Here is a 72089-nt window from a genome sequence, read left to right on the forward strand (position 1 = left end):
TCTCTGTCAGGGACTGACGTATTCTCAACTGATTCCCCTATCGGACGAAGTTCGGGATGAAATGAGGTGGTGGATTATGCACATGGAGGCCTGGAGCGGCCGTGCGATTTTCCGGTCCGCCCCAGAAATTGTTATCAAGTCTGACACCTGTTGCTCGGGATGGGGTGTCCGCTGCCGGGAGTTTTCCACCTGTGGCGCCTGGTCCACTCAAAAGCAGTTGTTACACATCAACTGCTTAGAGTTGCTGGCGGGCTCCTTTGCGATTCAGTGCTGCACGAAGGACAGGATGCAGTTGTGTATCCTTCTTAGGATGGGCAACGTTTCAGCGGTCCGTTACATCAATCACCTTGGTGGGACCAGGTCCAGGATGTTGGCAAACCTAGCCAGGGATTTCTGGCATTTTTGCCGCGACAACCAGATTTCGGTTACTGCAGAGTACTTACCGGGACGGGAGAACGAGGTGGCTGATTGGCACTCCCACCATCTTCTGGATGCCAGCTTGTGGAAGCTGAACCCTCAGGTCTTTGCCCGCCTGTTGGAGTTGTGGGGTACATTTTCAGTGGATCTGTTTGCCTCAAGGCTAGATCACCAGCTTCCGAGATTTTTCAGTCAGTGACCAGATCCTCTAGTGGAGGCGACGGATGCGTTCCTCCAGGACTGGCAGGGGGAGTAGGGCTATGCCTTTTCCCCAGGTTCGATGATCACGCTGGTGTTGGCGCTCCTGCGTCACCAGCAAGTGGAGATGGTGTTGGTCACCCTGCAGTGGATGTCTCAAGTGTTGTTTTCGGTTCTACTGGAACTTTCCTGGGATTTTCCAATCCCACTCCCCCACTCTCCTCACACCCTTCTCAGTCCGGATCTCGTTCCTCATCGCCTAGTCCAAGACAGGGCGCTGAAGCTAATGGCCTGGAGGATCTCCGGCATTGTTGGACGCTCCCATGTCTTTCGGGAAAGGCTGAGGACTTGCTCTCCAAGGCATGGTCAGATAGCACGACAAAGAGATACCGATCAACCTGGCACCGATGGCGTAGTTGGTGTCTGAGACGGGGTGTTGATTCCGTGGGGGCAGATGTAGTCCATATCCTGAATTTCTTGGCGAGTTTGGCGGAGGACGGCTTGGCCTATCGGTCGAATAATATCTTCCTATCCACAATCTCGGCTGGACATGGGATGATACAGGGCTCACCTTAGTGTGCCGGCTCCTTAGGGGAATACGCCTGTTGCTTTCCCCGGAGCCACGATATTCTGTCCTGTGGGACGTGAACAGGGTTTTGAACCTGTTTCGCTCTTGACAACAAAATATGTTCCTCTCCCGTAAGGAGTTAACAGCCATGTTGGCGATATTGTTGTGTCTAGTGTCATGCAGACGGGTCTCGGACATGAGAGCCTTGGATGTTTCTGCCAGAGTTTTTCCCCTGAAAGGGGTATCCTTCACAGTGAGCAGAAGGACGAAGTCGAATACAAAGAGATTTCTTACCCAGCTTTTCCTGACTCCCCGAAGTTGTGTGTGGTTCAGTGCCTTTGTGTTTACAAAGAAATGACTGATGAGTCTCGCCCTCCGGGCAAAAGGCAACTGCTCATTGTGCTACGCAAGCCGCAAAAAGCGGTTTCTTACCCCACCATCGCCAGATGGTTGCGTTGGGTGATGCAGGAGGCTGGTATAGACACGAAGCAGTTTGGTGCTCATTCAGCAAGGGGTGCGATGGCTTCCAAAGTTTTTGCCCTAGGGGCATGGTTGGAAGATCTGATGCATGCGGCCGATTGGTCCTCGGATTCTACTTTTAAGAGGTTCTATTTTAAACCAGTGGCTGAGGTGGCAAGGATAGTGGCCGACAAGCTTTGAACGGGCATAATCCGAAGCCTCCAGTCCTGTCATAGAATAGGAATTTGCCTAGCCTAGGTGCCGGTAAGTTTTGATTCTATTAAGGACTCGGATGCAAGGATTATCCCTCCCAATGACTTCAGTGAAGTGGACCCTCCCCGTATTGATGTAAGTAAAATATTCATGGGGATTTTTTGTTCTGATGACTTTTTGGCCCTGGCTTTCAGCTGTTGTGCCTAGTGTTGTGATACCTTCTTGGCCAGCTCAACCTCTGACACTGCCTCTTTTGCAGGAAATGAATGTTCCAAGCAAGATGCGTGAAACTCTACCACTAGTGCCTCGTGCGAAGAAAGATGATGAGGAATAACAGAAGAATGACTATCAGGGCTGGCTGGGATGCTGTGACTGAGGAAGGACTACTGTTGTTGGACTTTGTTTTCCTTTCCCTAGTGTTCATGGGAAATGTAGTTTGTTGATGTTTTTATCGCTGCTGTGAAATTAAAGGCGGAGAAAGAAGGCATAATCCTCGCCTCTGAGTCCTTCATAGAATCGGAACTTACCGGCACCTAGTGTAGTGTAGTTCCTATATTCCCAATATGCTCTGCGCATTGGAATAATATATACTATAGTTTAGACGTAGGACTGAGGTCGACTGAGTCTCTATTGAATATATTAGACTTAATTGTGAGTGCCAGCTAGCTCAGTGGTCACTAGAAACATTTTCGAATTCACAAGAAGGGATTAGTTTCTGACAACTGCATAAACATGACAACTTTGTTTCCCAAGAATAAGAAATGTATCTCTAGAGTCGCGGAAACAATGGATAGTTATTTCACTCAGTCAATCGTGCATGCTTCGTTTCACCAAAGGTGCAGAGAAATAGAGAGACGGGCGTTTTCAATAAAAGTATTTATTGAACAGTATTTTTTCTCATGCAAAAGAAATGAACTGCTACAATCGTAATTCTGGTTGCAAAGTACAATGCGTACAGTACGAAGAGTATTATAAAATAATACTGTAAAAGCATGGTATGGTTTCTAAGCCATATAAAATAACATAGAATACATACATTTAATAAATAAAGACTAAAAGTACTCAACTGGTGCTTCTAAAATACGCCTACCCCGGTGTACCTAACCTAGGTCTAGTACGAGGGAAGCAGTAAGTAAGGTGTAGTTCAAGTTTAGTATTCTTTGCCAAGAATCTAACCCAAGAATTCTCTAAGGGTCTAATCAGCTCCGTACCTTGGTTTAGAATGAAGGAGTTCTGGTAACTCTCTCTCAGGACTCGATTTCCCAATAAACCCCCAAGGGTAGCTTGGAAACACTGGAGCTGGATTTCTCAGCCAGAGAATAGTCAGCGTCTCTCTCAGTGCGTCTGCTGGCGGGTCAGCTTCCTTCGGCACTTGCTGCGGCGAGCTGTGTCCTGTAGGTAGATAGTCGAACTGCTCCAAACCACTGTGTGTTTGCCTGGGCAAGTGTGGGCATATTTATACCTTGAAGTTGCCAAGTTTGACGTAAGGTTGGACATAATAACATCATCAAACACTCAGTTCTTTGAAAACTCCATGAGTTCTTGGATACATCAATACTCAAGCAAGGGGAAGTCCCTTACTGCTGAAGGCGGGTTTTTCCAAGAAATCGTTGTGGATTTTCGGAACTAGTGGAAGTAGCCATGCCGTATTTGGACTGCATAGGCTAAGTCTAAATATGGTTATGATTTCTATACCTATATAAGGATAGGGTGATTTATACCTATATATGGGCATGAATCGGGAAAATTACACTAGGGTCCTAAATTCACATACAACACCCACTCCACTTTATTATGTTTAACATTACTAAATTATAAGCACTAAAACATATCTAAAGCATGTGTTTACAATCCCACCCAAAATATACAAAATGCATTTGAAAAGGTTGCACACGAAAAATTAGCATGTGACTGTACGCATTTAAGAATAGTGTTTTCATACGAAGTATATAGCATCAAAGGCATTAATACTAATTAAATGGATAAAGAAATGTACATTTATGAAATGACTCTTAATTACAGAAAAAAGGTTGAGACCATCCCATAGCAGAAATAATATACTGTTTTGGTTTTGAGGGCAAGGTCAAATATTGTCTCTAGGAAGTATTTAAAAATAATTTCTTGTTCTCTAAGAATGGTTCTACTTTAAGCAGATTACTTAGTGCAAAAAATAATTCAATTTTGGAAAAAGTCATATCGAAATAGTAAAACAAATAGAGTTCCAAAGTTTTTAGAATGATTGTTATTAAAAGTGAAGGCTGGATTCAGAGTTCCTGGAACGCTGTGTGCAGATTTCTAAAGTTATTCTCGGTGTCAGGAGAAAACATCAAACCGTCTAGGCTGGCAAATAAATCGTCTACCACAGTAGGTGAAAGTGGAACTACTTCATTAAGTAGATCAATTGTGCACAGATGAGAAGCATCGCCGGCAGCGTCATTCGCATTAGCAATGTTCGCAGTAGATAGTACCTGTATGCCTGTTGTTCCACATACCTCACCATTAGCTGTAGTTACTGGTGAGATCTCCACGAATGCCGTCATCAGGATTGGCAGCCGTTGGGGGCAACACGATGCATGAGCCGTTACCGGACCTAGAAAAGCGCCAACATCCGTTGGCAGTGCTGATGGAAGTATAAGACAAACGTCCAACACGCATTCTTCTCCGCAAAGCAGGCATCGTAGAACAGGTAAGATCCAATCTTGCCAGATTGGTCTGAACGAAAGAAACCATGTGGTATTCAGATCTCTTAAACGAGCCAGGCCAAGAATCTGTGTAATTCTGTCACTGTACCGCATGGCTAGGAGGGCGTCCTCCATGGTAGTCTGAGTATCGCTGGTGACTGGACTTGTCATATCGGAGCAGAAGAAACAAAAATAGAATTCCTGCTACGAGTCCCAAAATGAGAGGCAGGCCACCGAACACAGAGTGCACGAAATTTAGAAAAATGCCTAGGACTGCTTCAAAGGGTGCTAATAGTCCCCCAAAAAACTGCCTTAAATACATGTACAATACCACTGGTATCAGACATGTTTAAGATACGACCTAAGATTTCTGCGAAATGTATTGAACAGTTTGTTGATAATAGAGCATGCATCTTCGCAGAAGTCCTTGCGACTTGCAGATCATACGTTTCTCTGGATGAGGTCAGTGGCACCATTCTTTGCAAAAGAATGGCTTTCATTCTGCTTAAAGTATCAATTTATATAGAAGCGATATTCAGTGAAGGCCATAACAGCAACTCCCCGTCTGTCTTGCTTTTAGGAAACAAAACGTGCATACAACAAGTGACCCTGGCTGACACACTAACTAGATAGGCTATGCCTGGCATCATTCCACAACAGCTGTGATCACTCAACATTATGTAGCTACCATTGGATAGCTGCCTAAAAACTGGGTCTATCACTGCTGCTGGAGAACCGTGCAGGTGGCAAGAAAGGTTCTTTGACGAACCTACTCAGGCACCATGTAAATTAATACCTTGACACAAAAGTTTACCGCTTAGTGTCAGGATCCCTCCTCCTAGTAAGCTTGATGCAGATTCAATATGTTTAAAAACAAGAAAATGGAGCGCCAGCCGAGACTTCACGTGGTCCCGTTTGTGGAATGCGCGGAATGCTAGGTTAGCAGTCTAGCCTTTCCAGCGCGTGATTGAGAGTCCAGGTGCAGCGCGCGTTCCTTCGGAACTGCGCACTTCACTGAGGAATTCGGTCACAGAGGTCGCGTCTGAGAGAGTCTTAGGAAATAAGTGAAAGAAAGAAACGTTTCCAGTCAGCGTAGTGTTTATTTAAACTTTGCTGCTTTGACCTTGGAGTGTCACGAAGATAAGAGGTTGCAGAGCGTTCAAGGCAGAGTTTGTTTCAAAGAAGAAACCTGAGCTATTAAAACTGCGTGTCAGCGAAGAACCACTACCAGAGCTGAGAATTCCTGTCGATAATCCACAGAAGGAGAGAGAGAGAACGAGAGACTCATTTGGAGTAGCGGAGAAATACAGAGCTAAGTGGGAGGTTTCCTGTTATCTGTTCAAATTCAAGTGACTGTGTAAATATTGTTTTAGCAACATTTCCAATGCAAGAAAAGGTCCATGAACTGTTTAAATGAGTTAAAGACCGGCTAAAAAATTGTGGAATTTGGTCTGCTGAACCAGTGCAAGGCAGAAGACTTCTAGTATAATCTAGAAAGAGATAGGGACAGTGTTAGAGAGGTTTTCAGTACTGTTAAAGGAATTTACAAGGAGAAGAAAAGAAAACTTACCTGGAGAGTTGAATGAGGTTAATTCATCTATTCAGGAGAAAGCACCCTGTATTAAAGAAGAATATATAAAGAAATAATATAAGGATAACGTTTAGACAACACTGGTAGGTGGAGAAAACAAGTAGTATAAATTTAGTATAAGCACAGAGCATAGAGCAGAAAGCAATAACACATTTATTATTTTACATAAGTAAAGATGGTAGACCTGTCATCTGAAAATACAGAATAGACAGATCATTCAAAAACTACACTTCAGAATAGAAGAGCAGCAGGTCGTTACAGATTCCTGGGTAGGTGTTCCTAGAACGAGTAATAGGGAAGCCAGGGTAATTCACAGGTACAGTGATTTATTATCTGTATGTGTTTAGTATTCCTAGGGTTCTTTGAGAAGCTGATTGGCAAGCTGATTGAAGATTCCTACGGAACACCAGAGGATCAGGACCAGTCTTTTCTCTGTTTTATTTCTTTCGTTATTTTATCCAATTTTCCCCTTCCCTCTATCTAATCAGTTAGAGTCATGATATACTTCTGATTCTGATTGGTTGGAAGTGGGAGTCGGAAAGCTAGCATCTTCTGTTCTTGTGCAAGTCTTCGAGAGAGTAGAGTTGGTAAGCAAGTGGACTCTGACACTTAGCGAGTTCTTACAATTTTTCCCACTAAGGAATACCTCCTTTTCCCCACTCCAACATTTGTGTGTGTATGGTAAATTCCAGTTTGACTTAATGTATTCTTTACCCAACCTTTCATACAGGCCTGCTGAATCGTTTTGTCCACCATAAGCGTGGAAGGGTATGCTCAGATGTGAGTCCCTTGCTCACTGCACCATCAGGATTCAAGCAAGCCGGGCCGAAGACGGCTGTAATGCCAGAAACCGGTCCCCGGAAGCTTGTTTACTTTCCAGTAAAAGAATTGGCTTGGTAGTTTGGTCTGCCCTGTTCCCATGATGCACTGGGCCAGGGACAGACTAATTTGCATGTAGCCAAGTTCTGAGCTGGGATGGTGCAGTGAGCTAAAAAACGGTGATGGATCAAGCCCTGATCTGTTGACTGGGTAGGAGTGCTCTGCTTTATTCAGATACTCTGTCCATCACCACCCCCCTTTTCTGAATCGTTTTGTCCACCATAAGCGTGGAAGGGTATGCTCAGATGTGAGTCCCTTGCTCACTGCACCATCAGGATTCAAGCAAGCCGGGCCGAAGACGGCTGTAATGCCAGAAACCGGTCCCCGGAAGCTTGTTTCCTTTCCAGTAAAAGAATTGGCTTGGTTGTTTGGTCTGCCCTGTTCCCATGATGCACTGGGCCAGGGACAGACTAATTTGCATGTAGCCAGGTTCTGAGCTGGGATGGTGCAGTGAGCTAAAAAACGATGATGGATCAAGCCCTGATCTGTTGACTGGGTAGGAGTGATCTGCTTTATTCAGATACTCTGTCCATCACCACACCCTTTTCTGAATCGTTTTGTCCACCATAAGCGTGGAAGGGTATGCTCAGATGTGAGTCCCTTGCTCACTGCACCATCAGGATTCAAGCAAGCCGGGCCGAAAACGGCTGTAATGCCAGAAACCGGTCCCCGGAAGCTTGTTTCCTTTCCAGTAAAAGAATTGGCTTGGTAGTTTGGTCTGCCCTGTTCCCACGATGCACTGGGCCAGGGACATACTAATTTGCATGTAGCCAGGTTCTGAGCTGGGATGGTGCAGTGAGCTAAAAAACGATGATGGATCAAGCCCTGATCTGTTGACTGGGTAGGAGTGATCTGCTTTATTCAGATACTCTGTCCATCACCACACCCTTTTCTGAATCGTTTTGTCCACCATAAGCGTGGAAGGGTATGCTCAGATGTGAGTCCCTTGCTCACTGCACCATCAGGATTCAAGCAAGCCGGGCCGAAAACGGCTGTAATGCCAGAAACCGGTCCCCGGAAGCTTGTTTCCTTTCCAGTAAAAGAATTGGCTTGGTAGTTTGGTCTGCCCTGTTCCCATGATGCACTGGGCCAGGGACATACTAATTTGCATGTAGCCAGGTTCTGAGCTGGGATGGTGCAGTGAGCTAAAAAACGGTGATGGATCAAGCCCTGATCTGTTGACTGGGTAGGAGTGCTCTGCTTTATTCAGATACTCTGTCCATCACCACCCCCTTTTCTGAATCGTATTGTCCACCATAAGCGTGGAAGGGTATGCTCAGATGTGAGTCCCTTGCTCACTGCACCGTCAGGATTCAAGCAAGCCGGGCCGAAGACGACAGTAATGCCAGAAACCGGTCCCCGGAAGCTTGTTTCCTTTCCAGTAAAAGAATTGGCTTGGTAGTTTGGTCTGCCCTGTTCCCATGATGCACTGGGCCAGGGACAGACTAATTTGCATGTAGCCAGGTTCTGAGCTGGGATGGTGCAGTGAGCTAAAAAACGGTGATGGATCAAGCCCTGATCTGTTGACTGGGTAGGAGTGATATGCTTCATTCAGATACTATGTCCATCACCACCCCCTTTTCTTGTATGGTTTTGTCCATCATAAGCGTGGAAGGGTATGCTCAGATGTGAGTCCCTTGCTCACTGCACCATCAGGATTCAAGCAAGCCGGGCCGAAGACGGCTGTAATGCCAGAAACCGGTCCCTGGAAGCTTGTTTCCTTTCCATTAAAAGAATTGGCTTGGTAGTTTGGTCTGCCCTGTTCCCATGATGCACTGGGCCACGGACAGACTAATTTGCATGTAGCGAGGTTCTGAGCTGGGATGGTGCAGTGAGCTAAAAAACGGTGATGGATCAAGCCCTGATCTGTTGACTGGGTAGGAGTGCTCTGCTTTATTCAGATACTCTGTCCATCACCACCCCCTTTTCTGAATCGGTATGTGTTTTAAGCAATACTGAAACTGGAAATTGTCACAGGTATCGTGATGGTGCCATGTATTATCCATTCCATGACTGGCTTCTAAGAAACGGTTAATGGTAATCTTTCCAGCTTTTCTATGCTCAGCACTGTATAGTCTGCTCCTCTTTGTGCCAAAGAGATTTGTTTATCTGTAAGGTTAAAGACAGTAAACAATGACGTGGTGTTAATTAGATGCCATGGCACGTAGCCTGAACGGAGATTTTGTAACATCCTGCCTAGCAGTATTATAGAACGTAATTGAGACTGGCCATGTTGTAACATTAGCAAGTCCTGCTCTAATATGTCAATGGCAGAGGATACAATGCTGTCCAAAGAATAGAGTCTGGAGGACAGAGTCGTTAACCCATTGTCCACTACAGAGAGAGCTTTCTCTAAATTAATACGATCAATTTCTTGTATTCTTTCTGCAGTTTCCATTTGCGTGACTTTCCATGCTTCATTGTAAGCAGAGTATATACCAGCATATGTGAAAAGTTTTTGACGTGGTTTGCGAGGTCCATGTAAGAAGTCTCATAAATCAACGCCTTCTTTAAGTAAAGTTAAGTGTTGTTTAATTTCTGGAAGTGTGGATCTCTATAGCCACTCAAGGCAAAGTTTTCCTACACTGTATGTTGTAACTATCCCTGGGTGTTGTCTCTGGGAATAGCTTGGATCTGGCCTAGTTACTGTGAACCCTTGTGTTTAGTTCAGGAATCTATCTTGACAGTTATTCGTGTCTGTGGGCCAGATTAACCATTTTTTCCAATCAGGATTAGTTCTGTTCTGTTGTAAAATCTGTTTTACGTCTACCTCCTCATCTGCAGCGTTATTACTGTCAGTTGTAGGCTTAGGTATTTCTTTCACATAACCCCCATTGTTTGGTGTTTACTCTACAGTCGGATTTAAAATGTGAATGGCTCCTGTTACCTTGTTGTATATATTCAAGAACTATAGCGATCGGCTACGCGTATTTGACAATGTGACTTTGGTGCATGGTTTTATCTACATCCCTAACGTAATAATTAACAATTTGACAGACCCTATCTTGGTCTTTGCCGCTTTGTGTTCGTATACATGAGGAGTATTTGATTTGTCAGAATAAACATTACAGGCGCCCCACCAACCAGATTGCATCCTTAGGTCCAACCGGTGTATTATGGTTTGCTTTGACCTGACTTGTGTCACTTATGAGTGACGTATCGTAGTTTGTAGTAGTTCTGTAATTAAACTACACAATGAGATTTGGAATTAGATAATACGTAACCACGCAAGATTACGGAAGTTTTGTACTTGCAGTAATGCTTTAGAAACTTATTAAGTAATACTTGAGAGTTGAGATTGTGAGGGCAATATGGGATTACTTGTTGAAATGAGTGAGATTGCTACTTAATATTTACTGTTTCTGAACTATTTGGATTTGCTGTGGTTCAGAAACTAGGCAAAGATGGCGTCCACGGTGAGACTGTGTAAATAGACAGTCCAAAATGGCGCTTGAGCTGCATGCCGGCTTCAGTGAGTACAGACTGAGCAGAGGACATGTGGTGAGTAAATAAGCAGGAGCAGGGGTGTTTGTAGGAAAGGCATTTTTGACGGGTTACTAGGGACGAGTCTGACTTATGTTATTGTTTGAGGATCCACAGATCACGTACTCATGAGCCGATTTTTTATTTTTTGGGGGAAGTGGAGCAATACGCTCAAAATCTGAGAGCGGCGCGCAACTGTTATTACACGAGATGAGTGGATATGTCAGACTTAGGTACTTGTGCAGGCTTATAGAAAGTGTGAACATGGGTATTAGATTGTCATGCTTTTTGGTGATTTTTAGATTGCGTACTATTGAGATCATTTGTGGATTTAAGGGGTGTTACTGATTATATCTTGAAGAAAACGGAATAATTAGGTGAGCATACGTTATGTTTGAGTGACGGTGTGCTGATTATTTGAAGGTACGTTGCCTGATATGACTGTATTGTGATTCAGTAATCTGGAGGCTCTCTGTGACACTGAGAGAGTGGCTATAGCACTGGTGAAAATAATAAGGAGATAGTATAAAGGAGAATGTTGGGTAACTTTCTGTGATCCTTGTTAGATTTTTAATGTATTTTGCGCTGACGAGTTTACTACTCGATGGGCACTCGAATTATAACTGTGGTTCTATATGATAGATTACCTTAGGAGAAACAATGATTATACGTCTCTATATTTCTCCTCAGGGATTTATTTCTGTATATTTGGAATTTAGTTTTACTTGTGTTGAGTTGACCTTGTGAGGAGGAAACATATGACAGATGACCAGACATTACAAGAGGTTGGTAGACTTTTGTTACTAGAGGGTGCACAGGCTCTAGAACTAATTACAGAGGGACACATTCAATGGGTGAAATCTTGTTGGGAATTTGGTTCTATCCCTCTTTTCTTGAGACACCGGGTATTGGCTTGTGGTGGTTTACTTTATATTTAGTCCTAATTAATGAATAGAACTTGTAGATATGTGGTAGTGAGAACTTCAGAGTAATTCTTATGTAATGTAATTTTGGGTTGCAGTCCTGAAGAAGTCAACTGCTAGATTTAAGCACGACGAAACATGTGTTGGCATTTTTTTCTTTGGATTGAAGGCTGTTTTTCTTTGGATTGCAAATTGGAACATTGAAATAAAATAATTTTCGAAGAAAATACGTACCTGACTGTACCAACTGAACCTTTACTTTTCACGAAGAAGGATTAATATTGACATTTCTTTACTGATAATTGAGTGCTCGGATAAATCTTGTGTATATATTGTTTTCTACATGTGTGGATAATAGCGGGGTTGTGGTACACAATCTCTTGTCCCCTTGGAGCACCATTGGAAACTTGGACGACATTACTTTCCCTGATTGTGCAGAGCGCCCATTGTTCATGACTGGTTACCACATTTTAAATTTAATCATATAAAGGAGATGTTGGGTTTCCAAGGAAAAGAACCACCAGCTTTTTTTACACAATATAATACTCATTTGATGGATGATATACCATTTCATGACGTCATAGAGAACATGTTCCGTAAAGAATGAAAAGAAATGTACAGATGGTAATGTAATATGGTATAAATGTAAGAAATACAACTCGACGTGCTGTATCCAAATACACTGTGAAACTGTAAACTACAAATGCCAATAAAAATATATTTTAAAAAAAGAATGAAATGAAATTGATAAACAAACTTTCCACATGTTCTTTATAAATAAATCCACTGGAAGCACAGGAGGAAAAATATCCCCAAATACCATAAGTGAACATTGTATTGGCCAGCAGAAGCTTCCCTTTTAAATGCCACAGACAAGAAGGCGGAAAGTTCCTTAAATAGGGCATATTGAGCCTCTAATGTTGATTTGCATTCAGCAACTCATGAAGCCTTTTCTAACCAGACTCTTCTGAGAAACTTCCATCTGCTCTATGACTGTCTCCAGGAGCAGAAGGATCCCACTGAAATCCTAGCCAATATGGAACATCTAGGTAAGTTCCTGTCCGAAGTCTCTTTCAATTTTCTCGACAGTCTAGCCAATATGGAACATCTAGGTCAGTTCCTGTCTGAAGTCTCTTTCAATTTTCCTGGCATTCTAGTCAATATGGAATATCTAGGTCAGTTCCTGTCTGAAGTCTCTTTCAATTTTCTCGACATTCTAGCCAATATGGAACATCTAGCTCAATTCCTGTCTGAAGTCTCTTTCAATTTTCGCTAGTCTTCTGCCACCTTGGCAGGGGACTCATTATCTGCAAGACATTTCTTGTGGTTCCAAATGTGGAAGCTGGCCCAGGCTCAGAAATCACTGATTCTTCATCTACCATGCCTGTGTGATAAGTTATTTTCCCTGCAGCAGGATTATGTAGTACAGAAAGCAGGAGAGGGAAGAAAACTCTTTATCCTTACTGGCCTTACAATGCCAGAATATCTTTGATTCAAAAGCAATGAGCCCTAGGTTTCCAGGACAGACATCCATTTCGAAGTTGGGCTCGAGTTTTGGAGCTGCAGGAGCAAGAAAATCCCAACAACAATCGTCTCAGGCCCAGCAGTAGCAAAATGAATTACAATTATCCCTGTGTAGTGGGGAGTAGAATAAACAACTTTTTGGAGGAATGCCAAAAAGTAACACCAGACAAGTGGGTGCTGTCCATTGTGGAAGATTGTTACGAGTTACGAGAGATTCATTTTCTCCAATCAAAACATTATTTTGTTCAGACACCAGTGCTGTCTGCACTCCTGAAGAAGCAAGAAATGGCTCAAGGAGTCAGAGCTCTGCTGTAAAAGAGAGCAATAATTCCAGTACCAAAACTTAAGTGAAGTCTGCGATTTTATACAATTCAGCTCCTTGTTCGAAAGGCAGATGGTAGATGGCAGACATTGTCCTGTACTGGACTTAAAGAATGTCAATAGATAAGTAAATCATATCAATTTCAAGATGGTCTCTTTAAAGAGAGTAATTCCTTTGGTGTCATAGGGAGAATTCTTGATATCACTGTTTTTACAAGACTCATATTTCCATGTGCACTATCAGTCGGACTCCCATAGGTTTTTGCAATGTGCAATAGGGAACAACCATTTCCAGTTCAGAGTGTTACCCTTTGGCCTCTAATTTCCCCCAAGCGTCTTTACAAAAGTACTTGCTCCTAGTGTTGCTCATTTAAAAAGTCTTGGTATTCATTTATTCCCTTATTTGGATGACTGGTTAATTGTTGCATTTTTCTAAGGCGGGGAAAGATAAGAATGAAGCTGGTGTTCAACGTCTTGAATCTCTGGGGTTTCTTCTGAACAAAGAGAAGTTTCAACTAGTTCCAACAGGTCAGAAAAGCTTTATAGGAGCTTTTTTTTATATAGAATAAGCAAGAGTCTTTATACCAGCAACAAGCAGACTAACTCTCCAGTCACAATTACAACAATTGTTTCATCTCAAACTACCACTTCTTTGTTGAAAATTCAAGGCCTCACTGCATCAAGTACAGTAGTAATGCCCTGGTCCCGACACCACATGAACCCTCTGGTACCATATTTTCTGACTCACTGGTCTTAATGATCTCTCAACTACTACAAAGAGATTCTGGTCTTATGAGAAATTGAGTTTGTTGGTTGACTGGTGTGTGAACCCTGGTCAAGCAACAACCACAATCCTTCTCAGGGTGAGGCACAAGTCAACCCAAAATAAACTGTGCTCAATCCTCTGGTAGCTTGGCAAAGAGCACTCAGGCTTAACGTAGAGGCAACGTGTAAAGTATTTGTACAACACTTCAAACAGTAATAAAGTGAAAAACACCATACAAAAAGTATCCCACTCCAAGTTAGAAAAATAGAGCTATTTATATTTAGGGCTCCCGGTTTTATGGTATTTTTTTCCACAAATCCGTCTGTATTTATCCATATTTATTTTTTGGTCGTTTTATCTGTATTTATCCACACTTATTTTTGATGCAAGAAAAAAACAGCTAAAGCTAGTATCTTTCCACATTTATTTAAATTGACATGCACACTTGCACTAGTTTGTTATAGTTGTTTTCTTTTAAATTGGAGTCTATGTTAAGTGCACTTTACATATTGGGAGCAAATTTCTTCCCAGTCCTCTAAGAAAAGATGCTTGAATTAATGATTTTGATTAGGTCTCATTTGCGCAGCTGTTTTGCAGAATGTCAACGCATTACTACCTCTTTTACTCACATTTAATCAGCCATCTCAGAGAGTGTCTGCTCTTAGAATATCCGATCATTCTTAGTGTGCACCGGAAGACGACCTACCCCATGAGGCATTGTAAATCGCCAAAATATCTAAAGAATCCTGTACGGAATAGTGCTGAGTTATGGACACTATGGAGAAAATGTAGAGCACAGGTGGTGCAACAGTCATTTCTCTTCTTGTTTTTATTTTATTTAAGTAGCACTTAATTAAACATTAAATAGAAAAATGAAGTCATGCTAACTGACTTGCTCACCTCTCACTCAGCTTCACTGCTCAACAACGTGCATAGTCAAGGAGAGATGCAGCCAGGCTTTATACTAACTAGTAGTTGGAGGCATTTCTGCCCCCCCTCCTGGCCTGCCACATCAACCTCCTTCACCCTCCCATACAAAAAGAAACAAAAGGTTGCTGGAGCAGCAGTCAATGTCCTGGGGTGTTTTCACACCTCTTAAAGGACATCGGCTGCTTGCACTGCTCCAGCAATTATCTTGCGAAAACTACTGCTGTGAGAGGTTCTCGAGTGTCTCTGCAGACACAGTGCTCCCAGTTTCCCCTTCTCTGGAGCAGTTTTAGGTCAGCAGTTTCCAGTGTCTTTTGGCCGCCCCTGTGCACCTCAGACTCGGATTTTACAGAGGAACACAGAGGCATGAGGAGCATTTGTTTTATAAGTATTTTCTCATTTTTATATATAAATACAGAGAAATACAAAACGTTTTCCGTCTGTATTTATATGTAAAAATCTGTTTTAAAATGGAAAACCGGGAGCCTTATTTATAATACATAAAACAAGACCAAAATGGCAAACATCCAATCAGTAGAATCAGAGATATGCAATCTTAAAGATTTTAGTGAAAATAGCACCAAAAAACACAAAGCGGCAGCTCTGGAGATGTCTGGTCATGCGGGACTGGGACAAAGTCGCATGTTCAGGCGGACTGCAATGGAGCGTGGGCCAGCTGCAGGGACCCCTTTAGGCCCGATGGACAAAATCCCTCCAATTCTGGTTTGTGGATCGTTGCGAGGATCGTCGAAGATGTGTCAAACAGCCCAAGTGATGTGTCAGTTCCAAGGTACGGCGAGGTTGCCATGTGAGGGCATGCATCCTTGTCAAGGGTCCCATTGAAGGGACATGTGAAGTCTAGCATTGAGAAAGCGGCACACAGTTGGGCCGATGCATTATTTCTGAAGAGATGCAAAGGCTGCGAGGCAGAGTCCGACATTGTTGTCAAGGCTGCCGGTGACAAGGGATGCGAGAGCCTATGCAGATGATGCCGCGGCGATTCCGATGGGTTCCGATGCAGGTCTTTGCAAAGGGTCCAACAAACACAGCAGCAATGTATCGGCTCTGCTCAGATTTGCACCACGGAGCAGAGGAGATGCGTGGGTTCTGCTGGATCCACAGAAGCTGGCAGAGCACTTTAAGCCCACTTCCAAGGATCCAGCACTGGAGTGGTACTTCTTGGCACGGTAGACTCACAGATGGTAGAGTTCAGGTGCAGGTGTAAGGTTATTGGAAGCCTGTGGTCCCCCTGAGGCTTTGGATCAGAAGACCAGCCAACTAGCCCTTGGAGTCACTTTGAGTTCAAGAGGTGCAGGTCCAGTCCTTCTCACCCAGGCAAGAGGACAGCAGGCAGCAGTCAGCACCGCAGGGCAGCAGTACTTCAGACAAGGAGTTCAGCAGAGTGGCAGTCCTTTCAGCAGCACAGCAGTCCTTCCTCGAATAGTAGCTAAAGGTCCAGAAGTGTACTGAAGAGGTGGCGTCTGAGGTCCTTATTTAGGTTTAAATCTTATGATTGTCGTTGTTGTTACAAACGTGTCATAAAACAATAAAGCACAGTACAACATATTTCAGAAAAGGGGAAAAAACAAGAAGAACAAACCCAACCCCCCTCCCTTCACCATCCCTCCCCATTTTCCTTCCCCGAGCACACCAAATGTACTTCAAACCCACAGTCTCTTCCACACCCCCAGGGATGATTTGATATGGCATCATCCTAACCAAGCTGAGGCCGACCCCGCCCCAAAGTTATTTGATGTAGATGGAGTGGATTCTTGTGGAGCCTCTAGGAGCCTCAACAGGCGCAAGTATTTGGTTCATGTAAGCTGCCTCATCTCCGTTCTGAGTAATGGCAGGAACGGGCGCCACAGATCTGAGAACAAAGCCCCTTCCCCCTGCAATGAAAGAGTTATGTGTTTCATACTCAGGACCTACCATAACTTATGCAACCACCCCAGATGTGTGGGTGTCTTGTCCGTGAGGTTCATATTTATACCTGGTTGTTCCTTTGAAGTGGGGAGAAGCTTCTAGAGGCATGCCTTTTTAAGTGCACAAGTGCCCTGTCTTTCTGTCCCTGGCTCCAGACTAACTTTAGGGGGCATACAGCCCTTTGTGTGGAGACAGGACACAGCCTATTCAAGTGTAGGTGGGGCTTGGCCCAGTTACTTCCTCTCAACCTGCCAGCTATAGGTCATTCAGTCACACCAAAGCTCCCAATTGTATGTGGTTGTCTAGTAGTAATACACACAGCCCAACTGTCAACTACATCTAGTCATGTGACCCAGAGACACGCTGTAGGCCCCAAATGGCTAAGGCAAGAAAATGCCAACTTTCTGAAAAATGCAAAAAGAACAATTGATGGACAGCCTGTTGAACAATGTCAAACATTCACCCTAGTACAAAGATCTGGTCCTAAATCCTTTGTTTTTTGCTCCCCACGCCATTCCAGTTTGAACTTAGCTATATTCAAATCAGTCTTAAACGTGTTCCCCATTGTAAGTAAGTAAGTAAGTAATCTTTATTGTACAGTTAATTAAAACTCACAATTTAAAATTCACGGTTTAAAAAGAATAAAAAAACTTTCAAACTTTAAAACACATATGTCAGCGTTGTCTCGCTTTTTGTATTAGTGAGTAAAATTCATGTTTTCAGTTTAGTTTGTCGGTGTTATTGTGTGAGCCAAAGTCCCAATCCCCTTTTTTTGTTTGTTTTTAGGATGCCTATTCAGTCAATCAGGCAATTCAAGACATAATAAAGTGCTTGTACTTCAAGGTGCAAGAAAAAAAAAACTTGCTGGCTCTCTTGCGGGTTGCAACAGTTTGACTGCCTGCCAGCAAGTCCTGATGCTCTTCTGGTTCCATTTAGCTCGTAATAAAGCTCACCTTTTGTCCATTAAGCCTGGGCAAATACAAATTATGTGTATTAGATCCTCAGATCCTATTCTACAGAGACGACAGGTCTGCTCTTCTTGTCTCCATTTCCAAGGTGCCAGGTGAGGGAGAATTGGTAAGATACCAAACCGCAGCTTTAAAAAATATTCTTTTATCTTCTGTTTAATTCCCCTTTTCAAGTAAGCTTGTGGCTTAAGTGCTTTGTAGTCATTCAACACTGTCCAGCCTTGTGCCCTCTTTGCCAGAGTTTCCTTGTCTTCTGTTAAGGATATAATTTTTGTTACTTTGGTTACAACCTTTTTAAAGCTCTTGTGATCTACTAGCGATTCCCAAAGATCGGTCAGTTCAAGTCTCTCTAGTGATTCCAACAGGTACTCTCTGGCTGGTGATTGTCTCGTTGTAACATCTCGGGCCAAAGGTGGGCATTTAGTGTTCCCTGCTCTGCGTTGCGGATCTTGTGCCAGCATTTTATGTAGGTGCCCTTCTTTCCACTGTCTGCTTCTGAAGGCCAAATTCGAGGCGCATTTGGGCAGGTGATACATAGTTGGGTAGCTGAAAAATTACTCTATATGTGCTGCTAATAACTTTGTCTACAACCAACGCGTCTTTTCCGTGTGTTGGTTCACTCCCATATGTCAGCATGGGCTGTAATCGTGCTCTGATTACTTGTAGGAGGGGATCAAGTGTACAGTCTGGTAGAACTTTCTTCAGGGGCTTCATCGCGAGATAGCTCATGGTGCCTTTTTGATGCAGGGTCTCTAATTGAGGTTTAAAGCCTCTGCTGTCGAGTAGTACCCCAAGGTACTTATAGCTTGTTACCTGATCCAGTTTCTGCCCTTCCAAATACCAAGAGTTTTTCCTGGTCTTATTGTAGTTCACGGTCATGGTTTTTGTTTTTGTTAAATTGATGCTTAATCTGTTGCGAGAATGTACTGGTAGTGTTCAGGAGGTACTGAAGGCCAATTGGAGTCCGGCTTATTAACACTAGGTCATCCGCATATAGGAGATTGGACAGCAAGATTTCTCCCAGTCATGGGGCATGTGACTTAGTGTTGTCCAATTCCCCTGGAAGGTCTGCTAAGAAGAGATTAAACAGCATGGGGGCTAGGACGCACCCTTGTTTCAAGCCTTTGGAGGTGTTAATCCGTCTTGAGAGATGCGTCCCATCTCCCAACGTGATCTTGACCCTGGTGTTGGTATGAAGTAAGATCAGCTGTTTCATGAGAGGTCTTGGTATCCCCCATTTTTCCAACTTTTGCCATAGTTTGTCCCGATCCACGTGGTCAAATGCGCTGTAATCTATAAAGCATAAAAATAGCGAGTTCTTTGCTGCTTCTACCGCGTCTGCCAACAGGGTTAGAGCCATTATGTTAGTGGTGGTGCCCTCTCCTCTACAGAATCCTGTTTGATTTGCCGGGATTATTTGTTTTGATGATGCCCAAGATATCATTCCTCTAGCACTAGGCCAGCGTAGTACTTTGCCTCTATGTCAATTAGGGCGATAAGTCGGTAATTGCAAGGGTTACTCCTGTCACCCTGCTTGTAGATTGGACTTATGATCGAGCCTTTCCAGGATGCCGGGCTGGTTTCTAGCTCTTGAATGCTCTTGAAGATTGCTACCAGTATGTTGCTCCAAAATTCAATGTCATGCTTGTACATTATTGGAGGTATACCATTTGGACCTGGTGCTCCTTCGACTTGCCCTTCAGTAATTGTGATTTTATCTGAGCCGCTGATATATTAATATTATTTTCTTTGATATTTGCTATTAATTTTGGGCTTGTATTTCCTACCCCATCTTCGTCCTTTTGTTTATGCCGTTTCACATCCCGTTTGATGTCTTTGCTAGTCGCTTGATTGGTCTTTCCTACGTTGATGTTCTTCTGTTCCATCTCCGTTTACCATGGTTTCTCTTCAGTTGAGTTTCCCTCTTGGTTTTTGTCGTTAAAGTGATTGTACAGGTGATTTGCCCAATCTGCCTCTGCTATATATGAGCTTGTTCCATGGTGACGTGGCCGTTGGAGACTATGAATTGTCCGCCAAAACCTGGTGCTGTTTTTCAGTTTCGAATTGTACGTTATTTTTGCCCAGAATTCATCATTCATCTGTCCTTTCTTTTCCCAGATCACCTTTTTTAGCCTGGCTTTTAAATTACGTAACTCCCCTTGCAGGGCTTCATTTTGTGGTTGTGCTTGAAGTTGTTTTAGAATTAGATGTATTTTTCGTTTGAGTCTTTCTGTCTCGGGCGAGCTTGTCTTTCCTGATGTGTGCCCCTGAGAGCTACTTTTAAAGGTCTTTGGTTTTGTGGTGTGCTTAGTCCCAAGGGCCTTCGTATACTCCTCCCAGGCTTCAATTGGGTTTGTAGCCAAGTTGTCTTGGTGAATTAGTTCCTTTGCACTTGTGGATAGTGCTTTGATCTTGTCTGGTTTGCACCTTATTTGTGTAAAATCCGAGGTGTATTCGGTCCCAGCGCATACCTTTGTTTCCAAGTGGCTCCCTCTGGTTACGCTTAATATAATTTCTTGCGGTAGGTGGTCACTTTGGTCATTGACACCCAATGTAAATGATTTGATGATGTCAAATAAAGGGAGAGTTGCAAGGGTATAATCTAGATAAGAAGAAATGGTTGTGGAGTGATAAGTTGAAGCTGGTGTGGTGTCCTCTTTCAACCGTCCGTTCAGCACCCTTAGGTTTAGTTGCTCTAAATCCTTTAGTAATTGAATTGAGCACCTTGTTTGTTTATTTGGAAGTTCTTGGGCTTGGTTTGGAATTCCTCAGGCTATGTTGAGTTCCTGTGCTAGTTCGTCTTAAGTGCAGTTCCGAAGAGGAAAAGATTGAAGTCTCCTGACAGGATCAAATTCTCCACATCTCTCTACTATGATTTTTGCTGTTTCTTTGACCAGTTCTTTTGCCCCTTTCAGTCTGTGCTTCGGGTGTACATATGAGTTGATTACAACAAGTGGCTGATCCACCTTTTTGGTTTTGATTGTTATGGCTATTGCGTGTATAGTGCGTGGAGCTGTGGTTTAAATCTTTATCTCTTCTGTTGTTCCTATAGTAAGAATTGCGGCAAATATCATCAGACTGCCTGAGCGATGACCAAAGGTTGAGGTCCTAGTGGCTGGGACTATTTGTGAAGTGTATCCTTCTAGGGCTATCTCGTGCTCTTCCCAGGTTTCTTGAAGTAATATCAGGTCGAATGACCTTAAGTAATTTAATGTTTTGGGATCCTCCAGCTGGTTCATCAGACCGTTGGTATTCCAGATACATATTCTAAGATTAGTCAGAACGGTATGTGGTGAAGTCTATGTGGACAACCCTTGTCATTGCACGCTCCCGTTTGCTATTGTTCGCTGAAGTTGGCCAGGGTAGGTTTGAAAAAGGTCTATAGACAATTTAGAACACATGAATAAAGATCAGAACTAATTACACAAACAAATAAAAAACCCACATGAAAAAGGACTAATCATCAACTTACTAGAAAAATTCTTCAATTTTTATTAATCAAAAAAGCTTAGTTTGTAATTATTCATTATATTTCATACTGTTATGCGTTCAGGGTGTGATCCATTATTTACACAGCAGCATTATAAAAATTCATAAAAAACACATAACGGACATACACATATCATAAGACAAGAAAGGCGATGGAGGCAATGCAGTAGATAGAGACTACACACGTTTCGGCTTTTCAGCCTTCATCAGGTAACCGTCTATTGCACTACAGTAATATAGAATAGGTGAAAGTCAATTATATACAGTGGCCATAATGAAAGCAACAATATTAGGTAAAGACATTACATCTTGACATATAATCTCACTCGAAGAAAGTTGAAAGATACAGATACATATTTACACACCAATCTGTGTTATATTTACAGAGCCACATATGTTATATACATGCATTTAACTGGTATATACATAAAGCATTAGAGCATATTTGATCAATAGTTAAAAAAAAAGAGACTCATCTGCTTCACTTCAGACATCAATATAAAGGATCGTCAATGACAAAACATAAACCCAGATACGGCATATAAATACACTTTATTCTACATGAATTTACGACAAGGTTCATATGAAAATATCATAAATGGATGGAAACATATGAATATCCTGCTAGTATCTGAAAAAGATTTACCATATCAAGTAGGAAAGAAAATAAATAATACTTACAGACAAAACACCACAAACTGGAAAACAGGTTAAAACAACCAGTCGTCAGTAACAGATATTCCTGTTTAAAAATAAAAGAAAAGACACGATAGATAAAGGCATAATAGCCTAGAAACAATAAAAAACACTGATTGATAACATACTGAAATAGCAGGTTCAACAATAGAAAAGGACATATAGCCAAGTACCAATACCCTTAACTAAACTTAAGGTCTGATACGGAAATGAAATATACTTAGAAAAAGACAAAAGTACGAAAAGGGTGTGCTATAGGACAAGGACAGAAAAAGAGAGAAAACCCAAAAACCTTAGTGAAAAATGCAGATCAATTTGAATTACGGGCTACCGTGGGCAGGAAAATCAGCACTTACCACAAAATAAAAAAAATGGAGAGAATGATGGCGAATGTAGGTGGAGACATAATACCTAGTGATAAAAATGAAGACGAATCATAATGTTAATTACATTGAAAATGCAAATAAACGACCATGAGGATAAGCGGTGCTTGTCGTGCTAGGACCATTGGGTGTATGAAATATATATACCTCCATGGTAGGCAGGATGAATCTTGCAAATATCCTCTTAAGTATCTGTGGACCCCCAAGAGATGAAAGGCCCAACAAGTATGACGAAAAGACAGTCGGGTGGTTGACAGGTAATCTAAAACGAAGATGGCACTAGCTATAAACCATATATATTGTTATGACTGAAAATAATGATTCGCACCGACGGTATGGATACCTGAATGATACGGCTGAGCACCAATCTGGGGCCGGGAAAATGCTAATTCACACTTGCAGATTTATCTGAAAAGAAACCGAGTATCCTTAAATATGAGTGTACTCATATCCAAAGGATTAGCATATAGAATTAATTAACTAAAAATTTAAAAAAACGTTTAGTGATAGAATCAGAACACCTATAATTGCGTGTATCATCATATCAAAAGATATTGGCAGATATAAAAGAACAGTAATTAATTACAGCATTGAAGTAATAATGGCCCAAAGCATGTAATGACAGACCAAAGGGATGAAACCACGTAGTCTCACAGATTCAGTAACCAGGCATAAAGGTCTGTGTGATCCTTAGCATGTAAGGTCTTCTAAACCTGTCCAGAGGTAGAGACAGGTGATTGTGCTATTACAGTTTTAGTGTATAAGAGCTTTCCGTGAGGCCCTGGTGCCTGGCTAAGAGCTTCTTTTTTGAATTAATGTTATTGTATGAAAATTTAATTTTTTGCTTTCCTCTAAAAAGGGTGTTGGATAGGCTAATCTTTTTCCTAGTTCCAATTTTATTCCCCACTGAGAAAATTTGTTGATTTTTCCTAGGATCCAATCAACTAACTCATTTGATATCCATGTTGTCTTTGTCGTTTCTGGATTATGTGGGTCACATGTAGTTTGGAATTCGATTGAAAGCAAATCTGTTGAGTTGATGTCTTCCAGTCCCTTAATTGAGTGGACGAGTTTTAATATGTTTCCTCTATTTAAGGTGTTCACACTTCCTCTGGATTTGTATTCGGGGACAAATAGTATAATGTCTCCTTTGATGCAGTGGCCCTGGTTTCTTGGGCTGAGGATACCTCGTGATGTTTGACCCTGTCGGAGAGTTGGTTGTTATTTTTGCTGTTTGATGTGGCAGTTCCGGCTCCGTTGGATTCTTCCGGTGCCTGCTTTAGGTTCAGCTGCTTCCCGCTTTGTATTCTTTCCCTTGACTGACTATCTGTCTGTCTCCTTTCTCTACTGCATAAATCACTTTCTGGCTCATCTCTTTCCCAGTGTTGCGTGCGTGTTGCCATTCTACCCTCCTTTTGCCCAGGCTGTTCGCTTGTCATCTCTAATAATTCTTTTGGCATTTAAATTTTCAATTTATTTGAAATTCTTGTGGTTTTCAGTTTCTTATCCAAGGGTGGAGTCTGCTCAACCTGGGTGGAAGTTGACATTTTCTTTACTTGTTCTACTTGTCCCTGGGTTTCCGCTGGTTGGTTCTCCTCTTTGTTGATTGCTGTTGTCATTTTCCTGTACCTTCCCTTCCTTTTTTGTTTCCGGCAAGTTTGTGCGTTCATAAGTGCCTCTGCACTGTCTCTCTCATAGTTTGAGATACTTAAGATGGAGTTTTCTGGGTATTGTCCAGGGTTGAGAGGGCAGTTCTCCTCTTTTTGCAGTCTAATCTGCTTGTCTTCAATTCCTTTTACTTGTTCGTTCTGGGCTGTTTTTCCCATATTGACTTTAGCTATTAAATCTGATGTTGTATTTGGTTTCAAGTTTGCCAGGAGGTTCCCTAACATTGTCGTTAACGTTGATAACTATTATCGCGGCACAGATGCATTCTGTTCTTACTGTCTCAGAGAGTTGTGCTGCTTCTTGTCCCCTTTTAATGAGGCCATTTAGATCTCCTAGTTTCCTCTCTATCCCAGAGGTGAATTCCGCTAGTGTTTGAAGTACTGTTAACTGCATGTCTAATTTATCAGATTAGAATTGCAGTGCTGTTGCTGATAATTGAATTGTGTTTGCCCAAAATGTATCTGACGGGATTTAGCTCCTTTCTCCGTACATGCTGATGAATTCATCTGTATTGAGGTTTTTGGTGGGTTTTAGATTATATGAGGCCACTAAATCTTCCCACTCTTGTGATGCAAGAAAGGTCATATTGCTGTCAGTGGTGTGCGAATCCTCCTGTGGCTGATTCAGGGATGAATTGAGTTGGCCGATTTCCCTCTGCTCTTTTGAGGCTGTTAGCATACCAGCTTGTGTGTTCTTCAGCATCGGTGAGGGACTGCTTTTTGACTGAGGTGTTATGGTCCTTATGTCCAATTTGTTGTATGTTTTTTGTTCTAGAGCAGTGTTGACTGGTCACCCCAGTCACTCGATCCCTGGTATTCTGGAGTGCTTGCAGGTTCTATTGCCCTGTCTATTTTAATCCCGCTGGGTGGTGTTTCCTTGCCTTGAGGGCTTTTTGGTTGGTTATCTGTTGGCTACTGGCCTCCACAGCCCGTTCTGTCAATTTTCCTCCTGTGCCTTCTTCCCCCACTTGGCTTTCTTGCCAACTTTTGGTGTACACCATGTGACTGTTATCCACGTGTATGTCTGCCACTGTGATCTTTACAGTTTTTAATGTTCTTTGTGTTTGGAGTGAAAGATATTCTATCTTCCCGGGCTCCAATGGGGTTGGTAAGCCCTCTATGTTCTCGTTTTGTGAGTAAATTGCTGTTACAGGTTCTTTTAGAAATGCACATTTAGTGTAAATTTTTGGCTGGTAGGAGTTTGAGATTTTTCTAGAGGGCTCTCCTTCTATGGTTATGCGCTCTTCCCGTGTGTCTCTTTTCTCCCTCTTAAGTGTGTTGTTTGATTGGTTATCATTTTTTAATCCTTTTGTGATTGCTAAGCTGTTGACTTTGCTGGCATCCATGCCAACGATCTGACAGGAGCTCATGTCTTTACAATTATTTTTGCTGATGTTAGTGTCTTTAACATCCTCGTCTTCCTTGATGTTGGTTGTTTTACTGGAGTCTTTGTCTGAGGCTACTGTGGTACCACCATCTTTTAATACAGCCTCCCTTTTGTGTTTTGGTATTGGCTTTATAGTGGACCTTCTTACTCTACCCGACCTCATGACTAACCCATTGGAACAGTCCAGCCTGATCTGCCAGGCCAGGTCCTCCCTGGACAAGAAACAAACATCCTGGGACCGCTTTCGGGTTTTCACCCCTCATCAGTCAAGCTAGCTTGACTTCATTGGCATGGAGATCATGGGACTCGCATCTGTGCTTACCCGTCCCACTTGGGGTGACAAATGCAAAAAGAATAATTGATGGACAGAATGTTGAACAATGTCAAACATTCATCCCAGTACAAAGATCTGGACCTAAATCCATTGGTTTTTTGCTCTCCATGTCATTCCAGTTTGAACCTAGCCATACGCAAATCAGTCTTGACCCTGTTCCCCATGGGAACAGTCCACCCGAACTGCCAGTCCAGGTCTTCCGTGGACCAGAACCATGTATCTTGGGACCGGTTTTGGGGTGCCACCCCTCATCAGCCAGGCTATCTTGACTCCACTGCATGGAGGGCATGGGACCCACGTCTGGGCATACCTGTCACACTGATGGACAAAACATTGATCAATGTCGAACATTCCCCCCAGTACAAAGATCTGGACCTAAATCCATTCTTTTTTTGATCCCCATGCCATTCCAGTTTGAACTTAGCCGTAGGCAAACCAGTCTTGACCCTGTACCCCATGGGAACAGTCCAGCCCGAATTGCCAGGCCAGGTCCTCCCTGGACCAGAAACAAGCCTCTTGGGACCGGTTTCGGGGTTTCACCCCTCATCAGCCAGGCTAGCTTGACTCCAGTGGCATGGAGAGCTTGGGACCCACGTCTGGGCATACCTGACCAACTCTGGGTGACATGTAATACTATTTAAATACATTTCACCCTGCCCTCTGAGCTGTCCAGGGCCTCCCGGGTGACATATGTATCAAAAAGGAAGGTTTGGGCCTGGCAAAAAGGTTTACTTTGCCAGGACGGAATGGAAGTTTAAAACTATACACACACAGGCTGCAATGCTACTTAAGTGGGTGGCAAAATCAGTGCTGCTAGTCCACTAGTAGCATTTAATTTACAGTGCCAGGGGATAGGTAGTGCCATTTACTAGGGCCTTTTAAGTACATTAAATAGACCAATTGGGTATAAGCCAATCTGACATATTTTAAGGAACGAGTACAAGCGCTTTAGCACTGGTTAGCAGTGGTAAAGTGTGCAGAGTCCTAAGGCCAGCAAAAACGTAGTCAGCAAAAACAAGAGGTCTAAAGGCAAAAAGTTAGGGGGCAAACCACACAAAGGATGCAGATCTAAAAGGTCTCCAGAGAAATAATCCAAAACTTTCAGTGGTGTTTACTTCCGGAAAACGTACAGAATTGAGTATCTATCGTAGAGCTCCTTCCACAAATCCTTACAACAGATGTGAGTCAGTGGGATGGGAAGCAACGTTGGGGGATAAAGAAGTTCAGGGCATTTGGTCATGGGCAGAGAGCCTACATTCATATAATCTGTGGAACCAGGGGCAATTTGCAAGGCTCTACAGAGCTTCACAAACTCCCTGAAAAACAAATCAGTGATAAGGACAGACAACCAGGTTGCAAAGACCTATATAAACAGACAGGGGTACTAGAGCTCTCAATCCCTAGCCAGCTTAGCCAAAGATATCTTTACATGGGCAAAGGAGAATCTATTCATTAAGAGCTATGTATTTATTTGGTGACGGATAATCGTTAGTCACACAGCCTCAGTCAAAATATACCCCCATCAACAGATGTTCGCCTTAGTTGGAAATCCTTTCAGTTTGTGATGGACCACTTCCGTCAGCCCACTCTATGTCGATTTACGTCCTGGACAAAAACACTACTCCCTCATTGCCATACAGAAACAATGTCCCAAGAAGCTTGGGAAACAGATGCTTTGACATTTCTGTGGCTTCAGATGATATTCTATGCCTTTCCCGGTATTTCCCTCCTCTCAAAGGTGCTTCAGAAGATTCTGAGAGAGGAGGCAGTAATCATCCTTATAGCTACTTTTTGGTGCAGGAGGCCATGGTTTCTGTTGTTGAGTCAGTTTACGACAAACTCTCATCTCCCTCTGCCCTTCCATCCAAATCCCTTCAACTTCTTATCCTGTCATCCACACAATTTTGTCAGCTGAGACTGGTGGCTTGGAGATTGAAAGGGTTGGGTTACAGCAGTTAGAATATTCAAAGGATGTAGTCGGTGACATCCAAACCTCCAAGAAAGATTGCACTTTATGAGTATACACTAAGTATTGGAGGAAATTATATTCCTGGTGTACAGAAGCAAGCTGTGTTTGGGGATCCATTCAAAATTGTACGGGTCGTATTTATCACTCAGCGCAGTGCAGCAACCCATCTTCCTGCGCTGTGTGAAAGGGAAAGGGCAGGAAAGCATTGTATTTAACATTACACAGTACATTCTGTCCTTTCCAAGTGCTGGCGCCCTTTTGGCTGCCTAGCACCAACAAAGGCACTCTTGCGCCATGGTGCCTGCGTTGTAGGCAGATTGTTTTTGTGCAGGAAGGGGCATCTTTCTGCACAAAAACAATCCTCATAAGCATTTCCCTCTTTCTGTCTTTCTCCTTGTTGTGTTTCCCATTGGGAGGCGTAACGTTTTGACGCATTCGCAGGTTTACCAGTGTTGGTAAATCTGAGAAGGCACCAAAACCCATGGGTGGATGCATGGGAACACCCACGCTTCACCCATGGAACACAGTAACGCAAAACAGAAATTTGCCCTGCATTGCGTTACTCTAGATTTATCAAGCCATGCAAGGAAGCCTTGCATGGCTTGATAAATCTTACTTTAGTGTTGTGTTGCCCTTGTGCCACCCCTGGCATGGCGCAAGGGTGACGCAACACATTGACAAATATGCCTCCGGGACTTTCAAGGAAGAGATTTCGAAAAGATTATCCCCCCTACATAAACATCTCAGTGAGCAGTCATTAGATCTTGTAGAGAACCTAAGGGAATCTATCTCAGATGATTCTGCTGACTGCATAAATTCTAAAACCTTTTAGGTTACGAAAACCAGTTACTCCTACCCCTATTCTTTCATGGGATCACTCTTCGGTGAGGACCCCTTTTGAGCCCTTGGACCAAGCCAAGCCCCAATTTCTTGGGTGCCACCCAGGGTTATGTTTTTGGTTGTAATAAACTCAGCAATTAAGTTAAGGGGGATTGACTTCTTTGTTAATAACTGACCCATATTTGGAGTTCTTTCCAGACAAGGTGGTCTTTAGACCAGACCCAAAGTACAAACCGAAGGTTGAATCTAGGGTTCACTTCTCTCAAGAAATAAATCTGGTCTTTCAATCTTCAGACAATGTCCCTTCATCCCTTGATGTGAGAAGAGCCTTGTTGATTTATTTGGAAAGACCAGAATGTTTCAGGTCATCACAATCACTCTTTGCCTCATATGGAGCAGCAAATAACGGAAAGAAAGCAGCTACAATCAGTAGGTGGGCGAGGAACGCAATATCTCAGGCCTATCTCTCAGTGGGGCTAGAATTGCCAGGAAATATTTTAGCCAGGTCTCCCAGCGCTATCACCACTACATGGGCAGAAGCAGGAGGTGTCTCTCTGCAGGAGATCTGCAGGTCAGCCACATGGGCGAATACCATTCTGTCTCATTTGTTGCAAATGACACTGACCATTTTGAGTGTCTGTTGTAAAAACATCAACAAAGTAATTGTTGCATACATAAATATTTGGAGCAGTATGTAACCGTGTATGCTTTGGTACAACCTCAAATGTAAAAATTATGAAAAGAATGATAAATGTAGGGGTAAAAAAACATTACTTACCGCTCATCTTTATTGCACTTAGGATGGTCCACCTCACCATGGTGTAGTTTTTACCCCTTCACGATTTTCTGTGACACAATTATATGAGATTGAAATAGGAAGTGGCTAGAAAGGAAAAAGAAATGCGCAGCTGTTCCTGCCTGGAGGCGAACAGCCTCAAAATCCAAATGTTATTATTATGACCAGGAGGACTACTCTGAGGTAATGAAGATTACTTGTAAGTAATGGGTTCATTCCTGACCCTCCCTGACCCAGAATGCCGGAGCTGGGCCTAGTTTTCAGCCGCGCCCACATACGGGGAAGTTTCGAAGTCAATTAGCGACTGAGCTGTCAAGGTTCACAAGTAATGAACTGCCTTCATTCACTTCTGCTCCCCCCCCCCCATTTAAATCCTGTTGCGCAGCAGGTACTTGCCTTCATAATTGTACTGCCACCTAATTCCTCTTATCCCTTCCATCCTTCCGGGTAAATCCTATACTTTAAGAACTAAAAAAGTGTAAACTCAACCCGTTTTGCTCATTAATTATACACCCTGACTCGGGGCTTTTGTTTTAATCAACAGGCCATCGCATAGCCTGCATCAGGCTCCAAATGACAGTGTGCGAGCAAGGGGCCTTATTTATGAAGGCCTTACGCCACCGGTGCGTGTCTTTTTCCCATTTTAAAAGTCACGTAAAAGTCGCGCAAGACCTTCATAAATAAGGCCCACGGTATTTATTTCTGAATTTTCTTCACCGGCTCCTTCTGCCTTGCTTCAGCACGCGCCTGCCGCAGGATGATTTTTCAGATATGTTTCTTCAGTGCACGACCTCATCTCAGAGCAGCTACTTTCATTATCGGTACAGACACAAGACATAATTGTCTGCGGACTGCGGTATCATAATCTGCTCTTTCGGTGTCAGTAGTCAATTTCTTCCATTTAAATATCTCTCTAATGTGTAGCTCTGCTGATATTTCATAGCTTTGCCTGTGAATGTAGGGTTCTCTCATTAGATTTTAAAATGTGAGTGTTAACATCAACACAATACAGAATTGCAGTGTAACACATGTACCTTCCTTATTGGGCCATAATTTCCCAGTTAGGGGGCATTCATACATTCCTATTGTCACAGTGCACTTTGGAAATAAGGAATCGTTCCTGGTCCTGTAGAGAGGAGTTCCTCAGAAGCACCGCTGTTTAGGTTGCGATCTTAAGGTCAGGCAGGATAAGCCAACTATTGAGTAGTTTGACATCACACAGACGCCATTACTACTTAGTTCCCATTCATCACATCAGCCCCATTATGTCATGAAGACAACCAGCCCTCTGAGATAGACACAGTAAAGTCTACAATAAGTCACTCATGTTATCTCTTCCTTTCCCACATCAGAAGGTAAGGTAGGGATCTTCACACACATGTGTAATTATTTTTAGGAAGTATGGAAGAGACAAGGTGGAATGGGTGGAATATAGGGAATATTTACTACTAAATGGGTGGAGTGAAGGGAAACTTAAGGAGTGGTATAGGGACGAGCAAGCAAATATTACAACACACCCACAAGAGAATAAGAACATTTCTACTAATGAAAGTTACACCTACATTTTATACAGCAATGCTACTGCTAAAATTTGCTCACATCCATTCCAGCCAAAATTTGGAGTACGCCATGATGGCCAATCACTGGTGCTGCAACACACTCTCATAGAAATAAATGGAGGCAAGGAAGAACAGTAACAACACAGTGACAAATAGGAAAAGAATTGGAAAATATTTTTGGATACGTAACAAATATTTTATATTAAATTGTATAATTTATTTCATTCTTTAACAGAAAAACAACAATAATTTTAGTTGCAGGCTATATAAAACATATTCCACAGAAATGTCAAACCCCTCCAACATACTTGCTATTGTAGTGCTGAACTGCGTGAAAAGGGCTCCAGTGCACACTGAAACAAGTGAAACTCATTACATCATCAACCGATTGCACACAGTCTGGCCACATAAGAAAGAAAAGACACAAACAAAAATAACTTCACCATGTCAGTGAATATTTTGTTGCCTTGCCTGTCGTTTTGAAGATAAATTATTTGAAGAAGAGAGAGAATATGGCAGTGGATCAATATCTATGGCACGTCCAAGGAAACAGTAATGGCTAGATACTGTTTCGCATCTGATGTCTTCCTTGACTTGGTTGCACAATGGGACACAGTAGCTCACCTCACCTTCAGACCACTCCCAGATCAATTGTGCACACTTCAAAATAATGGCTATACCTCACTAGCAACCAAATAAACCTTTCCCGAGTGTTAGAGAAATACGTTGACCATCTTGTAGTCAAGTTAATTCCAATACTTGTATTGTATGTATTGTAATTGCATTTATATAGCGGTTACTACCCCTGACAAGGCGTCAAATCGCTTTTTCGGCGAGTAGCACAATACTCCGGGACCCATAGAGGATTAGTGTTGAATTAGTATAGTGAAACATGCAAGTACATTTTAAGTGGTGGATAGGTTTGGAATGATATCAGAAGGGTAGAGGAGGAAAAAAGGATTGTATTTATATAACGCTTGTTACCCCTGATGGGGTGTTGAAGCACGCTACTCCGGAAGCCCATAAAGGATTAGTGGTGAATTAATATGGTGAAATATGAAAGTAATTTCAGTGGTGGATATTAGTCAGTTATTTGGAGTGAGAAGGATAGGCGAGGGATAAAAGGAGAGGATAAAAGGGGAGGAAAAGTTTGCATTCATATAGCACTTGTTACCCCTGGTGGGTAATGAAGCGCTTTTCTGGCGAGTAGCACTCCACTCCGGAACCCATAAAGGATTAGTGTTGAAAATTAGTAAAGTACAATATGAAGTAATTTGAGTAGTGGATAGGTTATTCAGTTATTTGGGTAGAGAAGGGCAGGTGGCGGGATAGAAGAGGGTAAGAGGTTTGTATTTATATAGCGCAAGTAGCACTCTACTCTGGAGCCCATTAGTATTAGTGTTGAATTAGTATGGTGAAACATGAAAGTAATTTTAGTGGTGGATATGTTAGTCAGTTATTTGGATTGAGATGGGTTGGGGAGGGGTAGAAAAGGGAAAAGGTTTCCATTCATATAGCGCTTGTAACCCTAAGGGGTTGAGACGCTTTATTGGCGAGTAGCATGCTACTCTGGAACCCATACAGGATTAGTGGTGAATTAGTATAGTTGAATATGGAATTTGAGACGTGAACATGTTAGTCTGTTAATTTTGATTGAAAAGGATAGTGGAGGGAAAAAAACAGTGAAGGATTTTTTTTTTGTAATTATTTTTTTAAATTTATTTTTAGGTCTTAGCAGTGGGAGGAGGCTTTTGGATGAGTAAAAATGAGTTTTGGAGGGGAGGAGTCAGAGGTAAGAGTTTAGAAAGGTTTGTTTTACGGGATCTGTATAGTAAATGAGGTGTCAAATGATGCAAGGAGGGGTAGAGTTGGAGAGAGTCTAGAAAGGGTTATTTTGGGGATCACAGTAGTGGTATGGGGTTTGGGATAAATGAGAGAGTGGATGTAGAGGATATATTGCTAAATGTATAGGATGAGAGATAGGGTAGTGCATTGGAAAGAGTAGTAGAAAGAAGTTTGAGATGAGTCAGAAGGGTGGGCTAGAAGATATATTGAGTGAAGTATAGGCTGAGAAAGAGGGTAGTGCATTGGAAATGCTAAATTAGAAGAAAGTTGTCGGTGGATCTTTTGTTGGGGGTAAAGAAATCCATAGTTTGGCTGCTTGAACAGAGAAGGATGTGCCACCCATGTTTTTTTTCTTGTATCTTGGGATTTTGTGGTGAGATGCTACTTTAGAGCGGAGGTGCCTCTGTTGAATGTGTTTGGTGATTTTATTCCTGATGAAGAGTGGTTCCATTCCATGTATTGCTTTGTGGGTGATACAAAGCGGCTTGAACGTGGATCTTCTGGCAACCGGTAACCAATGCAGGGCTTTCAAGGCAGGGGAGATGTGGTCTCACGGTTTGATATGCAAGAGTAGTCTGGCAGCCGAGTTCTGAATCCATTGTAGTCTTTTCATGGTTGTTAAAGGTGATCTGTGGTAGAGGCTATTGGCGTAATCAAGTTTGGACATAACAAGGGAGATGGTTGCTTGGACCTTGTGCAGAAATCCCAAATGAGGGAAAATTCGTCGCAGTGTTTTTATACTGATTAAGCTTGATCTTGCTAGTTTGTCCACTTGGGCATTCATCGACAGCTTGGAGTCCATGGTCATTCCGAGGTTTCTTACTTCCTTCGATACTATAGGCGGTGATCCCAGTTCATTAGGCCATGCGGCAAGAAGTTTGTAATGTTTCCAATCACCACACGTGAGTATTTCCGTTTTTGAAGCATTCAATTTGAGATGGCTCCAAGTCATCCACTGATTCACTGATCCATGGCTCTGAGACAGCTGAAAATTGGTGATTTTCCAATGTCTTTGGGACATTCCAGTTGAAGGAGTATTTGTGTGTCATCTGCATAGTTATAGCACGTGAGGTGTAATTTATTGATCAGTACTGGTAATGACTTCATGTAGATGTTGAAAAGCATGGGCGAGATGATAAAACCTTGAGGGACCCCTGCTTTTGTGGAGTATGGTTTGGACGGAAAGGTGGGGTATGGATGACTTTAATTCTGTTTCGAAGGTAGGATGCGATCCAGTCTAGAGTAGTTCCCTCTATGCCGGCTTCATAGAGTCTTTGTTTCAGAGTGTCATGGTCAACCGTGTAAAAGGCAGCTGAGAGGTCCAAGAGGAGTAGCACAGCAACTCCGTTGCAGTCATCTGTATTTTTCAGGTCATCATGGATGGCAAGGAGGGCAGATTCAGTGCCTCTTCCCAGATGGAATTCTTTTTGGAAGTCTGAAAGTATGTCATGCTCTTCAATAAATTGTGACATATGGGCGAACGCTGCTCTTTCTATCAGTTTGCCCAGGAAAGGTCCATTTGTAATGGGTCTGTAGTTGTCAGGGTTCCGCGAGTCCAAGTTTGTTTTCTTCAGTAAAGGGCGTATGTGTGATTTTTTGAGTTCTTCTGGAAATATTCCGGTAGTGAAGGAATCTTGTGACGGTTACGGACATGTGACACTTTGGCTCAGTCATGACGTATAGGTAAAACATCTCCCAAAAACTTTTGGCGGCATAGACATGGACCGTTGAATGCTTCCAGCAGCAGCACTACCTTTATTGTGACAAACATGCTTTTAAAAAAAAATTGCAATACTTCATGGCTGAAACATTCAGTGACACTTCATACTGTTCGGACTCTTTGCTCTATTCTAACTGGACTGAAATGTCGAAAATTCTGTACTGAGACTGGTGGAAGGGAGTATGCGAGTATCCTTTTTTTGAATTATTCTCTTCTCTACAAAATAAAATATCTGACAGCTCAGGAACCTTTAGATATTTGTATTTATCCAATCTTGTGCCTCACATTTCACACAGCAGTGCCTTGTGTGCACTTTGTGGAATTTTGTGTTACCTATGGATATATAGGGTTGATATAATTGTATTTTTTTCTTACCAGCTTTGGGTCTCTCTTCAGTGGAGGCTAGTAGAGGCATAAAAGTTGAAGGTGAGTATGACTTTTGAATTTGACTTTTGTGCATTTGCAAAACGAGGGAGCCCAACTGACATAAGTGGGTTGGGAGGGGTTCCCCCTCAAGAAAATTTAGAAAACAAAAGAGCAAATGGTACCTTTTAAAGCTAATTTTGCTAAAGAATGTTAGGAAAGAACACTGAGGTTATAAATCACTACTATGATCTCAACGTACAACTGCATGGGATGGTGGGAACGCACTTACCTGAAACATTACCAAGAGTTCGGGACAATTGAAGTCACAAATGCATTTAGCTATCACCAACATACTGGCTGCAAAGTTCCATAATAAAAATAAAAATAATGGAAAGAAATCCAAACTTGTGCTGCTAATGATAAATATAGAGGCGCGCTTCTCCAGCCTCCTATATGCCATCACCTGACCTCACCCAGAAAATTTAACAGCACTGCATTTTTAATACTCTCCATGGGACAATAAAATGGGGGTAGATGCATACGATTTTTTTTGCAGATACACTATTTTTGTAAATCTGGATTTCCTGCACAAGTCAGTGAAAAGGTATCAGTGCTTTGAAGATGTTCAATGCTGGTTTGTATTAGAGCAATTTGAAAACAGAGCTCCCTAAGCACCTAAATGTCAACTATTTATAAAAATGGCCTTAGTTTTTAAACGTTAATGTCATTCGCGGCATCCTTATGAAACGGCTGCATGCCAGCATTCTTAGGAACGACAGCACGTGGAACACAAACAGACCCAGACAGCACACCAAACAGACCCCTATGCAGTGAAGCAGGCCTGTTTCTGACATCCTGGCAGGGCTCGAGTCGGGGTACCACGCGGGTGGACGGCGTCCCCCCACTTATTTTACCAGGAGCGCCATAACTGGAGCAAATGGAGCCACACATTCACTCTTTGGCCTCTCTGGGGCGACATTGGAGCTCATTCAGAACGCTGCTCACGCGCTGGCTTCTCTGCTGCAATCGCATCTAAGGGGTGAGCGAGGGGAGGCAATGATTCTGATGGTGCAAGCCACCTTTCGTGATGTCACTTCCTGTCGTGAAGTCAGCGTCCCCCCACTTATTTTTTTATGACTTGTGCCCTGCATCCTGGGGCACCCGTGTGATGCACAGCACAAAAACAAAAAAAACATGCTTGTACGCACTGTGGAGCCAGTCTTGAACTGCACTTGGTGATGGGGACAATAGCCGGACCAGGAACCCTCGCACATTTTTCCATACCGGCCCCCCATACCGCGAGGAGCGAGTGAGTGAAGCATGAAGCAAGCAAGCATGACAACGTCAAGGAGAGCTTGGAAGCGTTCTGTCCCCCAATAAAAAATAAATATTACATTTTAGAACCATTGTGGCCCTTTTCTCATATCCTTTTCCCGTTTCTAATCTGCGTTTTGTTCTCTCATCTTTTCTTCAGCTCCCACTCCGACTTTCTCTAACAATAATGTTTCCAACTTCCTCCTAATCCCTCCTTCACACTGCTCCCTTCTTCTTCAATCCTCTTTCTTACTGTTCTGTCCTCCTTCCATCGCTGTCTCCTCTACCCATCTTGTTTTCCTTGCCCCTCTCAGTTTCTTCTCATTTGCTTCTCTAACTTCCCCGCTCTCTCTCATCTTTTATCCTCCTCTCCTTCTTCATCCCTCCCTCAAATAAATTAAGTGTGGATACACACGGGCTTTCATTTTAGGATACAACCCAACTACAAAACGATTCACCACCACCTCTGCCCAACGATTCACTACCACCTCTGCCCGCTGCCAGTTTGGCAACTGTCCACTGTCATTCCATCCAGAATCAGGCTCAGAAGCACTTCTGTCTATCCTAGATACCATTCATTAATCTGTTCATCCTTTGGTGACTTCTGTGTCTTTACCCACACTCCATTCTCCTCCCGCCCAACACACAATAATATGCTTAGAAATATGACATTGAAAGGAGAGCCATGAATGAAAAAGAGTGCACCTCGCGTTGTTTACAAACACCTGTCCCATGGTTGCTGCCTACACTAGCTACTTAGATTTGGGGGTTGTGGGGCAAGACCTGTCAGAACCTCAAAAAGGCCTCACGAAGAGGAGGCCTTAGCCTGTATTGTCAATGCTGATCATGTTTGATGCTGAATTTCAATTACCAGATACTTGGCAAGGTCCAACTTCTCCCCATGATCCATACAGATTACAATGGCCTTTTACTTTGCAGAAACACCTCCCTTAATATTTGTGATCTTGTTTATTTAGTGCACAACCCTCCATCTCTTCTAAGATGGCGTCAAAGCTGGAAAAACGTTCATTGCAGTGGGCTGGAAATATTTACTTGCTATGCTTAAATTGTTCAGGTTCAGAAAGTGGTTGTCCCTCTTGTATGCTAGTCTAACTGAAAGGGTCAAGACAGGTAATACACTTCAGCCCAGCATGTGATAGGTAGAGGGATAACGCGTGGCTGCCTGCTGTTTCAGATTATATTTGTGCTGGCCATTGAACCTGTGGCAAGGGTGCTTAGGCTAGCGGACAGACATCATGGAATCACCATGGCTGGGGTGCCACATGGGATTTGGCTAAAGGCCCACAAAATGCAATTTATTCCACACGATGTAATCTTAGATGTAAACTCAGCTATGAAGAGTTTGTGCAAGTTCGGACAATTGTCAAGACTGCTGGTTATAGGGCGAAGTCGTGTATTTTTCCTTTCCACCTGAACAGACTCTGATTCCACTTCCCAAATCCTTTTCTATTTTTTGTCCTCATATCACCTTGGATGAGCATATACCCAAGCTGTTATAGCTCCTAATGCTCACATATTGTTTTAGTCAAGGGCCAGTTCCCTTTGTATGAAGCGAAACAAAGGTACCATTACGCTAACATCAGCAATGGAGGTATAATCATTGGATATTATCTTCTTTCGAGTGGGTCCCAGATAGAGAGGCTGCGAGGGTGACCCTTATTGCTCTCAGAATGTTTTGCTAACCTCATAAACATAAATCACTGATCTCCATCAATTAAGCCATGTAGGTGGCCCCAATTAGGACCACCTCCTACATACTCCCACCATGCCAGGAAGATCAGAAAGAACAGTCATTTGTCTAGTTCATGATCATTCAAATCCCACTCGGTCGATTTCCCCAGCATCTCAAAAAATATCAACGTTTGGCTTACCTCAATTGCCAGAACCAAGATTTCTTAAATCGTCTTGCCCACATGTTGCCACAAATAGATCAAATACGGATAGCTGACAAACATATGGATATTATTTGCACCTTGACTTTCACACCTTTTGCACCTTGAGTTCCTATTTTCACTGATCTTTGCAAGCTTCAGGAGAGTAAAACCAAGTATGTGGAAAGTAAAATGGTGGTTTCTCATGAGACAAAAGGAATTTACTGTGGAATATAGTATGTTAAAAGATACTTGCCAAAGGCACTGCAGATCCTCCGTAAGCAAGCAATTATCCAACACATGACATGCTGGTTCCTTGCTTCCCTCCGCTGCCTTAATAGATGTAAGTACTGCTTAGCCACTTGTTTCTTTTTCATTTTGGTGTCTTGCAACTTCACTTAGATGATGTTAGGTTTACAATTTGTCCAGTCTTCAGTCTTGAACCATGGAGAGAGTTGGCGATATTTAAATCTGGATATGTTACATTTCATGAACACTGATCAGTCATCCAATGGCAATACTCTGCCACCCTCCATTAACTGACCCCATATCATAATCCTGGCATTCCTCAATGAGCCTGCTAAGCAACCCTTTAAACACTTGAGGGTCCCTGGGAAATCCCAGATCAGTGATGTCTTGTTATGATATGGAATTCCTAGTGAAACCCTAAAATTAAACCATAGTCTGGCAGCAGATTCCAAACCCTTCAATCCTATGTTTTTTTTAAACATGGGTGTTGCACAGTCATCCTATGCCCTGGGCACCCCCCAACTTTTTGCTGACTGATGCTGGTGATAACTGATGTTGACTGACCCTGGGCTCTGCCTAACCAGGCCCAGGGCCAGTGCTGAGCTGAAAGGAACACATTAGAATACAGTTAAAGCACCCAACATACACTAGGATACATAATGGTATGGTGGGGTACCCCTGTAATTGGCATGACCTACCCCATAGGCCCCTAGTATATAATAGGGCAGGGGATTGAAACTACCTAGAAGTCCCCAGTACCCTGGGGTATGGCAGTTTAGAGTCCAGCAGCGTTTTCTGCACTAGAATGTGTGCAGTGCTGAAGCCTGAGGTCAGTTTAAAAGCAGCACTGGGTGCCAAGACTGCTTTTAAACAGTAAATTGTGCCCAAACTCGACGTTGGTGGTAGGGGCACTTAAAAATAGAAAACCTACAATGTTTTGGCATATTAGGGATCCCAAGGGTCTCTCCTAGGTATCCCAGGGGTGGGGGGTCAATGATCTATAAGGTATACCCTTATAACATGAGTTTTTATATGCCTGGGTAAAGTGAAATTTCACATTTCCCTCCCCACATTGTGTTAAAGTGCTACTCAAATTCGACTTTGATGCTAGGAGCACTGGGTAAGGAGGATCTGCAATATTTCTGCAGATTCAGAACCCCTAAAGTCTCCCCTAATTGCACAGGGGGTGGGGGGTCCTGTAGACATTAGGAAAATACTTATAGCATATGTTTGTATAAACCCTGGTGCTAGAAAACGGACCCAAGTCATTTTCCCCATTGCAAACACCATGGCCCATAGGTGAACATGGTAGAAAGTTATTGATTAATAAATATTGATAGGAGAGTATTAGCCAGACCATTCAAAGACTTCCCAGAATGGTAGTAGTAAATCCAACAGTATTATATTGATGAATGTCTCCTAAAGTGTACTTACAAGAAGTTATAAGACTCTCTTGTTTGTAAGTCCAAATGCAGCCTTCCAGTGGTCTGCCCTGAGTAAAGTGGATTAGCCAGGCTGCTTTGAAGAGGTGATAAAGAACTCCTGGGGTTAACAACTCCGCTGGGAGGGCAGAGTGCTGGTCTATAGAAATGTCAGGCCAGGGGGTGGAGTCATAAACCATGCTCTTCAAAGGCAGAGTGGAGGACTGAGTTTCAGTTTCACTCTTACACTCTTGACCCAGAGTCAGGGCTAGGCTTAAGGAAGGTATGTTCAGATGGTCGGGGGTGAGTCCTTGGAAATAAGCCAGCCCAGGGGGTGTTTTTAGCCAGCTCTTACCTCCTTGCTGGAAAATCAGCCATTATGGATTTGGAAGATCTGATGCACTCTGGGACAAAATAATGCCACACTCTACAGGATGTGGTCATAACTATGAGGAGTTACCCTGCTCTCATTGGTCAAAAGTGACCTGTTGCTTGACCCAGAGAATTTCGAATAAGTATCTGAGAGGGGCAGAGCCCTCCAGATCTGCTGCTTGATACTTACTGAAGCAAGAAGTGCCCTGCGGTGAAGTTTTGCTGTGCAAAGATTTCTAAGGCCTTACCTCTGAAGACTGCACCAACTGAAACTGCAGCCCTGTGGATTACCTTGCTGCAAAAGGACTAAAGACTGGACTCCCTGCAAGCTACAGGTTAACAGAGCTCACTTGGACATCCCTACAAAGAATTCCCAGCCTGGAGTACCAGTGGATTTGTAAGGGTTGTGTTCAAGTGGATTGCGGAATTGAAGTTTCACACTTTCAAGGACCCTCTTGGAGATTCCAGAACCTTGGATTGTGTGTTGGATACTTTGGGACCCGCAAGCAAAACTTCAGGAAGGAGTTCTAACTGGACCCACCTGCTGGAGAAGGCGCAACACATTTGGTGAGATTCTTCAGAACACTGTTTAAAGGTGTCCCTGTCAGAGAGAACAAAATGACTAAAAGGGGCACTGTTGGTTTCTAAGCACTAGAAAGTGACTAATCTTTCAAAATTCACATCTCTGGTTCCCTACAGTGGATTTGTTTTCATTTTGGTGTCATTTAAAAGATAAAAATATTACCTATTTTTATAAATTGGTGTTGGATTTTTATTTTGTGTTGTGTCTTAATTATTTACTGAAATGGTGTTTTTAAAAGCTTTACATACCTGCCTTTGAAGATAAGCCAGTCTGCTCGCAGCCACGTTACCATGGGTTGAGCATAGGAATAATTTTCTAAGACCTATGCTGGGTCCTAGCATGTGTTAGTGGCCTTATTGCCAGTGGCAGACCTACATTTGTCCCTACCAATAACCCACTTTCGAACAACTGGAGCTCCAAATATGTGAAGTAAACCTTCATTTGCATGGCATTCTGATGTAGTTTTATAAAGAAGCCTCCCACATGTGAGAACTATCATCCTCCAGTTCTTGATTTGGAATGCCTTACAGTAGAGCTGGATTTCAGGGAGAGCCAGGCCACCTTTATCTAATTTTTTCCTGAGATTTTTCAGGATAGCCGGATAGCGTTAGAGGCCCAAATAAAAGAGGTTATTCTCCCTTAGATCCTGTCCAAAGATTTCTTCCAAAAGGTAAGCGGGATATTATCAAATAGGTATGTACATTTATGCAGAATCTTCTTCACAAGATTGACCCGCAAATGAAATGTCAAAGGGAGAGTCTGCCATTTTCCCATCACTTAATAACTTCTAACTATACTCATGGATGGGTATCTTATAATCTTCTTACTAACACCTCTTTCCCACTCAAGATTCCATAACATAACCTCTGTCTTTGACCTATTGACGTTATATACAGAGAAACTCCCAAAAAGGGCAAATTCCTGTTCTATATGAGGAAGTGATTGATTAGCATCTGCGGTGTATATCATCAAGTCATTCACATAAAGCACAACTTTCCTGTTTGTTTCCCCACACATGAACAAGACTATGTCTATATTTGATATTAAAATTTGCCTACTAGTTTCATAGGGCAAGCAATAGTGGGGGATGGAGGGCAGCCCTGCCTAGTTCCTCTCATGATTTTAATATCTGAAGATAAGGATCCGTTCACCAGTACCCTCGCCATGGTGCAACTATAGGTCTTTCATAGAACCTCACATACTAAGCCCCCAAACCCCAAATGTTCAAGGAACAGCAAAAGGTATTCCCAGTTAACCTGGTCAAAGGCTTTTGCTGTGTCAAAAGTGAGAATAGCCAGAGGTAGCGAGTATGCGATTCCTGTTGTTGGTTACAATCAGACTTTTAGATCTGGGGGTCTCTAGTTGGCAGAGGTAGGTACCAATATCCAAATAGGGACCCTTGACTGAATGAATGAAATAAAATTTCTATAGCGCGTAACTACCCTGAGGCCTCGTAGCGCTTATGACCAGACAGAAGAAAGCACAGCAAGTTATTGAGTGGCACTAAAAAGGTGAGTTTTAAGCAATTTACGGAAGATTAGTAGATTGGATTCCTTACGGAGAGTAAGGGGAAGAGAGTTCCAGAGATTGGAAGCATTCAAAGAGAAGGAATGTCTGCCCCATCTGGATCTTCGTACTTTCCTTGTAATAGCAAGGAAGGCATCGCTAGAGCAAAGACTCCTAGAAGGTAGGTAGGGGGACACCAGAGGATGAATAATGGCAGGTCCATTTTTCCGAATAGCTCCATGGGCAAGGCACATGGCCTTGAAACGTATTCTAGACCGGATGGGAAGCCAATGAAGTGTCCTCAATGCCGGGCTCGCAGACTGCCTCCAAGGAATCTGGAGGAGTAGGCGGGCGCGCAATTCTGGATCACTTTAAGTTTTTTACAGTGGCAATAGGGGCGCCCAAGTATAGGGTGTTCCCATAATCCAGTCGGGACAGGATAAGGGCTTGCACCAAAATCCTGCACGCCTGAAAGGGGATTAGAGGTAGAATTTTTCTTAGCATCCTCATCTGACCAAAGCAAGTAGCTGAGAGCTTGGCGGCTTGATGGTTGAAACAGAGGGAACTGTCGAGTCATATGCCAAGGTTCTTAATCTGCTGCTTTGGAACAGGCATAGTGCCAAGACAGGTCGGCCAGGATAGTGTCAGAGGGGGTGAAGGTGATTTGCCCAAGAACATTAGTTATGTCTTGTCCCCGTTTAGCTTAAGGTGAGATAGTTCCATCCATTCAGCTACCGCCTCTAGGCAAGTGCCTAGGGTGCAAGATGAACCCTCCAGTTGGTTTAATGCCACCACCAGTTGGGTATCATCTGCATAGGTGATGATGTGAATGCCGATGGAAGTATTATCCCTGCCAATGGGGCCATACACGTGTTAAAAAGCGTGGGGCTCAGGGAAGAACCCTGGGGAACCCCACAGCTGAGAGGACATTGTTTAGATGTTACAGTATCCTCAATGACCTGAAAAAAATCGATCCTTTAGAAATGACTGGAGCCAAGTGAGAGCCATGTGTGTCACTCCAAGATTTTTTAAACGCTCAAGCAAGATGGTATGATCAACAGTGTCAAAAACGGCACTGAGATCCAGCAGGATAATTGCTGCTGAGCCGCCCTGGTCTACCAGTCTCCTTGCCTCTTCTATTACTGCCAGTAAGGCAGTCTCTGTCCCAAACGTAGGACGAAACCCTGTCTGGGACTCATGGAGTAGATTGATTCCAGGTAATGGACTAGAGTGGAGTTTATGTGTCTTTCGGTCAGCTTACTCAACCAAGGAAGAAGAGAAATGGGAGAGTAATTGGCCAGGTTGGAAGTATCTAGGTTTGTTTTTTTCAAAAGAGCTCTGACCTGGGCACATTTCCAGGCTGAGGGTACCTTTCCCATGGTGATAGAGGCATTTAGGGTCTTCAGAATTACTGGGCAGATGGCTTCCGTAACTAGAGTAAGATGTTGCGGAGGAGCCGGGTCCATAGGTGAGCCGGAGGTTACCCTAGGGATAATTGTGTTCAACGTCACCTCGTCTAACAGTGAAAACTTGGCTAGTGAACACTGTGGTTTGGAGAAGGAACTCTTGGTGCTAGAGGCTGTCGACTAACTCTGGTGGGGAGGGAAGGATTGGGATATTAAGTGAATTTTTTGATAGAAATATTTTGCCAGGTTATCATAACGAACTTGTACATCGTCTGGGTTTGGGGGCTTTATGTAGTATAGTAGTGAGGGATTTAACAATATGAAAGATTTCTTTGGGTGAGTTCGCAGCTGCACTAATCTTCTCCTTGTAGAATGAGGATTGAGCGATTTTAATTTCAGCCTTATAATTCCTTATTGCCTCTCTATAGACATTTTTCCTTGCTTCTAGTCAGGGTAAGGGGGATACACTTTTTAGATAACCCCTGCTCACCCCCTTGGTAGTTTGGCACAAGCAGACAGGCTTATCAAAGGCAATATGTAAAGTATGTGTACCAACACTCACAGTAACACAGTGAAAACACCACAAATGGACTCCACACAAGTTTAGAAAAATAAAATCTTTGTCTAAACTTCACAAGACCAACACAACAAAAATTCAACATACACAGTTCAAGAATATGATTTTAAAAGAGTTCTAGGGTTTGCGTTAAAATAATCCACAGTTGCGTCACGTTTAGCCAAAAGTACCTTTAGATGCGACAAAAGTTCCAAAGTGAAAGCTGCAGCTTTGAAAAACAAGCGATGCGTCACTCCTGAGACCCAGGGGAGGCGATGCGACAGCCCCGCTGGATGCAGCAGACGTGTTGCGATGAATCCGGTCTGTATGGGGAGGGAGGCGATACCTTCTATGGATTCCAGTGCACAGGTTTCATAGGAAGCGTTTTGCAAAGGTATGATACGACGATCTTCGGGAAGGTGACGATCTCAGGTGCGGCGGCGATGCGCAGCATTGATCTTCTCCTCTTGCGGCCCTTCCATGCAATGGCTCTGCACAGACACTCGCAGCGACGTGATGCAGTCCGCAAGCAAGTGGTGTGGCGATCTCACCCAGCGACGACAGACTCTGCGACGATACTCGCAGCGATGGTAAACTTCCCGCACCGGAGCGATGCGTTCCGCAAGTGAAGGATGCATCGGTTCTTGCAGAGGCAACAGGCGCTGCGATGATCTCGATTTTCGCGGCGGCAGGAATTTCATCGCACTGTCGGGGATGCGCTCCGCAAGTGAGCGGTGCATGAAAATTTGCAGATTGTCTTAGTTTCTCCTTGTCCAGCTTCCCAAACAACAGGTACAACTTCCAGAGGCGCCACAACTGGACCAAGCACTCTAGTAAGGACAGAACTCTCTCAGTAGAGTTCAGGTGGGTAACTGGGGGTGAAGTCCTTTTGTTCCTGGGACTTCTTAAGAGGGAGCCAGCTCTACTCAGGCCCTTGGAGATCTCTTCAAGCAAGGGGACACAGCACAAAGCAAAGTCCTTCCCCTCTCCTTGGCAGCAAAGCAACTGCAGGTCAGCCCACAAGTACACAGCAGGACAGTCCTTCCTCTTCAGTCTTCCAGCTTTCTCCTTGGCAGAGGTTCCTTCTTGATTCCAGGATGATCTAAAGTTCAGTGGTCTGAGGTCCTGTACTTATAACCCAAAAAGTATTTGTTCCTTTTGTGCATGAGGTCTCTGAGCCTGACCCAAACCAGTTCTGGAGCACTCTGTTTACATGACTCCTTCTTTCCTGTCACAGTGCAGAGCAGAAACATCAGACACCCCACAGGAGGAGGAGCCACCATTGTGGAGGTAAAGCACAGCCCTGGAGCACTTTGTTGACATGATTCCTTCTCTCCTTTCACAGTGCAGGGCAAAGACATCAGACGCACCACAGGGGGTGGAGTCAGCACTGTGGTGGGCATGCACAGTCCTATTCAGGTCCCAGGTGCAACTCCTCCCTCCCATCTAGATGCAGATCTATCTATTCACCACTGGGCGGACTCATTCTGTCTCCTGGAATCCCCCAGCCCTGTCACTCACAAACCAGACAGTCAATTCACAAATAGCCAAAGGCACACAGAAACGTCAGACAAGAAAGTAGCCACTTTCTAAAAGTGCTGCTTCAAACACAGGATTTAAAAACCATCCTTCCTAAAAGATGTGTTATTAAATTCTGAGTTCAGGGACACCAGACTTTAATTTTCTATTTTGCTCCTATGGGAAGATATGCAGGTAAACATTATACCAAGCATTCCCGATTATAACCTACGGGCAAGATAGCCTTTCAATAGTGAAAAATGAAAATGGCTGTAATTCACTGCCAGAGCATGTCATACACACTAGGGCATGCTCTATCTTTCACATACACTGCACCCTGCCCAGGGGGTACCTTGGGCATTCCATAGGGGTGTCCAATGTGCACAGAAAGGGAAGGGTTAGGTCTGGTCAGTGGGGACACTGGCCAGGTCAACATGTCAGTTAGCAACTGCACACAGGCACTGTGGTGGCAGGCCTGAGACACCATTTTAGGGCTACTCCTGTGGGTGGCACAATCAGTGCTGCAAGCCCAATAGTAGCATGTGAATCACCAGCCCTGGCACTCTCAGTGCACTTTACTACGGACTTCCTGGTAAACAAATATGCCAATCATGGATACCCAATCACAATAACAATTTACACAGAGAGCATATGCACTTTAGCACTGATCAGCAGTGGTAAAGTGCCTAGAGTCCTATTGCCAACAACCACGGGTCAGGAAAAATAAAGGCAGTAGAAGCAAAAAGTTTGGGGATAACCCTGCAAAAGGGCCATTTCCAACACAGACTATGTGTTAATTCCCTTAAATGTCTTCCAGGTAAATAGCCTTTTTAATGCTGGTGTATCACACTGCCTACTACTCTGCTCGTTTGATTAGCAGGGATACTGTAAAAACCTTGTAATGTTATGTTATTGTGGACTGGGCTGGTTGTCCTGAGGCACTAGCGATAGCTGGGGGTGGTGCAGAAACGACTGGGACAGCGGTACGTGGTGTTAACGAAGGTTTTATTGGGATACCACGGTGATTTTTCATCAATGTTCTCCTGGTTCTAAAGGTGAGCCTCTCCTTCGCGAACTGGCTGGGATCCGTCTTGGCGGTTGGAGTTCCTCCGTTTCCTTTCCTGGACACCACGCTGTCTTCTAGGTCTGGTCAGGGTCCTGAGGTTAGGGCAGGTCTTGGCTCCGGTTCCCCATGTAAGAAAAGACCAACAGAGAGGGAGCCGTTAGTTCTGCCGTCCGCTGGGGTAATATAGCACCGAAGGGACCGGGTGATATGTGAGGGAAAAATTGTCACCAGTGAGCTTGTCACTCAATCCTAGGTCGGTGCAGTGTGTACGAGGGAAGGTACAAGACGGTGAGGGATATACGCGGGGTAAAAGTGAAACAAAAGGAAGGGATCACGCAGGACACAAACAGGGGCTATTTACACTATCACATAAACTTGCTTTCCGCCCAAGCCGCCATACGCTGCCGTACCTGGGAAAGCCACGCTCCTCCCCCGGGAGAGTGGCACGGCGGCTCGCAGGGTCGTTGGCCTCCTGGCTCTCCCTCGGTCTCTCCTCCGCTTGCTTTCTGGACTTCCTCCGTATTTCTCCTTCTCTCCGCGCTCGCCGGTTCCTCGTCTCCGTCTCCGCTCCTCGCCGTCTCGCTTGGGGTGATGTCACACGCCAAGTAATACACTTCCTCCTCCTTATCCAATCCTGGGCTAGTGACGTGCGTCGAAGGCCGGTCCTCCTCCTCTGAGTACGCCCACTTAAAGGAGCCATGTTCCTCCTCGTCTGGTTCGTCTAGGTCCGACCCCCATGTCTCAGTCTGCAATGAATCAGGGTGGACTAGGTCATTCCTGGGGGCCCACCACTCGTCACCCCTACACAGCCTTCCCACCCCGTTACAGTTATGTTATGTTATGTTATATTATTTTATTTTATAACATGCACAGCTACTCTAAAGAATGTCCCGGTGCGGACCAAGAGGGATCAGCAGGGTAAACATTAGACAAACAGATATGTTTTCCGATGTTTTTTTAAAAATCAGAGAATCTTGGATGTTACGTAATGCGAAAGGAAGGGCATTCCAGGCCGAAGCAGCTTTCCGAGCCAAAGAACAACCCTCCATTCTGTGACCAAAAAAATGGGGAACCTGGCCTAAAAGTTGATTCGAGGAGCGCAGTTGTCTTGGAGGGGTATAGAAGGAGAACCGCTTCTGCAAAAAGGAAGGGCCCTGACCTTAGAGGGCACAGGGTGCGATGACTAGGGATTTGAACTTAACCCGATCAGGCACAATAAGCCAGTGTAGAGAGTGCAGGTGTTGTCTCACACTACTCCTGATAGGAATGTCAAGAAGAAGCCTGGCAGCCGCATTTTGGACTGTCTGGAGTTTATTCAACAAGCAACCAGGGATGCCAACGAGCAGTGCATTGGCATAGTCCGTTCGTGAAAGGATAAGTGCATGGATAACTGTTGTTTCCCAGCCCTGTAAAGAAGAGGGAGAAATTTCCCTAAGGTTTTAAGAAGTCCGAAGCAATTGCCGACCAGCTTCTTCACCTGAGTAGAAAAAGAGAGCATGCATGGGCATGTATGTGCGCCGAATGGCACTTTGAAAAAAGCAAAAAAGGTTTTTTTTCTAGAAAATCGCAAATTACCACCAACTTGAAGTTAGTGGTAATTTGCGATTCCTTAAGGCCAAATAGAAAAATTCTGGTGCTTCAAGAATTGCATTTAAGGAATCGCAATTTGCAATTTCTTAATTGCATTCGCAAAATAGAGAATCGCTAATTTTGCGATTCTCTATTTTGCGATTGCCTTTTGGGATGATACATCTCAAAAGGCTAAAACAAAGTTTTCCGAGCACTCAAAGTTCACAAATTCAAGTCTTTAGTTTGTAGAATTTCTCAATTTAATATCCTCATTGAAAATTTCAATCTGCAGTTTCTTCAATATTCTGACGCAGCCAACACGTGTTTCGTCAGGTCAGTTTGAACCAATGACTTCTTCAGGGCTGCAACCCAAATAACAAACAGAATTTATAGTAGACTCCTCCATATGGAGATTGTCTTAACTGCACTAATCACAAATCAATGTAAGCCATAGAGGGATACATCCTCATACCAATAGGTGTCTGTAGAATAAAGAATAGTAAAAAAGAATATAGAGGTTCTTTAAGCCAAAATCATACTTAAGCCACCCTAGAGTGATATAAGAGCAGAACAACGTACCAGTATAACTGTATTATATTCCATTGAGATCCAGATTACCTGTTCTTAAGAATTTGATCGATTACTTAAAGGGAAGACAGCCGGCAAGTACGCGAAAACTGTATACGAGGTGAGGGCGATACGAATTACTTCAAGAGATGTAAATAGAGTTGATAGGTAGAGCATTACTATTGCCGTTGTGCAAATATGTATAACATATTCTTTAAAATGATTCTTTTAGATATGAACCGGCCGGATTGTAAAGGAAAATACGAATAAATACGATTAAAAATACGGACACGATTAAATTATAATGGGGTGAGTTCCGAATACAGATCATTCAGAATTAAATAAATATGGAAGAATGAAGTGATATATATAAGATATACTATTATTTTTAGATGGAATATATGAATTTGACGATATTGAATCTGGATCTTATTGGAATATAATACAGTTATACTGGTACGTTGTTCTGCTCTTTTTGGTTCACACCTAACTTTACTAGTAAGAGCCCTGAACTACGGTTTATGGAGAAAGACTTTGAACTACTTTAACTTTATGAACATTAGAAATAGCACTTTCTTTGGAGACTATTTACACTATATCCTTTTAGGTTTTTATATCACTCTAGGGTGGCTTAAGTATGATTTTGGCTTAAAGAACATCTATATTCTTTTTTACTATTCTTTATTCTACAGACACCTATTGGTATGAGGATGTATAGTTCAAGTTCAAGAATTTATATAGCGCACTACTCACCCAGAGGGTCTCAAGGCGCTTGGGGACGGGGTTCATTATTTATCGAATAGCCAGGTTTTAAGTTCTTTTCTGAAGGAGATGTGGTTCTGTGTAAGGCGGAGGTGGATGGGGAGTGAGTTCCAGGTCTTGGCAGCCAAGTAGGAGAAGGATCTACCTCCCATGGTGGATCTTTGGATGCGCGGAATTGCGGCGAGGCCTTGATCGGAGGATCTTAATTGGTGGGTGGGTGTGTAGAAGGATAGTCGAGTGTTGAGGCATTCGGGCCCTAGCTTGTAGAGGGCCTTGTGTGCGTGGGTGAGGAGACGGAATGTTATTCTCTTGTTGACGGGGAGCCAGTGGCGGTCTTTCAGGTGGTCGGTAATGTGATTTTGGCGAGGGATGTCCAAAATGAGTCTCGCTGATGCGTTTTGGATACGTTGGAGTTTTTTCAGTAATTTGGCTGTAATTCCGGCGTAGAGGGTGTTTCCGTAGTCCAGTCTACTCGTGACTAGTGCGTGGGTGACAGTTTTTCTTGTCTCGGAGGGGATCCAACAGAAGATTTTTTTGAGCATACGAAGTACGTTGAAGCAGGAGGATGAGACGGCGTTGACTTGTCTGGTCATCGAGAGTGAGGAATCTAGGATGAAGCCCAGGTTGCGTGCGTGATCTGTGGGTGTGGGTGCTGTGCCCAGAGCCGAAGGCCACCATGAGTCGTCCCAGGCAGAGGGGGATGATCCTAGGATGAGCACCTCCGTTTTGTCTGAGTTAAGTTTTAGGCGGCTGGTTTTCATCCATTCGGCAACTTCTTTCATACCTTCGTGAAGATTGGTTTTGGCGGAGTTAGGGTCTTTGGTGAGGGAAAGGATCAGCTGGGTGTCGTCAGCGTAGGAGATGATGTTAAGGTTGTGTTGACGCGCGATGGATGCGAGTGGACTCATGTAAACGTTGAAGAGGGTGGGACTGAGTGATGATCCTTGTGGTACACCGCAAATGACTTCGGTAGCCTCTGATTTGAATGGGGGAAGTCGTACTCTTTGGGTTCTTCCGGCGAGGAAGGAGACGATCCAGTCCAACGCTTTTCCTTGTATTCCGATATTGTTGAGGCGTTGTATGAGGTTGCTATGACAGACTGTGTCGAAGGCGGCGGAGAGGTCGAGTAGAATGAGGGCCACTGTTTCTCCGTTGTCCAGTAGTGTTCGGATGTCATCTGTGGCTGCGATGAGGGCGGTTTCGGTGCTGTGTTTGGCTCGAAAGTCATTCTGTGAGGGATTGAGGGAGTTGTTGGCTTCGAGGAAGGCGGCGAGTTGGCTATTGACGGCTTTCTCGATGACTTTTGCCGGGAAAGGGAGGAGGGATATTGGGTGGTAGTTTTTGAGTTCAGAGGGGTCTGCTGTGGGTTTCTTCAGGAGGTCGCTGACTTTGGCATGTTTCCAGCTTTCTGGGAAGGTAGCAGAGTTGAAGGAACAGTTGATGACATCACAGAGGTGGGGTGCGATGATGGAGTCTGCTTTGTTGAAGATGTGGTGGGGACATGGGTCGGTTGGCGAGCCAGAGTGGATGGAATTCATAAGACGGATGGTGTCTTCGGTGGTGATTGGATTCCAGGCGTTGAGATTGTTGGAGGGCGGTATAGGTTCTAAGGGGGGTGGGTAGGATTGTTCGTTGGTATTGTTTTCGAAGCTGTTATGTATGTCGGCAATTTTCTTGTAGAAGAAGGAGGATAACGAATCGCAGAGGTCTTGGGAGGTGGTGATGTCGTTTGAGGCTGCGCTGGGGTTGGTAAATTCTTTGACGATATTGAATAGTTCCTTGCTGTTATGGGCATTGTTGTCGAGTCGATTCTTGAAAGCTGATTTCTTGGTGGATCGAATCAGCTGGTGGTGTTTGCAGGTGGCTGCCTTGAAGGTGGTCATGTTGTCGGTGGTTGGGTTTTTTCTCCATGTTTTCTCGAGAGTACGGCAAAGTTTCTTGGATTTTTTAAGGTCATCGTTGAACCAGGGGGCCTTTTTGCTGTCGTGTATGGTGTGATGGTTTTTCAAGGGTGCTAATTCGTCAGCGCTGTGAGTGATCCATTGTTTGAATTTGATGGCAGTTTGGTTAGGGTCAGATGAGAGGGCGGGTGGGTTTTGGTTGAGCGATGTGAGGAGTTGGTCGGTGGTGATTTTGTTCCATTTTCTTCGGGGAATAGGTTGTGGGGGGTTGTGGGTCGAGGTGGTTTTGTAGCTGAAGTGAACACAACTGTGGTCTGTCCAATGGAGAGCTGTGGTGCGATCAAAGGAGATGTGTTTGCTGGAAGTGAAGATTGGGTCTAGCGTATGTCCGGCTGTGTGGGTGGGGGTGTCGACAAGTTGTTTGAGTTCGAGATTGGCTAGGTTATCCAGTAGGGTGGTGGTGTTGCTGTCGTTATTCTTTTCCATGTGGAAGTTGAGGTCTCCTAGTAGGATGTAGTTCTCGGAGGCGAGGGCATGTGGACTGATGAAGTCAGTGATGTCCTCGCTGAATTGTTTACGTGTTCCTGGAGGCCTGTAGATGAGGGTGCCTCTGAGTGTGGTTCTGGGGTCAGTGGGGACCTGGAAGTGGAGGTGTTCTGCGGTGGAAAGGTTAGCGTCGGAGCTGGTCGTGATTTTGACTGTGTTTTTATGGACGATGGCGATGCCTCCTCCTGTTTGGATGGGGCGGTCTTTACGGATGATCTTGTAACTGTCCGGGATGGCTATGGCGATGTCGGGTGTTGATGATGCATTCATCCATGTTTCAGTGAGGAAGGCGATGTCTGGTGATATAACGTCAAGTAGATCCCAGAGTTCGGTGGCGTGTCTGTGGACCGAGCGGGTGTTCAGCAGGATGCACTTCAGGTGGTTAGGGTCGGACCTGTGTTTGGGGTTAGTGGTTGTGGTAAGGGTCTTGACGCTGGTGAATTTGCAGGAGTGGCATGCGAAGGGCCCATGAGTACGTCCTGGGGCAGCTTCGAAGCAATGGGGAGTACGTCTGGGGTTAAGGGCTAGGAGGGTGGCTGCATCATACTTGATGCGGTCAGAGTGCGGTTTGCGGGGGCCAGGGGGTCTGGCGCTGGGCGCGGTCCAGGCGCGGACGGGCGTGGACGGGCTTACCTTTGGCGCACCTTCGGCGCGGCCGCAGCGCGAGGACGCTGCGCGTAGGTCCATCAGTCATAAATGGATAGAGGAGGGGGGCGTAGCGAGGGAGGGGCCGCAGGGAGGTGTGATCGGGGTGGAGGGGCGGGCTGGCAGGCACAACAACAAAATGGCCGCAAATCAAAACACAAACACGACGAGATCGGCACAAGCAGGGAATTAATTCTGAAATGTGGGCAGAGGCACAGATTATCTTAGTAGCAGGCAGAACCAACAATGTGAATAGCGCAGCAGGCAATTTTAATATTAACTCGCGCTACAAGAATAAAAATCACTCGCGCAATGTGGGCTAAAAGTAAAGCTAAATAGCGCTACAATAATGCAGAGCACAAACTGATGGTGGCAATTGCTAGTCAAGCGCTACGATACCCAGTGTTCAGGGAGCGTGGGGAGCGACCGATGCTGCACGAGTCAGGCTGGTCACAGCGGAGGCTCAGGCGGGTCAGCTCTCTACTATCAGTGGGAGGGAGGGGCCGCAGGGAGGTGTGATCGGGGTGGAGGGGTGGGCTGGCAGGCACAACAACAAAATGGCCGCAAATCAAAACACAAACACAACGAGATCGGCACAAGCAGGGAATTAATTCTGAAATGTGGGCAGAGGCACAGATTATCTTAGTAGCAGGCAGAACCAACAATGTGATAAGCCAACAGGCAATTTTAATATTAACTCGCGCTACAAGAATAAAAATCACTCGTGCAATGTGGGCTAAAAGTAAAGCTAAATAGCGCTACGATAATGCAGAGCATAAACTGATGGTGGCAATTGCTAGTCAAGCGCTACGATACCCAGTGTCCAGGGAGCGTGGGGAGCGACCGATGCTGCACGAGTCAGGCTGGTCACAGCGGGGGCTCAGTCGGGTCAGCTCTCTACTATCAGTGGGAGGGAGGGGCCGCAGGGAGGTGTGATTAGGGTGGAGGGGCGTGCTGGCAGGCACAACAACAAAATGGCCGCAAATCAAAACACAAACACGACGAGATCGGCACAAGCAGGGAATTAATTCTGAAATGGGGGCAGAGGCACAGATTATCTTAGTAGCAGGCAGAACCAACAATGTGAATAGCGCAGCAGGCAATTTTAATATTAACTCGCGCTACAAGAATAAAAATCACTCGCGCAATGTGGGCTAAAAGTAAAGCTAAATAGCGCTACGATAATGCAGAGCACAAACTGATGGTGGCAATTGCTAGTCAAGCGCTACGATACCCAGTGTCCAGGGAGCGTGACGAGCGACCGATGCTGCACGAGTCAGGCTGGTCACAGCGGAGGCTCAGGCGGGTCAGCTCTCTACTATCAGTGGGAGGAAGGGGCCGCAGGGAGGTGTGATCGGGGTGGAGGGGCGGGCTGGCAGAAACAACAACAAAATGGCCGCAAATCAAAACACAAACACGACGAGATCGGCACAAGCAGGGAATTAATTCTGAAATGTGGGCAGAGGCACAGATTATCTTAGTAGCAGGCAGAACCAACAATGTGAATAGCGCAGCAGGCAATTTTAATATTAACTCGCGCTACAAGAATAAAATTCACTCGCGCAATGTGGGCTAAAAGTAAAGCTAAATAGCGCTACAATAATTCAGAGCACAAACTGATGGTGGCAATTGCTAGTCAAGCGCTACGATACCCAGTTTCCAGGGAGCGTGGGGAGCGACCGATGCTGCACGAGTCAGGCTGGTCACAGCAGAGGCTCAGGCGGGTCAGCTCTCTACTATCAGTGGGAGGGAGGGGCCGCAGGGAGGTGTGATCGGGGTGGAAGGGCGGGCTGGCAGGCACAACAACAAAATGGCCGCAAATCAAAACACAAACACGACGAGATCGGCACAAGCAGGGAATTAATTCTGAAATGTGGGCAGAGGCACAGATTATCTTAGTAGCAGGCAGAACCAACAATGTGAATAGCGCAGCAGGCAATTTTAATATTAACTCGCGCTACAAGAATAAAAATCACTCGCGCAATGTGGGCTAAAAGTAAAGCTAAATAGCGCTACGATAATGCAGAGCACAAACTGATGGTGGCAATTGCTAGTCAAGCGCTACGATACCCAGTGTCCAGGGACCGTGGGGAGCGACCGATGCTGCACGAGTCAGGCTGGTCACAGCGGAGGCTCAGGCGGGTCAGCTCTCTACTATCAGTGGGACGGAGGGGCCGCAGGGAGGTGTGATCGGGTGGAGGGTCGGGCTGGCATACACAACAACAAAATGGCCGCAAATCAAAACACAAACACGACGAGATCGGCACAAGCAGGGAATTAATTCTGAAATGTGGGCAGAGGCACAGATTATCTTAGTAGCAGGCAGAACCAACAATGTGAATAGCGCAGCAGGCAATTTTAATATTAACTCGCTTAAAAGGCTTTGTCCCCATTCGCAAACAGGCAGATTCTGAGAATTGGCCCGTTTGCGAACGGGAAAAAGGCTTGATACATATGGCCCAGAGATCCTAATTTAGGAAAGTCTGCTGCTCTGGAGACAAGGAGGGTAGTTCTTTAGCTTCTAGCTAATCCTTTACTTGAACTGAATTTAAAGTGGTAGCTTCTGAACATAACTTTCGAAAAAAGTTCATAAATGACCCCTTCAATCTCTTAATTATCCTCTAGTAGTGTTTGTGATGTCCTCACCTTGTACTCCTTTGATGTAATTCCTGCTCCAGTTCTTTTTAGCCATCCATGCCAACAGCTTCCGAACCCTCTCTACCTCTCTCCATATTCAGAGCTTATCATTCTACTAACTTCCCATTGCTGTTTTTCCTTGCTTTCTATTCTTGCCATAAACACTGCTTGACGCTCATATAACTCTTGTTCCAATTACTTTCTATCCTTTTCCTACATTACTGCTGTTTTCAACCCCCCCTTGCCAACTCTTCCTCTAACTGGGCCTTCTCATTTGTCTCTCTTTTATTTTGGACACCAATAAACTTTGCTATATTCTCCTTAGATAGACTTCATATGCCTTCCACACAACTTCAATCTTTGCTGTTCCCCTATTACATTTAGAGGACTTGCCTGTTCTAAACTGAATCTCCAGTACCTTTTCCAAATGGAGGAGGACCTTCCTGTCCAGTGTCCATCGTGTTAGTTTCTTTTGAATTGACAGAGCAATGTTCATAAATATAGTGCATGGTCAGAGAGATGAATATGAAGATGCTCTAACTTCTGAACTTTACTCATCTCACCACTCACTACAAGGAAATAGTCTTGCTGTGAGTAGTGACCACACTTCTTTGCCTAAAAAATTATACTCCCTGTGTTTTCCCTCCCTCGTTCATGTATTTCTTAGGTTCAAATCTTCCATCATGGAAAGGAGATAGGCTTGCGTTCTCTGGAATTAACCTGAGATTGCGCCGATAACCTGTCTAGATCATTGCTTGAAATTATATTAAAATCCCCCTTTATGAATATAGGAGATTGAAGATCTAACAAGGCTGAAAAGAGTTGCATTATGGATATTTCATCATCAATATTGGGCCCATAGTAGTTGACTATGGTAAACCTGTCTTTCTGCGCCTTAATCTTGACAATCAACCCCTATAATCAGTCTTACTTCTCACCACTTTAATCCTAATCACAATTGCTTCCCTCTGAACACAAAGTGTGTGGTCTGTTGCAATCACCTGCTCAACCCAGCTTTGCCTCAACTCTCTACATTCTGCTCTTAGTAAACGGGTTTCTTGAAGCAACATTATTGGTGTGGTTTTGTCCCTTAAGTAGCTCAAGATATGTTGGTATTTCCTTTTGATCCTAAAACCATTCCCATTCCAACACATCATCTAGCTACTGTTGCCCCTCCCTATTTCTTCACCTATTCCCATCCTGACCACCTAGACTTAAAACCAGTCTTGGGTATCTAACATCCTGTTTAAGCTTAAAATTAGGAATTTTAATATATTTTCCCTGTGCTCCCCACCCTGTGCAGCCCCCCTCAAATCCCCTCATGTCGGATCCTTAGCTTCCAAGTTTCTTGGCATAAGGAATACCTCTATTTGAGCCCCCCACCACGAGGTGGCTATTGTCTCTCTCCGGATCAGTAAAGCTGTGCATTTTATTATTCCTCATGACCTTCAACAGTGCTAGGAACTTAAGTTGGACTCTTGCTACAAGTTTCTTTAACTCCTACATCTACTTAACAAACTCCCACTACCTATCTAAAGTGGAATGAGAGAGATCTGATCTAAAGGTAGATGAGGTACCATGAACATTAAGGTTTTCTCCCTTATGGCAGATGTTAGAATCCGCTTTTTCGCCACAAATGATAAGAAATGGACAAGGATTTTGCATGGTTTCCTTGGCCCAAGGTTTAGTCTGAAAGGGTTTCTATATACTCTCTGTATTTCAAACCTCAAGTCAACCACTGCGGTTGCCTGTGGGAACACCTCTATCAAAAGATTTACCACAAATACCTTCAGGTCACTCTCCTCTGCCCCTTCAGCAATTTTCAGATTTTTGATATTATTCCTTCTTTCCCTATTTTCTAACCTCTCAACCTTATCAGTGAGGTAGTTGCTCTTCTCTTTCAGTCCTTAGATCTCTGTTGTGTTGGTGTTTGCTTCCATGCTAAATTTGTGTCCTCCCCTCTCCAATACCTCTGTATGTTGAGCTAAACCATCAATTTTCCCTTCCAAGTTTGTGCAGGCTACTTAAGTTTCCCTCGGGTTGGTTTCTGAGATGGAGAAGCATTCCTTAATGTCTGTTGATAGCGTGACAATCATCTTCTGAATCGTCTGCTGGTTTTCCGTGCAATTTACATAAATGTTTCCGCAAGAGTTCTCTTCCAAACCTTCAGGAGTTCGCTAATGTCCTCTGCTCCTGCTCATTCCTAGCCCAGGGTTTATACTGGGTTCCTGGCATTTCCAACCCTCCTGTTCTCCTTCTTTTCTCAAGTCGTGCTCTATAAGGGATTGATATCGGTTTGCCATTGGAATACTGACTACCAGAGTTCCTTCTCTTTCTCAGTACTACTTTTACTGGTTTTATCCATCTCTTTTTCACAGTCGCTACCACTTCTAGCGCCTGCTTCCTTCTGCTCAGTGAGTCTTCTCTTCACCTATCTTGAGGAGTGGGTATCCTCGTTTGACTTGACCCTGAGGTAAGGCCTGCGGGATAGGGTTTATTTGATACTCAACTTGTGGTTTTGCGAGCGTTTCCGCCAGTGACTGCCCAAGCAATTGCCCCTTTACTGGCACGTCATTTATGGTGGAGCTTTACTGTCTCTATGTCTTCTATATGGTATTTATCAGGCCCACCTCTTTATGTTGAGTTTCCACTGGTCTTACAATATTTTGTGATATCTATGTGTTGCCCATTCACTTCCAATATTTGTCCCTGGTCCCCCAGGTCCCTACTTTATGTTCCAGTTCTCATGACCAAACCAAATTTCCTCAGTGCACTGGTCCCTCTGTGGTGAGGTCGGCTCTTTACTCTTTTTTGCTGCAAGTGTTCTCTTCTCATTGCTGGAGGATCCTGCACTCTGGCAGCCAACAGCGCAGAGCCTGTGCTGACTCTCCCTATCTGGCTCCAGAGGAATGCGAGGCGTCCTCGACTCAAGCCCTGAGCTGCCTGAGCCCAGTGCAGCTGAAAGTGCAGAGCCGCATTAATATTCGGGCCCTAAAGTGGTGCATTAAAAGACCCTTGCTGACCCTCAATCTGAAGGAGCATACATCTGGCAGCTCCCAGCATCTCCCCATAAGATTTCCTTGTACACAATGCAGGTGAGTCTATTTGTGACTGCCTGGGGTCAGGAGCTCGCGGTCAGCCACTTCTGCCTGTCCACCATGTTCCCCACCTCAGCTACTTCACAGTGAAGATTCATCATGCAGATTTTGAGATCATCGAATGCACTTTCAAAAATGGTGATGCTTTCACACCTGCTGTGTCATTTTGTATGTTTACCAGTAATCCTCCTTAACTGCCTGTTTGATGAACTGTACAGCATTTTACATGATCTTATCTGGAACATGGGGAGAAGCAGCATGTCTTTGTGGACCGCACAACTGCCAATAGGGTGGGGACCTTGATGCACCTGATTTTGAACGTTATTATCTAGCAACCCAAACATAGTGAATAGCAAGATGGCTCATCTCCGAACAGAATGGCAAGGCATAAACTCATACGAAAAACAAATAAGAGAGCTAGGACCGCGAAAGGGCCATCCTTGTCCCTGGTAAGTATTGAAAAACAACTTGGACGGACCAGACTAGCAGGTTGTCCAGCACTGTGGTGCCAGGCACTCTTGTGCTGGACAACCTGCTAGACTGGTCCATCCAAGTTGTTTTTCAAGGCATACACTCAGCCAGAAATAATGTCACTAGCCCATGTCTGTGATCTGTTGGTGAAGGACAAGATCAACGGGGAACTCTCCCCCACTTAGTCAGAGTGGCGATAAGGTGCAGGGATCATAGTTTGAAAACAACTAGAATAAAAATAGCTTATGTACTTTACTTTCCATTGAAGAGCTTGCCCACCCATGAAGAAAAGGGAACCAGGCTTTTGGCGAGGTGGTCGGACAAAGGTATGCTTATGGTGGGCAATTTATATGAACTCAGGAAATCTTACATGTTTCTGGGATCTTGCGCAAAACTAGGATATGCCTGGGGAACACGTTCTACTCCATACATGTGTGGCTTGGCAGGTGGGCGACCATGAATCTAAACAAATATGACACTTTAGAGATGCTGTGCAGGGTGGAGGAAGTAGTGACTATCGGACACTATTGGACAGATCAAGAGCTTCCTTGAAGGATTAAAGAAGAACTGGGCAGCAGATGTAGGCCCTATTATTACTGAGGGAAACTGGGGGCGGATATTAAATTATGCCCCAAAAATATTTAGTCATGCATGATTTTCACTTATACATTTCAGAATATCCACCACACCTCCATTACAAGCTTCATTAGCTTGACTGGTGGGATTTACACATGTTGTCAATGTGCTACCTTTCAACAGGTATCACTGTTTGTGCCGCTTATTTTCCTGGGTAATTTTTAGTCTGGATCTGTCACAAGCTGACACATGTTCTGCTCCCTTCCAACTACCTCTAGGCTTTCTTCCAGAAAAATTGAGCTTGTGTGTTCATCTTCAAATTTGGGAAGTTAGTGATCCCGCAGATGAATTTCCCATAGTAGACGTTCCTTATTTCATCACCTTTGGGATAGTGTATGCATATCTGTACTGCTTTTTTATTGGTTTCTAATTTTGTGTTTGGTCATTGCTTGGTGTTTAGTACCTTTCAGTGTGTGTATATGTTCCATTGGCTGTCAGGTTCGGGGAGTCGGACCCACTGAGAGCCTCTAATGTCCATAAATGTCTATGTAGGAGAAAGAGGTTCACTACAACCCCACAATTCGAATTGGTGTAAAATAGCCAAAGGGTTAGTAGGAAGGGGTGATGAGCGAATCAATGGACCGGAGTTGTCCTCAGTGATAATTTGGCAGCCTACAGGGGCTGTAATTTACAGTATTTATTTATGTTTTATTTATTTATTTAAAGAGCGTTATATAGTGCTGGCTAGACCCGAAGGTATCAGAGTGCTTTACATTAGGTTCCACAATGTAACAGAAAATTATAACAATTACACATTATGTCAAACAATAAGCAATACATTGAGAGAGGAGAGAAGGAGAGGCATGAATAGAGGGAGGATACGGGAAGAGACGACAGAAGAGACAAAAGGAAGTCTGTCTAAGGACCGACTGGGTAGGTGACATCCAAGGAGGGAATCCCCCGCCTGTCTCCCCTATAGCTAAACCAGGTAGCTCCATCGGGCATCAGACAAAATAGCTAGATCTCAATTGACGAGGGAAAATTCACAGATAAACGGTGGGAACTAAGGGTGAGGACAGGTGGGGGCAAAGGTAAGTAGCAGGAAAGTGGAGAAGAGTAGAGCGGAGAGGGGTAGGGGGTAGGTTAGAGGAGGGAGATAAGGTCAGGAGAGACGCAGGAGGGTTTGCCCAAAGACCGGCTGGGTAGGTGATGGTCAAGGAGGGAATCCATAACCCATCTCCCCTTTAGCTCGCGAGGTAGCTCTACCGGGCATCAGTCAAAATGGCTAGGTCTCAGCTGTCAATGGAAAGTTCTTAGAGTAAAGGTCCTGGTGGGTGAGCGAGAGTAGGGTCGAGTGAGGGCTGGTCGAGGTCCGAACAAAGGCCAATGATTTTAGACCTGAGGAGGAAAGAGTATAACGGAGGGTCTCACTGAGGTGGCCAACTTGAAATCCGGCAAGGGGGATGAGTCCTTGAGAGTTAAATAATTCAGCCTGCCCCCATGATTCTCTATAGCCCAGAGGAAGTGGGAGGGCGGCCATCGTCAGATCAGGTCTAAACAACAGACTACACTGGAGAAAGATTCATCAAAACACCCACGGTTACTTCAAAACATTATAGCACATAGTTGTTCATTAAGAAAGTTACTAACCAGTCACTTGGAGGGGAAACACCGTGAAGATCTCCAGACTGAGCAGGAATCCAAACCAAAGCCCCAGAATGCCAAGATGAGCAGCTGCACCGGCAGCAGGAGGCGGCCAGACCACCAAACAGAAAGAATAAGGGACAAAGGCGGAGAACATAAAGTTGACAACAGCTGATGAGCAGACCAAACTGCAAATGTGGCATGCAGTCTTAGTGTTTTGTGGAACTCTCGTTTCCACTGTCCTGTCCTCTGCCGTTTCCATTACTTTCCATTTCCAATGAGGAGTGTCTGAAAATGTTCCCTTACATCAGAGGTGTGACTGGGATTGCACTCGTGCTTGTCTCTGAATGCAGTCAGGGCTGTCATTCCCGCCTAACAGTTTGTATAAATTCATTTTATTTTGTGTCTGAAAGTTGATTCCTCAGCGGCTTGTGTATCTTTTTTTTTTTTTACTTTCTTCATTGACACATCGAACTAGTGTCTTGATGGGTCTATCTTGCTTCCCCACCAGGAACATCAGCCACAGTTACATTGCAATATCCCTTTCCAATATCATTTTAGCACTTCTTGGGAGTACACTGATACTCCTGACACTTTGTTAAACTATGTTTGAGTTGAACCGTGCATTTCCCAAGACACCCTCCAACCACATGTCTGGGTTAATAGGTGCTTAGTGGGAACAGGTGCAAATTCCAGAATCTGAAACATGGACTTTGCTACAGCCCCTTCAGTTCAAACGTTGTGCTGTAGCGACATTGAATTGTCTTTCACCAATTGATGAGTTTGTGTTTTCTTCTTAATATCAGTGAAGTATGGTGCGCAAAGATTTTGGCCGTATGGGAATTACCTATTGATGAGACACTACTGGCTTCACTTTACATCTTCACAGAAAAAACAAATCTAAAAAGTATGAAAGTACAAATCAGTTTACCACGTTAATACCTAGATGCATCAAGGGTTTTTGCATTCGCAAACGGTGCGAATCGCAAAATTCGGCCGTTTGCGAATGCAAATCCCGTTTTTGGGATGCATCAAGCATTTTGGTATTTTCGCAATTTTAGAAATCGCAATTTTGTTGCGATTTCTAAAATTGCGATTGCATTAAAGAAATCGCAATTTTGCGATTTCTTAAATGCAATGCATGATTACTTTAGAATTGCGAATTCGCAATTTTGAAGGGGTAAATTAGCATGAAGTTGAACTTCATGCTAATTTATAGAACACTTTCAAACATGCACTAGTTGCAAATTTGAAGGTCTTAATTTACACACACATGTCATTGGGTCATGTGTGTGTGTAAATTGCACTTACAGTTCAATTTCATGGGTGCAGGGAGGGGTTCTGTGAACCCCCCTGCACCCTTAAAATTGCATTCACATTTTGCGAATCGCAATTTGAAATTCGCAAAATATGAATGCCTTCCCATTGATTCCTATGGGCCTTTTGGCCCATAGGAATCAATGGGAAGGGTTTTCCTTAATTGCGATTCACAAATTGTGAATCGCAATTAAGGAAAATTACCGAATCGCAAAATAATTCGCGATTTTTTGATGCATAGCATTTTGCGATTTCTTAATTGCGATTCCTTAATTTTCGCAATTAAGAAATCGCAAAATGTTACAATGATGCATCTAGGGGTACGAAACGTAGATAGAACGAACAGAAGGCAGGAAACACAAACAGATTAAGATCGAGAAAGGGTGCGATGTGCTCGATAGAACACTTCGTTAAAATCGCAGTATGGATGTAATTTGCCTGCAAAAGCACATCGTTGTATTTATCTGATAGTCTCAGACCCGCTGTTGTTCATTGTTAATCACCTAGTATAGTGCCTAAGCTGCTCACCCGAGGATATATTATGTGATTAGCAATGATAATATCCTGTTCAACTCTTACTTGAGACTGCTCAATTACAAGCCGCTATTTCCGTTCGTCGGATTAACAGATAATCAGTCTAGCATTAACACCGTATCATTACAAGAACACACATTTCACTCATATGTTTAGAGAATACCACTGCCTTTTGGATCAGTAGGTAACTTAGTAAAGTTAAAAATGGGAAAATAAAATTAAATAACTAAAGAGAGGTCGAACTAAAGTAAATAATGAAGAGGATACCAATCAGAGTAATACGTTAAAAGGAAAGAGATAAAGGGGAACAATACAAGAGCAGGAAACGGCTAAATAAACAAAAGTGGAAGTAGGCAGACTAAAAAAATAATTAAAGTATTCTTTAGATTTCTTGTTAGTTTGTGTTATCAAAGTAACCATAGAACATTAAATTTGCCTCCATTGAGGAACTCAATAACTCACCTCACAAAACTGTTCTCTGAGGTAGTTTCCTCACTATCTGGTTCTCTTACACCATGGCACAAACCTATGCCATCTTTCCCACTTTGGTTAGGCCAATGACGCTCTAAGGCTTTGCATCAAATTAACGCGATTACAATAGATTCATGTTCGCCATTCATATATCCGTAAAAATTGCTGAATGCTCAGTAAGTGCCTGTGCCTGGGCATGACATCCAAAGCTTCTTTTGGAAAAAAAAGCCATCATTATTTAGGCATCAAACCTCATGTCCTAATTGGTTACTGGTAAGCTTCCTTATGCAGAGTCCTACTCATTCCCTTCACAGCCCTGATGGAATGAGGGTATCCCATCAATTGATAGAAGCACACTGTTGTTTTAAAATTCACTCACAATTTGAAAAAAAAACCTTCAAATCTTTCCCATTTGCAGGAGGCCAAGTGAAGGCGCAACCTCCAGGCTTACAATGTGAATACAACCAAGATCATACCACATATGATCAATACTTTTGATCGGTCACAAGGAGAAAGAGCAGCAGTAGCGAGGTAGGTATCATTGGCACGGGAGTGTCAATGCTGGATGTTTGAGACAAGAACTTAACCAGCTGCTGCACACTGCACATGGAACATTTACTGGCTATGTCTTTTGATGCCTGTCCACTTCACTTGACTTTGCTCAGTGTCAAAGCCTGAATAAACTGAGGGTGGATAGGAAGGTGGCACTAGCAGGCTCACTGCTACTGGAGTTCCTTTAACCTCTTCACTGCCATAGTATTTGTGCAACGCTGTACCAGAGTTTACTTCAAGAAAGCAGTGTTACATTTTTTCACTCTTTGTTTTTTACTGCACCCGTACAAGCTATGTATTTTGTAAGCACATTCAAGCCTACGTATCAATCAATCAGTCTGGATTTGTAAAGCACAGCACTGTCACCCCTATGGGTATCTGGGCACTGAGACTGCAGTGTCTCTGTCGAAGAGCTGGGTCTTGAACTTCTTTCTAAATTCTGCCAGGGAGGGTGCTGTTCAGAGGTGGAGGGGTAGGTCGATCTAGGACTTGGTAGCAAAGTAGGAGAAGGAACGGCGATGAATGAGTGGGGGGTGAGCGAGGGAGAGTGAGGCAGAGCTCAGGTGTCTAGCGGGCAGTTGGACGTTCAGTCAATGGTTGATGTAGGATGATCTTTGGTTGTGTAGAGCTTTGTATGCGTGCATGAGGATTTTGAACTTGCATCTCTTCTGGATGTGGAGCCAGTGAAGGTTTCTGAGGGGGGGGGGGGGGCGTGATATGGGTCCATATGGGGAAGCCCAGGATGCGTCTGGCTGCTGTGTTCTATATGGTCTTGGTTCTTTTGGGGAATTGGATGGAGATTCCTGCGTAGAGCACATTGCTGTAGTCGAGGCGGTTGGCGACGAGGGCCTACGTGACGGCCTTCCTGGAGTTGATTGGGATCCATTTGAAGATTCTGTGGAGCATGCGGCGGGTATAGAAACAAGAGGACGCTACTGTGTTGACTTGTTTCATGGTCAGTTCGCTGTCGAGAATGATGCCACGGTTGTGTGCTTGGGCTCTCTGTGTGAATATTGGTCCGAGTTCTGCTGGCCTCCAGCTGTGGTCCCATGTGGAGGTATTTATGAGAAATATACCCCAGCACTCTACAGTTACATATGATACCTATTTACGACATCATTTGGTCATCAAAAAATCCTTTTAATTTCTTTTCACAGGAGTTCATTTATGTTGTTCATGTTCCTAACAGTCAGTTTAGAACATGGTACGTTCATTTCAGGATTGTCAATATAGTACATTCATCATTTCAAAGTTTCTTAAAGGAATCAGATTCTCCAGTTCAATTGAGGAAAAGATGACAGCCGACACATGTGATTGGGTTGTCTCCGAGGTTGAAGAGATGATGGGGGCAGGCCTCGGTGGGGGCCCAGGAGTGAATGGACGACATGATGGTTGAGGTGGTCTGCGCGGTGAGTGGAAAGCAGGTGGTTATTGTTCAGCTGGTGTTTGCTGGGTGCTTGATCTTGTCGAGGCTGGGGGTGATGGGTTGGGGTTCGAAGTTGTTGTAGATAGTGGCTGTCTTGCTGTGGAAGTACTCTGAGATGGTGTCACAAAGTTCTTGTTAGGGGTGAGGTGTTCTCTGTGGCTGAGGGGTTGGCAAATTCTTTGACAATTTTGAATAGTTCCTTTGTGTGGTTGGCTGCAGTGTCAATGCAGGTGGTGATGGCTGCTCTCTTGGCTTCCTTGATGCACATTTGGTAGTCGCTGAGAGCTGCTTTGTGGGCCGTTCTGTTGGAGGGATCCTTGGAGATGCGCCATCGCATCGCATCGCATCGCATCTGAGTTCTGGGGTGTACCAGCTGGCTTGTTTTGAGGCATTGTTTTTTTTCTGGTTTAAACAGGGCAACTTTGTTGGTGCATTTGTTGTTCCAGGCGGTAAAGTTATGGGCAGTCTGGTGGAGATCTACTGAGGCTTTGCGTTGTGTGGTGCTGAGGACCTGGGTCCATTGAGACCCGATAACTTTGACCCAGCTGCGGTGGGTGGTGCTGTGGTGCTCTGCCAAAAATGGTAAAGTGGACAATGGCATGGTCTTCCAGGTGAGTTTGGTGACAGGGTGAATTTGAGTCTGTCGCTGGAGGTGAAAATGGCATCTTGTGTGTGTCCGGCTTAGTGCGTTGGTTCAGTGACTAGTTGGGTGAGGCTGATGTTATCGATATTTTCCAGGAGGGAGGCGGTGTTGGTGTCATCAGGGTCATCGAGATGGTGTCGCAGAAGGCAGGTCAGGGTCCCGGTGGTCTGTAAGCTAGGGTGCCTGTTATCGTGGTCTTGGTATCGATTTGTAGTCTGAAGTTGAGGTGTTGCATGAGGGGTGTAGGGTGATCATTGGTGAGGGTACATCGAATGGTTTCCTTGAAGATTATAGCAATTCCTCCGCCTTGTTTGCTTGCGTGGTCTTAAAAGTGAGGGGGGTTGTCATAGAGGGAGCAGGAACAGCGATGGGGGTGGGAAAATAACATCTGGAACGAGTGGGGGAGCAAGCAAGGACAGCACAGCCAAACCCCAGGAAGGGTAAATTACCCCACTGAGTAAAAATAGTTACCAAAGCTAATGCAGTTACCAAAGCTAACAACCACCGAGCAAAAACACAGTTACCAAGCTCATACAGTTACTAAAACTAACACCCACTGAACAGGGAGCAAAATAAAGAACGATATGCCCAGAAATGTGCGGATCGGTAGCCTAAGCTGGCTGTCCTGTAGGCAGCAGCCTCAAACTGGTGGTTGAGGAGACTCAAAAGTTTTCCCAGTCAGTGTGGAGACAGGCAGGAGCAGGAGAGTGGTGCTGCACCCAGAGGTATAGGTTTAACGTCAACTTCTATATCTCATAGCACCCTGCAGATCTAATGAAAAGTGTGAAGATTTTTCTTTTTGCATTTTTCTGGGGGATTTGCTAATTATTTTGCCTTTCCTATAGAGGCAATAATAAATCAAAGAAAGCTAGTCTAGGAAGAATTGCATTAGATGTCAGGAGTCAGAAAATATTATTGGTAAGATTTATCATAGTGTTGCATTGCCCTTGCATCATTAAAGGTAGTTCAAGGGTTCTTTTGACATGTATTAGTATGCTTGCTAGTAGATACTTCTCCCCTGCGTGGGATATTGGGCGGATTGTGCCTTGAATTCTTGTTGGAAAATCAATAGAAATATCTTTGAAAAAAAAAAGGTAGTGCAAGGGCAACGCAACACTAAAGTCGGATTTACCAAGCCACACGAGGCCACCAAGTCGCTGCCTTGCGTTACTCTGCTCTAGGGAGGCGTTCCATGGGCAGAGCGTGGGTGTTCCTGGTAGACCTGGGAATGCATCAAAATGCACCCCTTTCCAGGGAGGAGTATTGAGGTGAAGTATCTTTATTTATCCTCATGTTTTCCTTATTCTACATATGCTCCATTCTGCAGCGCACATATGAAGAGGAATAGTCCTCAGAGGATTGTTTTTGTACTGGACGATATCCCTTCTGGCACAAAACCAATCCTGCCTGCAACGAAAGTAGCCTTTCACCATGGCGCAAAGGTGCCTGCGTTGGCGCAAGGCAGCACATTGTGCAGCAGTGTAAGGGGAGGACAGGAATGGACCATATAATGTTAAGTATGGTGTATTCCTGCTTCCTTTTCACGTAGCGCAACAAGACGTCTTGCTGCATTGAGTGAAAGATTGATAAATCTGCCCCAAAATGTATTTTGATTTTCCTGGGGCATGTGGTCTCCACAATCAATTGATTATGTAATATTAGCACAGATTATTGAATTGTGGCAAATCACTGTGTATGGTGCACTGTACTTGATGGTATATGTCAAACACTTGGCTATATGAAAAGTATAAACACTACAAACTTTCTAATTATGTACAACATAAGGTGTCTTCTGGTGCCAGCCAGACCTCCCTTGATTTGAATGGGGTCTAAGGGAATACGTTGCACATGATGTTAATCAGACTGTCAGCACTTTTTCTTCAAAGCATAGTAATTTCTTGCAGTTTTCTTCACACAAATGAATATTCCTGCTAAACCTTGACCCACATCTGTTTGGGATTAGACAGGTTTAGAAATTGTTAAACGCGCCTACCAACTGCAATGCTCAGGTCGTTACCCTTAATGCAACAGATACATTTATAAATGGTATAAATTAGTTTATTTGTTAAATTACATATGACATTACACTTAGCCTTTAGAAAGGGGTTTCTATCAATGTAGTATTATTTATTGGTTTAAGCATGTGTTGGTATAAATATTGAGAGATCATAAGCATTGCATATGGTGTGTTATGGTTTGCATTGCTGTAGTGTGAGTTATAGATTGTGCTCCTACCCACAATTTAGGAATTTCAGTGTTTTTATGGTTTAAATTTGAAACCATTAATGCACTTTCTAGATGAATAGTGAGTTTTTTTTAACATAACAAAGCCAGCCAAACCAGAACATTTTGGAGGTCTATTGATCATATACGGCATGCAATATGTAAGTGCACTCAACCTTTTGTGGGGAGTCATGCCCTAGTGTGCACGGTCTATGTAGCGGTGATTGGCTCAAGGCCTGGTCAGATGTCAGGCCTGTTCCCACCCCTCCGCTAGGGGCCAATACCTGATTCCCATGGCCGTCTGCCTCCATGAATCATTACGAAATTTGACAAATCTTTAGAATGTTTGTATATCTCTTGGTATATAAAGTTTAAAGCAGAACAATCCACTCCACCAGGCTTAAAGGTAGCGGATCCTCCACATTTCATCTGTCAAATAGAGTGCATCCGGAAGCAATGAGGAGGTTGTTGCGCTGCGTACCTGTTTCTACCAAGGTATCGCAGCATAGAGTCTGAGATACTGGAGGGAACAGTGAGCAGTGCCAGATTTAGGGTGGTGGAACCAGTGCGGCCACACTGGGCGCTGACCTGGATGGGGGGCGCTGTGTTTAGCAATAACGTACAATTTAAAAGCACCTGCTGCAGAATTCTTTGTGCGTCCAGCTTTCAGGCTGCAATAAAAGTTTATGATAACTCTTGTGATTAATATTCCTGCTAGGGCGAGAGAGATCGGAGTTCAGTCAAGTGGCAGTCTTATCTCGCTATAAAGTAGCAGAGGGTAGTGGAGTGGTGTGGCTCACTGGTTAGAGGCGGCAGACCCGAAAGCAGAGGACGGCCAAGACCAGGGTTAAATTCCTGACGCGGCAGGGTCGTGAACCAGGGTCAGCGGACTTGATAATTCTTGCCTCGGTGCCTACTCTAACCAGGGATCACACTTGGCAACTCTGGGCATTAGCTTGCCTCATCTCCACAACGGCCCCCCACAAACGCCGGGGATGCCTGGTTTCATCTTGGAGATACCCAGGAGGGAACATCTCACAGGGAAAGCCAGGACGGGTTCCCCAGCGGTCTATAGCGCCAGGACGCCTCCAGGTAGCAAAGCGCTTACAAGACACACACATTTACATTTACATTTCAGGGTTAATATACCTGCTGGAAAGAACAGATCTGTACTTTATGTGGATAGCCGGATGTATGACGTTACAACGCATAATTTTACATCGCATTCCATTACAACGCGATTTTTACAATGCAGGATCCATTACAATGCATGCCTTTACAACGCATGTCATTACATAGCAGATGCTATTACAACGCATGCCATTACAACGTAAGTATAGGTAAGTATATCTTTTTAAAAAAAAAATAATTAAGTTAATTTAATTAATTTAATTTAATTAATTTAATTTAATTAATTTTAAAATTGCAATTAATTTAATTTAATACATTTAATTCTATTAATTTAATTTAATTAATTTAAAAATTGTAATTAATTTAATTTAATTAATTTAATTTAATTAATTTAACTTAATTAATTTTAAAATTGTAATTAATTTATTTTAAATATTTTGATTTAATTAATTTAATTTAATTTATTTAAAAATTGTAATTAATATAATTTGATTAATTTAATTTAATTAATTTAATTAATTTTAAAATGGTAATTAATTTATTTTAATTAATTTAATTTAATTAATTTAATTTTAATAATTCATAAATTGTAACTAATATAATTTAATTAATTTAATTTAATGTAATTAATTTAATTAATTTAATTTATTTAAAGTCGTTTTTAAAAAAAAACTGAACCCTAAAAATACCCCTGTACCCCAAAACCCAAACCCAGCCCTAAAACCTAAAAATACCCCTGTACCCCAAAACCCAAACCCAGCCCTGAAACCTAAAAATACCCCTGGTACCCCAAAACCCAAACCCAGCCCTGAAACCTAAAAATACCCCTGTACCCCAAAACCCAAACCCAGCCCTAAAACCTAAAAATACCCCTGTACCCCAAAACCCAAACCCAGCCCTGAAACCTAAAAATACCCCCGTACCCCAAAACCCAAACCCAGCCCTGAAACCTAAAAATACCCCTGTACCCCAAAACCCAAACCCAGCCCTAAAACCTAAAAATACCCCTGTACCCCAAAACCCAAACCCAGCCCTGAAACCTAAAAATACCCAAACACCCCAAAACATAAACCTCAGTACCCCAAAACATATACTCCTATACTCATACTTATTTTTAAAATTACTTAAATTAATATATTTAATTTATAATATAAAAAAACATTAATTAATATATTTATTTATAATTAATATTAATTAATTTAATTAAATAATATTAAATAAAAAAATTATATACTTACCTATACTTACGTTGTAATGGCATGCGTTGTAATAGCATCTGCTATGTAATGTCATGCGTTGTAAAGGTATGCGATGTAATGGATCCAGCGTTGTAAAAGTTGCGTTGTAATAGAAGTCCGTTGTAAAAGTTGCGATGTAACGGTTGTTTCCCGGATAGCCAAGTGGATTAATAAAGCCAACCTTAACCATCCATTTAAAACAAATAAAATGTATTTGAGAGAGGAGCTATAGAGAGATGAGGGGCACTCTTGCTGGGTGGTAGTGAGGGAATCCGAGTAGGTGGTCATATGGGCAGGGGCACCAAATTGTCGCACCGGGCGCCACCAACGCTAAAGCTAGCCCTGACAGTGAGGGTGCTGAGTTGTCCTTTTCTTCCTATCACCATCGAGAATGACATGCGTTTATCATCTCCAAGCGTTCACCGTCAGAACTGCGGGAAACCGAAGCCAACAAGGAGTTTGACGATTTGGACAAGATCACACAGTGGGGCATATTACCAAGCAATAGCGATAATTATCGCTATTGCTTGGTTAGAGACAAGAATTTACCGCAGCGCTGCGGCAATTTTTACCGCAAATAAACATTGGTATTACCAAGGTTTAACACAAATGCGGTAAAAATCGCCGCAAAGCATGAATATCGCTGAAAAGTCCGCGATATTCATGCATTAGCGAGCTAATGCTCTTAGCCATGTTATCCACCTCCCATTGGATAAAATGGCTAAGAACTCTCAGGGCAGGTGTTAGCTTTTGGAGATATTCCCGCTTAGCGCGAATATCTCCAAAAGTTGAAAATAGGAGATAGCGATGTTAGCGACTGTTTTCAGTCGCTAACACCTTGGCACACCCACTTTGCATCTCATTAGTGATAAATATCACTGACATGCAAAGTGGGGCCCAAGATGGTCGCTATCTCCTACTAGCTGTCGCTAACTCGTGTTAGCGGCAGCTAGGTAATAGGGAGATAATTTTATCTCCGCTTTCTTGGCTTTTAAAGCCAAAAAAGCGGAGATAAACCCCCTTGATAATATGCCCCAGTGTCTCAAAAGAGAGTCCTTTTTAACCCATGTCTCCTATTTCAATAACGTACGGTTCTCGCTCTACTGCCGCCAATAAATTACCAACGTCCCTTCGTTACTCCTGTGTGTATTTGTGTGTTTATTGAACACATAATTGTACGATTTGTAGTCATTTATGATTTTTAAGTCATGTATAAGAGTGTCACAAGTTTTTTTATTATTATTATTGAGCAATAAAAGCCTTCCTTCGTGGGATGTCGACAGTTTGTGAGTGTTGCTGCGCAGGCAGGTCTTGTGTTGTTGACCCCCTCACACATGGAATCACACAGCACAAAGATGAA

Source organism: Lissotriton vulgaris, chromosome 2_1, assembly GCF_964263255.1.
Source record: "Lissotriton vulgaris chromosome 2_1, aLisVul1.2, whole genome shotgun sequence".
Lineage (NCBI taxonomy): Eukaryota > Metazoa > Chordata > Amphibia > Caudata > Salamandridae > Lissotriton > Lissotriton vulgaris.